The following is a 62,199-nucleotide window of genomic DNA, read 5'->3' as shown; positions in this document are numbered from 1 at the left end:
AATCTTATGCTGCTGACAAGACAGGGTAATTATTATTTTCCATTCAGCTGCTAAAAATATTTTCACTATGACCATAGCCATACCAGGACATTTCTTTGTACATATTTGAAAACTTAAAAAATCACTATAGTTCAAGACATTTTCAACAGTGATGGCTTGCTACTATTCTGTAATATATATATATATACCAGAAGATTACAACACTAGGACTGCAATGTTATGCACTTAACTTAACTTAAATTTAATTCAGTTCAACAAGGTCTATTTCTGAAATGCATCAAATTGTACTACAAAGTGTTAAAGACTAATATATATTTCTTGTATTCAACCAGGACATCAATAGTAAGATTTGAATAGTCTCCAGTTTCTTTCCAAGCACAGTTTGTGCATTAGGGAATTGATGCCAAGCAAGATGTCTGTATTTTCTTCACATTTTGTCTTTCAGTTCTCTGCAGGGAAAACTGATTTGAATTACCGGTATGTCGGAAAGGATGTCAGAAATTATTTTGCCATTGTAACTACATAAAATACAATCCTTTGGAAAACCTCTCTACATACAAATCATAATAGAATAGTGGGTGTGTCAATTTGCAATCCTATCTTAGAAATATGGCAGTGAGTTTATAATATAGGGAAAAGAAATGTATCATTTTTTTTCTTAGTGTCTGTTATAGTGCAAACTAACTCAGAACAATCAGCCTCAGAGGTATCACTACAATGTTCTAAAACATTTTATTTGTTAAATTTCTATACTGCCCCACACACCTAGGTAACTCTGGATGGTTTACATTGCTATCTGACACTTCTACTAAAACACAATAATCTGAAGCAAACTCATTCCTCAATAAAGGTACTGTATTTCCAGCACTGAAATGGTACTGTATATTATTTTTTACATGCAAAATTATAGCTTTTGCTAGGCAGGGACCACAAAAACACAATTATTTATATTTAATCTCACACAATTGGAATGAATTATAGAGGAATATTCCTATTCTATAAATAAATAATTGACCCCTGTGCTCCAATAGCGATAACTCCTTCACTCATCTCCATTCTTTGTATATTTAAATATGGAGATTGCACTATTTGAAAAGCTGCCTGAACAGTGTGTTTGAAAAATTGCAGTACTTTGTCATACATATAGTCATCAGAGTAATATGTGCAGATTCTGTTGTGTGCACAATGTAGATGTATAGAATTCAAAATCAAGTGTTATGGTGTGCATATACATGCACAAAACTAATCTTAAGGAAATCTGCTTGGAAATTACCGTACCTATTAATTCATCAAGTATGTACAAAATATGCAGCTCATTGCATGTAAGGTGCCTTTATGATAGTTTAATCTGAAGTACAATCAACTAAAAAGCAAAAGAGCTCAGATGTTTTATCAGTTTGTTTGCAAGTGAAGGAATTACGCAGTGCAATTATAATAAACCATCATTTTCTTATAGGCCTATATAATTTATCAATAGCCTTATTCCTTTACCGCAGAGTGCTGAACTATGGTTGGCAAGGTAAGTCAGCATGGTTTAATTTAGCTGAAGTTAAATTTGAAAGAACTGAAAGGAGAACAGTTTATGCAGAAATATTTTTTTAAAAAAAACATTGCTCATAACTCTGACAACTGCTAACTAAAGATTATGGCAGAATGTGGACTAAGGGGCCTCATGACTGCCAATCATGGAGGCAGTGGATTTAACTGAGTTTTCAAAAAACAATGGCAGTGTACCCAAGATTGCTTGGCAGGCCACACGTACCTGAGTCATAGAGGGATGCTACATAGCCTCAAAAGTCTGGTTCAGTTCCAAGCATTCTACCTTTTTGTGATAGTTAAAGTGCATGGATGGGTGGTGCTAAAATAGCTTCTTTAGAGTTAGTTCCTGTAGTGAGTATAGCACATGGCCTTGGAGGGTAAAGGGAAGATCTGTTACCTAGGCACCAATTAGAGAAATGAGACTTGAAGTCAAGAAGGAATTTAGGAAAATGCCTCAAGCAAGCTAAAAGTTAAGTCTTATTTTGCTCCAGGCTATTCTTACAATGTCTATTCTCTAGTCTTATATTGTTACCTGAAACATTCTGGTCAAAGACTACTTGCTTCATTTACAGTAAACCAGCATCTTCTACCTGAAGCAGCTGCATTTTCTTTGGGGATTCTTTGTTTAGTTGTATGAGCTGTTTTTCACCCAAATTAACAATTATGTCATATATATTTTACAAAACTGAATGTGTGAATATTTATCTTGAAAGCAGAATGGAATATTATGTTGTATGTCTTCTTTAATAATAGGTACCTGTTTATTTTTTGTAATATTTGTCTATTTCCCAAAGAGGGGAGACTGAGTAGAATCCTCTATCAACATACCTCTGTTTCATATAGCCTAGTAGTAGTATTTTAGAATTTATTCCAACCTTTGAATTTTAATAATCAATGAAACAACACAAGTTGTTGTGCCCTGCCCCTTTCACATACCAAATAGGAGAAAGATATTAGGTAAAGCACATCCTACAGGAGAAAACAGGGACAAACAGGCTATTCTGGTGTAAAGAACTAGAATGATTTTGAGAGATGATGCCTGAAATCTCTGGTGTTCTATCCTATGAGCTCACCTGTTTGCTACACTCAATTTTGAATATTTTTTCATCAAGGTACAGATAATGGTAATAAAATCCATGGTCTATAATTTGGAAATATTGAGAAATACATTACAAGTCATTCTATTCTTTGCAGCAGTACAAGTCTTGGGCACTCAAGTCTAAGAGTAGCCAATCAAATGCACCAAGCTTCTAGGATAAAGTGTTCAAGTAAGATCAATTTAGTATCCATTATAAATCTTGCTTTATCTGAAATAATTTCAATTGAATGTATTTATAAAGATGCCTCCGTTCATAATTCCTTTTCATTAAATTGAGGGAAGAGAAGAAAGGAAATGAATACATAGATAACAGCAATTTAAAAGAAAGAATGTGCATTCAACATCCAGGTGAAATAAATTTGACATTTTCAGCATGATCAAGACATCAGAAACAAATATGTTGATAACAGTAACTATATTATTTAAATTTTGAAGTAAATGTATATGAGACTGCATTACACTGAGCCATAATATTGGAACATCTAATCCAGTATTTTTAAATAAGTTTAAGTAATTGTCTTTCAAACACATCTTCTTGATTTTGTATCACTAGGATCCCTAGTGATACTGGGGGGGTGGGGGATGTCTTCTTGGGGTCAATTTCTCTAATTGCTGTTGTGTATCTTATTGAAGACAGAGGACAATTCAAGAGAGAAAATAAAACATGTAAGATTGTGAAATCAATCTTCTTTCATCAACCCTAAGCATTTTCAGAAATATAGGAATAACTCAAAGTTACCAATTTGATCAGTAATACGCTACTTCAGCTGAAAAGCAGCCTTTGTAATATTTACATTCCGACACAGATAAGCAATAAGTAGAATCAAATGTCCCCAGAATTTTGACATAAACTATTTTGATGATAATGTTCATAAGTCATATCAGATACTTCAGACACATGCCTACCAAAGTGGCTAACTGCTTTTCTAACAAGATTGTGAAATTAGAGAAGATTTTAAATAACCATTAACATACTTTTCAAATGTTTGCATGAAATACTAATTTCATCATTTTATAAGAACTCAACATTCATGCCAAGCAATCACATTGAAAATAGTTTCTAATAAAATCTGTTATCACAAAAGGTGGCAAAATGTACTCAAAAGCAGCTTCTTTATTACAGGGTTTGAAGTATACATACATACCCCTCCAGTGCAAAATAGTCCCACAGCACTACTGACTCTCAGTTCCCCACCCTTTCCAAAACAATACTACCTGGGGACAGCTATAATGACAAACAAAATCAAGCAAGCATTAAGAAATATGCACAATGTTTGATATTATCTCTATTCAGGAGCAATTGTAGTTTTAACATTAGAAAACAAGCAAATCTTGAATCACCACCACATAAACACTCCCAGAATTTTCACTAACACATGCTCTAATTTGAATTTCACTGCTTACGAGCAATTGCATGTAGTTGCTGGGCTTGTATTTTAAGCTCACAATTATGAACTTCAAGCGGTTCAAAATATTAATTTCAATTGTAGGAATGATCCTCCCTCCTTAAAATTGGATTTAAAGTCCAATTTTCTCTCTAAACACTTCTTAAATGTTCTTCTAATTTATAGGCATACCCCAGACCTCTTCTCTTCAATACTTCTTATGTTGTATACTCAGAGGTAGCAAGCTACAGAAAGAAAGAAGGCATGGAAAGTCTCCCTCCCCATCATCTGAGCTAATGTCTTAAGAATCTAGCACAAACCTGAATGTGGAAGAAAAAAGAACCATCATTTATCCATTTTACAGCATACGCTGCCTATCATATCAGCAAAACATAGAGGGGTAGGGAAAAAGAAATATTGGCATTTATGGGAATCATATAAATTCAAGTGCCTCCAAAATAAACAATTTCACAAATGCAAATTAGATAGCTAACATATCTAATTGCATGTTCCTACATAAGCACTATCTAAAGTTAATACGGCACTTTATTTTTTAGTGGCAGATTTAAGAACAAATAAAATAAGCTTACTGGAAAAGGAACAAAATAAGAATACTGTTGACAAATATAATATTTTGAGGGGAAGAAAAGTTAAACTGCTATTAAAATAATTGAATACTTTTAGGCTAAACTCTTCAAAGTTGATCAACCACTCCATTTTCAGATATTCTAGCTGATTCAAGATTAAATTCAAAGGATAATTCATATTAAAATACACCTGCATATTCTACCACTGTATCCCATACACCTTCTAACCTAAGCAGACATCAAAACAGAGAAGGGATGTATTAGGTATTTACTAATGTTTTTTTAGGACATGGGACATTAGATATGACTGCAGAGAGCCTGACTTTTGTCTTCCTATTAAAGAAAACCCATACTGAAAATTGTAACAAGTTGTGCATTTTGACTCACAATGTTACTATTTCCAAGTAACTATACTTCACTAGATATTATGTTCCAATTCACTGTCACAAACAAGTGTAAGTACCACTGTCAACCCTGACTTAGCAAGTAGGAATAGGCAATGCTTTAGATTTGACTCTTTAAAGAATGCTTTAGAGCACATAAGGCCAGGAACATGGCAGCTGTCTGCAGCTCTTTAAAGTAGACCCATCTTTCCCCAGGATCATGGTAGCTGTAGAGGACAGCTATGTGATCCACAAAAAAATGAAACTACTTTAAAAAGGTGCAGATAGATGCTACATTTATGTTCCAAAGTTCCATTTCCAATTGATGTTTACACCAGTGTACCACCCTAATAAGGGCTGGTACATAGCACACATAATGCAAATGACCATCCAGCCTTCATCTAATGAGAGTATTGATATCTCATTTGAACTTAACTATTGGTCAGTATATAACTACAAATGCAGAATACTGCTTGCACTATTCCAGCAAATGTCTAAATCAAAAAACATGCAAATTCAACAAATTCTTGCAAATGATGTTCTTCTTCTGAAACTGTGAAGGACCAGAAATGTATATATAAAAATAAAATCCACAAATAAGAATACACCTTTTTTGGAGAAAGTACCTAATCTCCTGAACATCTGATGGCCAAACATAATTACTAAACCTTTTTATAGGGAAAGAATGACCTTTCACATGATTTTATTGTCACTGCCAGCAATTCTTAATTTCTGTATGTAAAGTTAAGAGTTTTGTAAATAAACACCAATACAATCTGTATTTTAATGGACAAATGCAGCAATCATTGAAGGGTTAAGATGTTTAAAGTCCAATATGGTGACCAGCTTGCCTACTTAGAATGAACTGTGTTTGAAAATTCTTTCTTGATGCATGTTCTGGCAATATGGGAACTTCCAGTATAATTAGAAATGTGAAAGAGTGACTTGATATAATGCGTTTTCATTGTATTACTAGTTTCTTGGCTCGTTTATTACAGAGTACCTGAGATGCTGGGAAAGCTATGAATATAGTGCATTGAAAGGAGGTGAAATAGTGAGTTTTAGTAAACAGGAGGAAGTTTACCAATAATCCAGACAGTTTATACCCCAGGAGACACATCTTCCATTTCCAGTTCAGAAGGCAAACATCAGCAACTCAGTGCAGTTGTATAAACAGCATCAATTCATCCCACATTAAACTACTTTCTTGGCACAATTTATTTTTCCTGGCCCAAACAAACAAGAAATCACTATTAGAATATCATTAACAATATTCTATTCTAAAGTGTCAGTTTAACAGCCCTCTAAAAACATTTTAGAGTTTTAAAAAAGTGTTCATGCTATAGATATTAAAACTGCAGTCACTCCATCAGGAGCCTCAGTTCTCTTTTAAACAATTCTCTGTGTCCTAATCGGTTCAATGACACACAAAACCTTCAGTTAAAAGGCAATAGTTTGTTATCGTGAAAAGTGTCACACGTATCCTTAGTAAAATAAATTATTATTGTATTGTACACTTCAAGACATTTGTTAGGCTCAATTCAGCTAAATTTTATTATTTGTTAAAATGAAGGGCAATAAAGTGGCATCACATAATTTTTCATTTGTTTGAGATCAAGTTTAAGCCACTTTTTTCGATGCACCTTTCAGCATGTACTGTGTATTGCTTTTGGTTTCAGTGATACCATATTAAGGAATGCTATCCTATTAACAGAAAGTAGGGAATTTAAAAATAAGAAATATTATTGGTTCTATAGCAACTGTCCATTGAAGAAACTATACTAATTTACTTTTCATCAGGCTGCATGACTATTTCAGAATATTTTTAATGTATTTTAAGCATATAAGGGGAAGGAAGAATTATCTATTAAACTGGAGTACTGCAGGTTTAATTTCACATCTTGGCTATACTGTGACAAAGAAGTAGTCACCAAATATAGCAACTAGGTCCTGTCTCAAGCCAGGGATGAACTAATGCCCCTCCCCAAATCTACCCAGATCCACCCCCTCCCACAGCCCTTTCCAAAAACAAGACAACACTGTTGGCAAATCAAGACAGTATGAAACATCAACAGAAATAAAAATGCGATGTGTGCCAATGCATCAGGTTAACTATCCTATTAAATGACACAGATCCCCATACAAACAATTCTACTTGGGAACTAGCTGTACCTTTGCTGCTTAAGAAATTAACTCTACAATTTTGAGTGTGCTCCATGATACAATATTACAAACAAAGGAGACTAGACATTTGCAATTTTTCCCTGGGAATTCTTTTCAGGGACAAGGTGACTGTCCCACCAAGAGGTGACACTCAAAAGTACAATCCAATGCTTTAGCACAAATTACAATATCCAGTTCAGTAAGATGTAAGGCATATGGACCAAAAAAAGGAAGAAGACACCAGCAGTATGCAACAGGAAGATAAATCATTTTACACTATTAAAAGCATTAGTGCCTGATGTTCCAGTTCACATTTTTTAAAATCATTTCAAATCCCTGATTCCTATTTACTGAAGTTGGAATTCATTAAGCTTCTGAACCCATATGCTTTTGAATGAATGGTGACCAATTCTTTGTGCTTCTGTCCATTGTTACATGACATACTGATTGAAACTATGGAAAGAATTGAGCACCAGGGATGCTTTGCAAGTCTCCTTCAAGTCTCATTGTATTAAGTTTGGGTCAGGGAACAGGATGCAGGGAATGAAACTGGCCCAGCCACTAGCACTATCATAAAGAAATGCTTTTAAAGAACAAGGCAGACAAGTTTATGAAGCCCTCTTTATAGAAGTAGCTTGGTTTTTTTAAAAAAAAATCTTGCAAAAATCAGTGTTAGATTTCTCCCTCTAAAAAATGTTACGTGCAGATGTGGAGCAAGTGGCCACCACACAGACCTCAACAGTACCTTACAGTACAAAATCTAAGACATAAAGACTGGATCTCACATTTGTAGCCTTCTTTACTGAAAAGATAAGAGATTTGGCTATGGCTGGAATAATATACAAGAACATTTCAGAAGACAAGGCATAGATGAAACTAATAGCCTTGCTGTTCACATTGTCAAAATTTTGTTAATAGGGAAGGGGCACTTCATGCACAAAATGTGTATTACAAAATACATATCCAAGAAAAAGCAAAAACAAAAAATCCCAAACCACCCACTTTGCACTATAATGCAACACTCAAACATCTGCTCTGCCAAAGGCTGCTGCACATGTCTTGTTTACCAAATAACACATGTGAAAGCCGCGAGAAGAGGGGAAGAAAGGAAATCCAAGTTTCAGTCTATGTTTCAAACTTTTCTGATAGGGTTATCTTCAGTCATCTGATGTCGGATAGTGTGCTCTCCTTCGAGAATGATGTGGTCACAACAGGAGTGCCATTATTAGCCAAATAGCCTTGCCTTAAGGTTTCAAAGTATGAAGCCTGTACAGGTTTGTGATACTGCAGAACTTTTATGGCATCATCTATCTTAAACCATTCCCTTTTCCTTCCTGCAAATAAATAAAGAGGGGAAAATATTAAACCTCAACAACTGAAGTATTTACAATCCTCTCTATATGCAATTGTTTCACAACAGCAAGCTGTATGTCAATTGTTACTATTAATGAACTCATTAAGTAGGTTTATCTTTTCAAAATGCAAAAAAAATTATTCAATGTTTCACAATAAAGGTATACTACTGTATAGAGCAAAATATCTCCAGGGTACTAAGCACCTGTAAGTTCTTAAACATTTATGAACTTCATTCTAAATGAGATTAAGGATATAGAACATAACATACCTTCAAAGAAGACTTTGGCACAAGCAACCTAACTAATCAACCGCCTTAAAAATCAAATGCAGGAAAAACTGAGTGTTATTGTATCACCTGTAAAGTTTATTGTAATACATTTCTTTCTGTTAAGTAATTTACTATAATAGCTGAGAAGAAAATAATTTGGTTAACAAGCTTTCAGTCAAGTAAAACTGTTTATTTTCTATGATTTTTTTCAAGTGTACAAATTTAAATTACTGTATGATTAAAAGCATGTGTGGAATAGAACAGAAAATAAAAATATTGAATCACATGGAGAACTTGTTATAGTTCTGTAAATTGTAAATGGTGTAGTTATTATTCAAGGATATAAACATGGAAAATCTAAGATTAGGAAATAGCCCCAAATCATGGACATTATAAAGACTGTTGCCTTAAAAAGCACATATTCTAGTTACTATTTTATCATTTCTGTGCCTTTTGCAAACATGAGGGAATTTGTAAGAGACTGAACTCTTAAAATGACAGCATTTTGTCTTAACCTGTTTTTATCCTACTACTTAGAAGGTTACGGTCAAATAAAAAATAAGATCTGGAAGGTTACAAGGATAGCTATTTTATGCATATTGCTCAGCATACTGCAAAAGTGTTTGCTTAACACTAGGTTAGAGGTGCACAACCGATTCTGAAAAAAGGATCTGATTATGCACTATCAAGTGTTAAAAAACACATATTTTTAAGATCTGAATATTTATCTGCTATTTTTTTGAAAATATAAGCAACAAAAATATAATAAGCTTCATAACAACTGCAAAAAATATTCCAAGTAAGATTTTTATTTTTTAACTAACATTTTACAAACCTTAATCCAAATAGGGGGATTCAACTATTATCCTCCTAAAGAGAATCGGGAACACAAATGAATGTGCTTGCTTACCGATATTCACAGAATCCTCCCAATCTTCCAATACTTCTGTGACAATAAGTACGTAAACATATGTTCTGTGTTTCCTGTCTTGGTTCTGAAAGGATGATCAACATTAAAGTTAATTTGAAGAAATATAAAACTACAACAATGATAATCCTAGCACTGAGTTGAAAAGATACTTACAATATGTCACACCAACAGCAACGCTCAATTATGACTTGATTTCTTAATCAAGGAGATTCAGATACTAGTAAGTTAAAATATAAATAAAACTTCTTCAAGCATTTTTGTCCTACATTTATTTGCAAGTGTTACCATACTTTGAAGAGGGTTCAAATCAGAGAACATTTATCTACTATCTAACCTAACAGAATCTCTACACGTCTCCAAACTTTAATCATATATAAAAATGTTTTATCAATTCTGGTGATATTTGTACTTACCTCAAAAATTCCTACTAATCTTCCTAATGTCCCTTTCACTCCAGCCTATGATATATTCAAAGAAAATAAAAAGGCATTTAATATAAGTCATAGCTCAAATTATTTTAAAAGACATTTATAATTTAAATTATATATTTTACAATTTTTAAGAACTATATATAAATCCACAATAATATAATTTACACTAAACAATGGTGAAAGTTTGGGAATTTTTAGAAATATTCATTGTCAATATGCAGGTATCTGTGCGGATATGGACTGTGATAATTTTGAGCAAACTAGTAAGTATCATGGTGGCCATGAATACACAAGCTATTTCTCCCCTCCCCAAAGATTTAAGTTGGAATGTGCTTGAACTGAAAATCTAAAGAAATCTAGTAACCAACATGTGAAAAGATTGAGCAGGTAGAAGTTGAAGCTGTACAGTTTGAAAGGTTAGTAAAGTAGCATCATCTATAATCTCTTGTTTCTCAACTGCAAGCTCACAAAACAACACCTCTTATCCAGTTATTGGTGAAACAGTGCCTCTGGATATTTTCAAAGTCACCAATAACAATCTCACCCCACCAACCCTCTCTACCTTAAGGCTGCACCTTAAGTACCTAAAACCCAGATGAGCACATTTCTGAAAGGCGAACCCTCCTCTTCTCACCTGTCCAGATCTTTATAATACAGTATTTTTCGGACCATAAGACGCACTTTTCCCTTCCCAAAAGTAGGTGGAAAAACGAGGTGCGTCTTATGGTCCGAAGGTAAGCGAAAACACTTGTCTCCCGTTCAGTCAACGCAGTCCATCAGCTCCATTGGAGAGACGTGATTGAATGAAGACGTGGAATTCCCCGCCCCGCCCCTGTGATTGGTCGGCAGGGGAGGAAATACGGACGTGCCTGCCATGCCTTCTGACTGCCTCCCCCTCCCTGCGCGCGCACATTTTCTTTTACCTCGCTGCTAAAGAAATAGTTTTTGCTAAACTAAACCTCATAGGCGACTTGCCCCAGCAAAGCCGTGAGGAGTTGTTCCTGCAGGTTTCTCTGCGAAGTTTATTGGAAGTGATTTCCCATTTGCAAGATAATACTGCTAATTGTTTGAAATTGCTTCGGCATCTTAGAAAACCTATTCAGGGAAAAGAAACTACCGGTACCTACATTTCTCTTTCTTTCTTTCTTCTTTCTTTCTTTCTTTCTTTCTTTCTTTCTTTCTTTCTTTCTTTCTTTCTTTCTTTCTTTCTTTCTCTTTCTTCTTTCTTTCTTTCTTTCTTTCTTTCTTTCTTTCTCTCTCTCTCTCTTTCTTCCTTCCTCCCTCCCTCCTTCCTTCCTTCCTTCCTTCCTTCTCTCTCTCTCTCTCCCCTCCTTCCTTCCTACTATACCGGTACTATTTGGTTCAGAATATTTTTTTTCTTGTTTTCCTGCTCTAAAAACTGGGTGCGTCTTATGGTCAGGTGCGTCTTATGGTCGGAAAAATACGGTATATGTCAGGTCTATTTTCTCATTCAAATCATGAATTACAGATTTCTCACAGGTATACCTAGCATTTAATGTCATCAGCCAAATTTCAAGATATAACCATTAAACTTTCTAATTCCTTTGCACCCAGGAAAGGGGTCTGCCCCGTTTAGGGTCAGGGGCTCGCTTCGGAGCTGTGCCCAGAGTCCTGTGCTTCCCCTGAAGCCCACCGGGAGATGGGAGGGGGTGGCAGCTGCTCTCTCAAGGGACCTCTCGCCAGCCCAGTGGATCTGCTAGGTGACCCCCACCCGGGAAAGGGAGGTAGGCAACGAGCACCAGATCGCCCATGGGGGAAGCTTGCTCTGTCCTTCCTTTCCTTTCAGGCGCTGTTTCTGAAAAGAGGAGGGGGAACCAATTATAGCGGGAGGACCCATCCCCATCCCATCCCCACACCTGCTGGGGTCCGGTGGCTTCCCGGAGAGCCTGGCTCAGGGCTGGGGGGGGGAGGAAGCTGGGCACTGTAGAAGTCCCAGAGCCAGAGGGAAGAAAGGCCGCCTGGAAGGATCAGTGCATGTTGGGGAGGGTTCCTCTCCTTGGGGCAGGGGGTCCTGGGAGCCCAGCTCTCCCCACGGCCCAGTGCTGGGCTTCCTCCCCCCCAAGTATCCTGCAGGCTGCTTTGCAGGGGGGGCTGTGGTGGGGTCCCCAGATGGGCAGGGAAGGGAATTGGGTCTGGAGTCTTCTGTAAGACCCCGGGGTGTCTCTTCCTGATTCTGCTCAGCTCTGGGTCTTTGCTCCAAAGGGAGCCCGGCTGAGCGGCTTTGGGGGTCTTCCAAGGGGGGCTGGCTATGCCGCTCACTGGTCAGAGCTGTAGGGTCGACCCCCGCCACGAGGGGGTCCACGGAGCCCAGCCGTGTCCTGGGATGGAGCCCCCAACTCAACCAGGAAGAGTGAGTGAGAAAAGAGCTTTGGATTCTGCTTTCTCCCCCGCAAGAAATTTGGATTGTGGCAGATGTGAACTGGCCTAAGGGGAGTGATGGACACCGAGAGAGGTAAACCCCCCCCCCCGAGTTATCTTGGAGGTTTTCTGGGAGACCCAGGAGAAGGGGAGGGGAGGGGAGAGAGAATATCCCCCCAATTTTGTACTGTCTATTCTCAAAAATAGATGTGCTTCCTTAAACATTCAGTGAACTCTAAAGCCAGTTCTTGCCTCCAATTCTGGAGAACAAGGAGCCTTCAATGTGATTCTTCCATTACCTCTCTTTGCTGAATGTATTTCTGGAAAAAGTATACGGATTGCCAGCACTTATTTGATTTTAAGGATTTTATGGTTACTGTTGTTCTGAACTTCCTGAGATGTGCTTAAAAATGGGCAGTCTTACGAATGAATGAATGAATGAATGAATGATTTTATATGCCAGGTTCCATGATCTGACATTAAAAATTTGTATGAAAATTCTTTCATTTGCCAGATGCTGTATAGTGCAGAATTGGACAACTTGCCACAGCCAGGTCACCCTTTGCCGCTGCCAAGTCATTGCAGGACAACTCCAAACAGCCCAACTGCCTCAGGGACAACTCACCACAGGCAGACAGAGGGAGAGCCAGGATGGCAAGCAAGCGAGCGGGTGGGCAGAGTGCGGAGCAGCAGGGAAGCAGGCAGCAGTGACCAGGGTCTTCCCATTTTCGCAGCCCCCTGCCATGCCAGGCTACGAGCAAAAGAGGCTGGGAATTACAGTAGCAGCAGCTGGGGTGGGTAGCCGGGAGGTGGCAGAGGCCAGGGGCTTCCCATTTTCATACACCAGGCCACGCCAGGCTCTGTGCCTGGTGTGCCACCACTGCTGCTGTGCCAGGCTTGGTGCAGCCGCTGATGTTGCTGCCACCATGCTGGGCGTAAAGTCACTGTTGCTGATGCTGCCACCTCCATGCCAGGTGGGGAGCGGCCACCAGCAATGTTGCTACTGCCATGCCAGGGCAGAGACACTGCTACTGATGTTGCTGCCATACCAGGCATGGAGCCTCCGCCATCAATGCTGCTGCTGGTGTGGCGGCGGCCATGGAGGCAGCTCCAAGTCCAATGCAGTCACGGCATTGTCAGTGGCTCCATGTGGGTTGTGAAAGTGGGAAGCCCCTAGCGACTGCCACCCTCCTCGCCACCTGCCCTGATGCACTCTGTACTCTGCCCACCTGCTTGCTTGTCCACCAGCTTTGCCTCTGGCCACATGCAGCGAGTTGTCCTTGTGGCGTGTTGGCCATGGTGGAGTTGTTCTGCAACAACTTGGCGGTGAGTTGGCAGAGGTAAGCTGGCCATGGCGAACTGTCCTAGACTCGTATAGTGACTTGCTAGCAGTGATGGCAGAAGCAGTTTTCAGATAACCTCACTAAACAGTCTAAACTGCCTCTCTAATAATAATATCAGTCTTCTTTTTATCATATAGGACATGTAACATGCCCAACCTACTGGACCAGATGGGATGAATAAACATAACGGGAAATACAGTTTTTTTAAAGAACCTGGTCCCATGCCCTATAGTCTGATTCTCCTGATATAAAATTGCTACTAATTTTTACTTCTTAAGAGGTAAAGGTAAAGGTAAAGGTTCCCCCGCACATACGTGCTAGTCGTTTCCGACTCTAGGGACCAGTGCTCATCTCTGTTTCAAAGCTGAAGAGCCAGCGCTTGTCCGAGGACGTCTCCGTGGTCATGTGGCCGGCATGACTAGACACCAAAGGTGCACGAAACGCTGTTACCTTCCCACCGTAGTGGTCCCTATTTTTCTACTTGCATTTTTACGTACTTTCGAACTGCTAGGTTGGCAGAAGCTGGGACGAGTAACAGGCGCTCACTCTGTTATGCGGCACTCGGGATTTGACCTGCCAAACTGCCAACCTTTTGATCGACAAGCTCAGCGTCCTAACCCACTGAGCCACTGCGTCCCTTTCTTAAGAGGACTAGTTGACAATTTGAGATAAATTTAAAGAGGATCACATTTGTAAAGGATCACGAAAGTACTTAAAACAAACTATGTTGTGATTTTTCCAGATAAATGGATTTTCCTCTTTCTCTATAGGCAATTGTTATGAAAACAATAAGGTAGGGGAAAGTTTTAAATTTCATGCCACAATTCTTAACTACTACTGCAAACAGGAAAACTAGGCAAATTTTGTTGCTCATTAACAAGCATATAATTATACATAGCCCTCAATTTACAACCACAACTGAGCCTCAAATTTCTGATGTTAAACAAGACAGTTGTTAAGTGAGCTTTGCCCTACTTTACAACCTTTCTTGCTACAATTAAGTGAATCACTGCAGTGATTAAGTTAGTAACATGGTTGTTAAGTGAATCTGGCTTTCCTATTCTTTTGCTTCTCAGAAGGTTGCAAAAGGTGATCACATGACTCCAGGACACTGCAACCATCATAAATATGAGCCAATGCCAAACCATCTGAATTTTGATCATGTGACCAAGGGGATGTTGCAACAGTCATAAGTATGAAAAATGGTCGTAAGTCATTTTTTTCAGTGTCGTCATAACTTTGAACACTTATTAAACGAACTGTGGTTAAGCTGAGCACTACTTGTACTGTACAATTAATATTTGGACAATTGTGAAAGTGAAAGGAATGAATAGAAAGAATAGACAACTTTCAATCCAAGCATGATCTGAAGACATACCTCTTCACAAACTTCCCGCACAGCAGCCACACTAGGCTCCTCTTCAGGCTCCATTCCACCTCCAGGGACAATCCATCTGTCAGGATGACGACTACTGCTAACTAACAGCACCTATAAATAACAACAGAGCTTCTGTACATGTTTACACCTCAGTTATACAATTCTACAATTACAAGATGGTATCCTGCTATATAAAATTAGTACAATTTTTTAAAATTCCCAACAGTATTCTAATATTTTCTTTCCCTAAAGTCCTCACGTACTTAGATAAAGACAGAGATTGGAAGTTATATTTATTTACTTACTTATATCCACCTTTATTATATGTATAAATAATTCAAGGTGGCGAACATACCTAATACTTCTTCCTCTTCCTATATTCCCCTCAAAATCCTGTGAAGTGAGTAGGTTGGGAGGGAAAAACTGGCCCCAAATCACCACATTTTTATCCTTTATTACTTTATAAGTAACTCAAGGTGGCAAACATACAAAGTACTCTTTCCCCACAATAATCATTGATGAAATAAATTTAAAGTGGATTGATTGAAATATATACCCCAAAAAGTCAAGAACAGAAGCAGGCAAGCTCTGTTAAGTATGTTAAAACACCAAACTTATTTGAAAAGAGAAATAAAGAAACATTAAATTCCCTTTAAGAGCTGGCTTTGAAGCATGAGACAAAGCTGTTTTTAACAAAATTATAAAAATGTTCATCTGAAATAGTCAGACGTCTGCCAACTACAACAAATGTCTTCCCTCTATCTCTGCATATATCCAAACCCTGCTTCTCCCAAATGACTCAATGTAAAATGGAGCACAGAACTAGCAACATACAATGGACTAACAACAGCATACAATGGACTAACATATAATGGACTAACAGCAGCAAAATATTTGAAACAAGTGGCATTTGCAAATACTTTGTAGCCAACCATGGTTATATTAATCCAAGAATATTCTTAAATTTAATAAACAAAAGCCAAGCTGAATTCATACATATGCCACTGTTCTAAACAGCCCAATAGAAAGCATTAAAACTACTGAACATTCATTCATTCATTCTCTATAGCCATACATCTCAGTTGTTGACTCTGCATGGTTAATTAAATTAAAAATACTAAAAAATTTAAAAATTAAAACCTGGGTTTTTTCTATTAATAAGAAAATAAATAAGGGAATTATTGTGAAAAAGGGGAAAAAAGAGCTTAATTATAGCATCAAGCCAATGCTGCCTCTGGAACAGATTACAAACTACACATGTGCCATTTCCATGTTAAGCTAAAACAGAACAAACCATTCAGTTTCCACATTACGATCTTGAACATATACCCACAATTTTCAAGGAGAACATCAGGAATTACTTTGAAGTACTGAACCCCACATAGAGAACCGGAGGAACAGTGGGATACACTTGACGTGACTGAGGAGGAAGGTGAAATCAGAGACTGCCAAAAATGAAGGACATAAGAAAGCAAATTAGATGCACAGCAAACTCTGGAAATTGCCAAGAAGAGAAGACAAAAATCTCAGAAAGGAATTTAACAATGGTTTTCAGAGACAATTGTTAAAAGAGACAAGAATCAGTATTTCAACATCTGTAAAAATATACTGTACAAGATGGAAACAGACATGAAAAAACAAGGAAAATCTTTCAAAAGATCTCTGAACTTAGAAGGAGGATCTAACCTTAAACTGGTATGCTAAAGGACACCAAGGGCAGATAGGAACCAATTCAAAGACGATCAGACAATGATGGAAAGAGTATACTGAAATTATGCTAGAACAGAGAAGTCAACATACAAGAGACCCTAGAAGACATTCCCTACTTATAAGAATCTCTAGTACTTGAAGTTAAATCAGCACTTTGGTCATTACCAAGTTGAAAGGCTACAAGGATACCAACAGAAATATGGGAAGCAATAGTCAAGATTATAACCAAGCTATGTTAGCAAATCTAGAGAATGATACAGCGGTCAACAGATTGGAAGAGATCAATCTACATTTCAATATTTTAAAAAATGAGATGTAATGGAATGTGCAAACTATTGTACAATATCTTTAATTTCACATGTAGCAAAATAATGCTTAGGATTATCCAATGCAGATTAGAGCTTTGTATGGGAAAAATATCAGATGGCTTTAGAAAAAGAAAAGGAACACAAGACATTACTGCTGTTGCAAGCTAAATAATTAAGAAACCCATACAATACTAAAAATAAGACACTATGATGTGTTTCATTGATTACAGAAAGGCCTTTGATTGTGTCAATCACATCAAGATATGGAATGTGCTTAGAAAAAAACGGGAATCCTGAAGATCTCATTGTCCATATGAGAAACCTAGGCAGCCACATAATATAGTTAAGCATACTGGCTCCAGAATGACAAAAGAGCAAAACAAATACATACACACACACAAACGCACACAGACTCCCCTTATTTATTCAACCTATAAACTGAATATATGATTAAGAGAAACTTGGAACAAGGGGAACATAAGTCTTAAAACTGTAGGGAGAAACATCAATAACCCATACTATGATGATAACTCTATCCTAATAACTAAAACGATCTGCAAGCTCTAGTAATAAAAGAAGCACAGTGAAAACATAATGGTACCAGAATTAAATATGAAGAAGACTGAACAAATGACAACAAATAAAATAACCATCCTTAGAATGGACAATGAAGATATTGAAGTGGTGAACAGCTTCTGACTTTTAGGATCAATCAACAGTAAAGGAACGAGCAGTCAAGAAATATGTCACAGACTAGCACTTGGTAGAGCAATCAAGAGTGTCCTGGAGAAGACATTCAAATACCATGATACCTACATACATCAGAATTGTGCAAGTAATAGTATTCCTTGGGACATATTATAGAAATAAAAGTTGGACTTTGAAGAACAGGCTAGGAAAAATATTGACACTTTTGAATTTTGGTGTTTTTTTTAAAAAACTCCTAAGAATACTGTGGATAGCCAAGAAAACAAGCCAATGGATTATTTGTACAAATCAAACCAGAATTCTCACTCAAGGCACAAATGGCCAGGTTCAAATTACTTTATTTATGACACATTATGTGATGGCCTAGTTTCTAGAAAAGGCCCAAAGGCTTGGAAAGGGGAAAGGAAAAAGAAGAGAATGACCAGCAGCAAAGTGGATGGACTCAGTTACAGTGGCAAAAGATAACACTATTAAAAAACTTGAAAGACCAGGTTAGAGACAGATTGTAATTTTTTTTAAAAAAAACCCTACATGGTCGTTAAGAGTTGGGAGTAATTCAATGTCATATAATAATCAATCAGAAAATAAAGCAATATTTTTCTTTGGTAAAGGTATCATGAAATTTTATAACAGAATAATGTTATATTGTTTTTATATTTTTCTATTAATAATAAATACAGCATTATAAGGTAATTTTTATAAGTGAGTGATTTCTATACATCTAAAATCTCTTCATGTACTATACTTGCTCTGTCATTTAATCTTCATTCCTTCTCTCTACATAACCAAACTACCTCAACCTACTTCTTTCACATTTGTCATTCACTTTTGTATTCAGTACAAAGTAATCAGCAACCATTCATTGTCAGCTCTGTTTTTCTTGTTTTACCCAAACACCTAAATATCCTATTTTTACTGGATTCAGTTTATATTTATATTTCTCCTGAATACCCCGCTCTCACTTCAATATATAAAAAATAATAATAATAATAATAATAATAATAATAATAATAATAATAATAATAATAATAATAATAATAATTTTATTTATATACCGCCCTTCTCCCGAAGGACTCAGGATGATCTCCTGCAACAAACTACATGTTAACCACCTGACTTTATGTCTCTTAAAATTTCTCCACCCATTTTCCTACCTCCTGTAAGATACACAAATTACATGTTCCAGTTTTTCATCATTTGTAAAAAAATGTTGCCACTTCATTTACTTGATGGACACAAGTAATAGACATTAATTTTCAGATTAACATTTGCTGTAAATATTCGGTTCTCAAACAACACAGCACCCTCTACAAACGAAACTGTATGAATGCTCACATTCCCAAACAGCATACCACTAACAAGCATGTCTTAAGCATGTATTATTAATACTGTACAAAACAACCAAGGGATCATTATATGTTTATGTCGTACTTTCTGCTCAGTGCTGAACCATTTGCTAAGTATTTCGCTTATTCAAATGCACTCTTACCATATTCAGCAACTTATCTTTAATTTCATATTCACACAAAAATATTTCATAATTCAAACCCGTTCACTTTATCGTAAGCTTTAAGTAAACAAACATAAAATAAATATTTTCAGTAAAATGCTGAAGAGCAAAAGGATGGCCTGGACAGACCTTCTGCAACCGTAAGTCCCCACAATTCCTTTCCACTGTAATTTTTGCATTCACTACCATTTTTTTCCCTTTGTGAAAGTAAACAATAACAGCATTCCTTCAGGCATATACACTTTAATTGTCATATAGCAACTCCATCAACAAACAGCATCTGTATTTTAACATTTCTCCAAGTGCAACATTACTTTTTTAAAAAAATATTGTAACATTTACAACTTCTTTTTCCATCATTTTTTTCTTGGATATTAACACAGCATTCATTTTAATTTCATTTTTCAATATCCCAGTATCATTCCCATTCAATCTCTAAAATACTGCCTTCATTTCACATCATTTTTGATTCAATTCACATTGTGGCATGTTTTTTAACCCCAGAGTCAACCCCTACTCTGTTTCATACTTAACACTATCATACTTTGCAAACCACAATTGCTGATTTCACAGAACATGCTAAGTCAAAACCAAATTGCCTACCTAAAAGCTTGGAATATTCCTCTTCCTTTTTGTCCCCCTCCCATATCTACTCTCACATTCTCAGTGGACATAGAACCACATATCCTTACTTAAGATGCTTTTTTCCAATATACCGTATATACTTGAGTATAAGCCGAATTTTTCAGCCCACTTTTTGGGCTGAAAAATTCCACTTCGGCTTATACTCCAGTCAACAAAAAAACTTACCGAGGACTTGTGCGCGGCCGAGGCTTTGGTGCTTCCGGGATCGCGCGCACCTCTCCCAAGCCACCGCCGTCCGGAGACCTGCCGAAGTTTGGGGAGGTTTGGGGAGGTGCGGGCGCACCTCCCCAAACCTCCCCAAACGTCGGCAGGTCTCCGGACCTCCGCGCCCTGCCTGCCTGCTTCTTTCCGCTGCGGAAAGAAGCAGGCAGGGCGCGGAGGTCCGGAGACCTGCCGACGTTTGGGGAGGTGCGCGCGCACCTCCCCAAACTTCGGCAGGTCTCCGGACGGCGACGGCTTGGGAGAGGTGCGCGCGATCCTGGAAGCACCGAAGCCTCGGCCGCCCGCAAGTCCTCGGTAAGCTCCGGGCGGTCACTTGCTTCGCGTCTCCTGAGGGAAGGGGGGACGACTGGAGCGGGCGTGTTTCCTCGCCTGCTGGGCGCCGCGATTTGCCCGGGGAACGCGTGGGCCCCGAATGGCAGCGTGGAGCGAGGAAGCGGACAGCCAGGGCTTCCCCGAGAGCCGCGGCCACACAGGGTATTCCTGTGTATTCAGGCTTGCAAAATGGCGGATCGAGCCTCTGCTGGCGGCAGAGGCTTGCAGAGCGCGGATCCAGCCTCCGCCGGCGGCGGAGGCTTGCAGAACGGCTTGCAGAACGGCGGATCGGCTTATACTCGAGTCAATAACTTTTTCCAGTTTTTGGGGGTGAAATTGGGGGTCTCGGCTTATACTCGAGTCGGCTTATACTCAAGTATATACGGTATATGGGCCTATGCTCCTGATTCTTCACAAAGGAATGCCTCAAGAAGACTTTCAGATCCCTAAATATGTTCTACTTTATATATCTGCCCAGGAGATGAAGCAATTTTGCAAGATTTGGCACAAAGAAATCAGTTCTAGGTGTTCTGTACCAGCCTGCTACCGGCCCTGCAGAAAAGGCAGGGACAACCCCTTTTACAAGAAGGCAAGAGGCTGGAATTACGCCTGCCAAATTTATTACCACAAAAACAAACGCAACAAGACAAACCAAGAAACAGGAGCTTTAAGAAACATGAACTATCCAAGCGGTTGCCTTCAGCAAACCAGCCCTCCCACATATTCCCCTTATATAGAGTTCAGGGCGTGGCTTCTCTGTGCCTCCTTCCGAGGAGCCCCATTGCCTTCCTCTGTTTACTCCTAATTGACTGCCTCCTGCGTCGGGCGTCCTTGAACAGGGCCAGCTGTGGGTCATCTTCATCCACACTGTCAGGCTCACACAGCTGGGTCTCCGTGGTGACCAAGTGGGAGGGGCCTGGCTGAGGGCTCTCATCAGCAAGATCTTCAACCCCCTCAGCAAGGTCTTCAACACCCCCCTCCTCCTCTGAGTCATCCAACCCAACTGCCGAACCCACAGGTTGACCCTGAATCACAACACTAGGTTTAAGAAGGAAGCCCAACCCTCTAATCAGCAGAACCTGAAGTTGAGTCATTTTATACAGTAGTCCTCAGTTAACAAACTACTTGCTCAGCAACCGTTCAACTTTACATTTGACATTACAATGGTTCTCAACACGTGGTATTTATGACTAGTCCTTGAAGTCTGATTTGTCCCAGCACCCCATGATCACATTAGCAACCAGCTTGCACTTACAACAGTTGCCGGTTCCTGTAGTCATGTGATCATCAATAGCAACTTTCCCTGCCAGCTACCCACAAGGGATTCCCAGGGATCTCATACTTCATAGCGCACGCTCAGGCCACAGCACCACCTCCCTTGTCCAGCTGCACTTTGACCTTGCAACAGCATCCTCTTCCCAGGCCACATACACTTCTGCCTTGAAGCAGAACCCCCTCCTCCAGTCAGCTGCTCTTGTACCCACATGCACTCATGTTTCACAGCAGCACCCTGTCCCCAGCCTGCACACAGCTGCATCTCAAAGCAGTGCCCTCTTCCCATCCCACACACAGCGCTTCAGAGCCCCAGCTGCACACACTCACACTATGCAAAAGCACCGTCCCAGCCCACCCATGCCTTGTAGCAGCACCATATTCCCAGCTTGCACACATTCATGCCTTGCAGCATCCTTTTCTCAGTACACAGTTGTTCAATGCCATAGTATCCTCTCCCCAACCCACAAGTATACATGCAGGACCCAGCCCATTTCATTCTGCAGTATTTAACTGTCCAACTGCTTGCTTGTCAGCTACCCAGAACTTGCCACTTCCTGCTGGCTTCTCCGCGGACTTTGAAGGAAGTCAGCCAGAAGGTGCAGTCACGTGGTCCTCGTTTAACAACCTAGAATACTTGCTTAACAATGGCAATGAGGACTGCAGGGATTGCTGTCAGTAAGAGATGCAGACACATGACATTTTGCTTTATCACTGCATTGCTTAATGATGGAAATTCCGGTCTCAATTACCATTGTTAAGCAAAGGCTACCTGTAAGGGGAAAGCCACCAGTGGAAAAACAATGACCACCCCCTTCTTCCACTGCTATTTGGGGGTGGGATGAAGAACATGGCTCTTGGAGGATAATTACACTTGAAAGTAAATTTGTCAGGGTGAAAAAAACCCGAGGTCCACACATGAAAGTTCTAATTAACTGATTTATTACAACAGCCTAAGAACAGTAATCTCACATTATCAGTTAGCAAATGGATAGAACTAAATAAGCATTAACAGCATTCAAGGGCGATTGGACTTCATTATTTTGTGGCTATGTAACAATTCTAAACTGATGCCTCATTTAACTCTTCCTCCTGGCTCTGCCAATCTCTCTACTACAAATTTTAACAAAAATGTCTTGACAATTGCTCTGTTTTTCTTCTCCTCATTATATCCTCATGGCATGGCTGCTGGATAATTGTTAAAGAGGCCAAAAATAATTTAAATTTTCAGGAGGAAAACATGGAATATATATGTTCAAAAATATACTTCTGAATATTGGATATGGAAAAAAATCTATCTCATTTGTGGTCTCTATTTGTCAGCCTCCCACCCACAGACATCTGGATGATCAATACTAAAGATGTCATACTGGACAATCTTTGGCCCGACCAAACAAGATACTGGTTATGTTCACTATATTATCTTCTGAATTTAGGTAAAGTGGTATCAAATTTATACAGACTTAAACAGGTTTGGGATATCAAAGCAAATAGAGTTTAGAATTTTTATTTATTCATTCTGTTCATTACGGTAATTTGGTATATCATCAATTAATGAAGTCCCTCAATGCTTCACAACGCAAACCTAATATAAAATCAAAACATTAAAAGAATAAAAACAAGCACAACCAGTAAAATTAAAATGTCAATATTAAATAGCTTATCTAAAAAGGTTTTAAGGGTTATTCTGAAAGATAACAAAACTGTTACTCAATTCTGCAAGGCATAAATACCAAGAACTCCAACAATAATAGTATAGTCCTGAGTCACTACCAAAGGACCTCACTTCAATTGTATAAAAACTTGTTGAGAAGATCTCAATAAGTATGGAGCACAAAAAGAAAGAGATGCTCTATAGGATAGGGCAGAGATCCCCAACCTTTTGGGCACCAGGGACTGGTTCCGTGGAGAAAAGTTTGTCCGCAGACCGGAGGTTTTGTGTGCTGCCTATATCCCATAGATGGGGCTTTGCTTGTTTGTGCGGATCAGTTGCTGGCATGCTGCGGCCCAGTACCGGTCCACAGACTGGGGGTTGGGGACCCTGGGATAGGGCATCTTATTTGTGAATTTCAAATTCCTCTCCCAATAAAGGAGAATATTTGTAGTGCAGGGTTGAAATGAGGGGTCTTTGGTGCTTTCCGAGCTTGATTGTTTGTTTGCAGATGTTTTCATTACCCAAACTTGGTAACATTGTCAGTGCTAGTCATTACCTAGCTTGGGTAATGAAACATCTGCAAGAAAACAAGTAAGTTCACAGACCATGAAGGACCCCTCAAATTAATCTTATTTATTTTTAAATTAAAGAAAAAAGAAAAGACAGGAAGATAGGCTTTAAAAATAAAAAGGCTGGATTTCTCAGGAATGGAAGAATGAGATAAAGAGAAAGAAATCAGTAATGAAGAAACTAATTAAAAGATTTTCCTAATAAAAGCTGAAGTTAGATGACATAATACTTTAAAATACAAAAATGAGTAATAGTGCACAATGTTCAGTTACACAGGGCTCCCCTCATCTGATCAGCTCTTAAGTGACATTAAGTAACTTTATGAAACTTTCATTTTTTCTTCCAGTATTGTAACTAACATTTTGAATCTTTAAAGAACAGAAAACAAGTCTTAAGCATTTTTGAGAACAATCCATTTTTCATTATTTTTCTAATATTTAGAAATGCACTGGGTTCTGCTCTGGACAGATGAAATCAATGCAACTTTTTTCAAGATTATTAAAAAGATGCTATTTAACAATTAAATCCTGAAGTCACAATTCTAATTAAATATTCTGAAAGTCAGGTAAAAAATCCAGAATTACATCACACTGATTTGAACTAGAAATATTTAAATAGGTGCATTAAGTGCACATTTAAGTTAAAGTTAAATGTTTAAACTAAAACATTAAACATAATTTCAGAGAGATCATTTTCTGGGTGATTAAAACTATACTGAAAAGTTCCTTTGAGGAACACTGAGACAGTATTTTTTTCAAACTTTCAAGCAGAAGAGACAGTTTTCTCCTATTATTTATACAACCTGATTAAACTGCTTAAATGACTTTTGGAGAGCATAGTCAGGATTTATATCCTTAAAACTAAGTGCATTTTCATGATCTGTCAACAAAAGGATCAAATGTCAGAGAGAAAATATGGATTAAAACCTCTATAAAAGCCCAGCAGCAAATGGCATAGTATAACAGAAAAACGGTTTGTAGTTCTAAGATTCTTCTGTTTACTAAAATAATAAAGAAGCCTTACTTGGCTAAAGGTGAAAATCTGCTGCATTCTTCCAAACCTATCATCATGAGAGATGATAATGAATTCAATTCAATTTATTCATAAAGCTTTTCACTACACACTTTGATTTAACTCTGTAACTACTCTTTTTACTTCCCTTTTGTGAAATCTGTGGGAATTTCAAATTTGGATACTATGAAGTACAACTGTCAGCAACAGAATTAAAAAGGGAAAACGAGAAAGTTTAAAACTAGTTTGCAAATAGGTCTTTGTAGGCAAAACAAGAAAAGGAGTCTATTTTACCAAAGGGAAGGGGGAGTAGTTGGGATGTCAAAGCTCACCATCATGTAATAGTTAAGCAACTAGTTAAGCAACAGAATTCACTGCAAAGCAAGATGTTCCCATTGTTGCTTTCTTCTCAGAAACCACCCAATCTTAACGGGAACAAGTAATTCTATGAGAAAGTCTCTCAAATTCTTAACACTTGCTAATGAAATTTATGGAAAATATTTGCCACTATTGCAAAATGTTTTATGCGATGTAATAATCTTATGCTACCCAGGGTCAACATCTAAAACTGAAAGTATTATTTTAAAAATCAAGCAAATGTATGTGACACATATACAGTTGCATGACAAAATTTAGGCATCCTGGTCAAATGTTTCAATGAATTACTGACAGAAGCTCTCCCCCAGCAGATTTTCAATAATATTCAAGTCTAGAAAATGTGAAATCCATTCTAAAACTTTTATCTTTCTTTCCAATAAATATTTAAAGGTTCATTTGGAGACATTTTTCAGATTATTATATCTTCACTCACCTCACATTAGCTTTTAAAATATATATTGATATTTAGCCAAATTCATTACACACAGTATTTCTTATTCCAGCAACTGCCACACAAACCCCATAATAAAGCCACCCTGCACATAACAAGCTGTTGGCAAGTTTTAAATGCTTCACTTTTCCTTTCCAAATCTATTCTTTGTAGCTGTTGCCAAACAACTGAACTTTAGTTTCATCAATCCAAAGCACTTCATTCCAGAATGTTTCAGGCTTATCAAGGGTTTGTTTTGCACATTTTAGTTTAGACAATGACTTCTGTGATGAGACTAGAAAAAAGGTTTCCTTCTGGCAATTCTCTCATGCACACACCACTGCTTTATAAGCAAAGCTGTACTGGGACCTGGAAGTAGTCCAGTATCAACTAAACCTTTTGGCACATCCTTTGCATTGATCTGGGTTTTATGTTTTGCAGATCTGATCAGTATGGGGCCAGTTCTAACATTTTTTTTTAATCTTCCAGATCTTGTCTTAACTTCAACTGTTCATGTAATTTCTATTTCTTAACAATAAAAATTGCTGACTGGAAATGTAAGATTTTTAATACCATTCCTGGGCTCTTAACAATGAATTAACTGTATTTTCATATGCTCAGACAGCCACTTAGTCTAGAAGAGCCCATAACCATCTCCAATCTAAGAGTTTAAAAGAGTCAGAACACTTTTTACCTGCAGAAATGTTTTTTCCTGGCCAAATAAAAACTAACAAATCAATAATATTTTAAGTATTATCATCATTTTGCTTTCCTTTCAGTTTTTTCATCTGCTACAACAGTTACTCTATATATGTAGTTTAGTAAGGATAGTAATATTTATTGAATAACGGTATTTGTAAATTCACTGGCAAAGGCCAAAAATAGTGCGAGGAAATAAAATCTTAGTTTCCCTATGCCATGAGAGTACAGTATGATACAAAAATTACCAAAATTGACATTAACTGTTTTTAATGTGGAAGAGTGACATTTAATGTGTAAAAGTGAGAACACAACTATCTGACTTTTGCATCTGAACAATTACTGAAGACCGCAGAAGATAGTTCAGAAGTTCACTTGTACCATAAGAGCAACTGTTTGCTCCCAAATCCTCAGCAGGCATTTTTAATATTTGAAACAAACTATCCAAGGCAAGCTTCTAAGACATACACAGAAATTTTATTCTCCTGCATGACAAAGTTTCTCATTTATGAACATGAAATATTGCTCAATAGAAGAAACCCTTTGAAAAAATTATTTATGTGCTGCTAAGACAGTGTCTTAAAAGGAAATGAAAAAAATGTCATTCTGCTTGTATTTGAGGTATAAACAGAGTGTAGTGTTTCCTAGCATACAATCTGGGGCTAGAAACTTTTCCAAAGCATTAGCATTCCTGAAATGCTACCTTATTATGCAGGCCATTATCCAAGTGCAAAATACAAAGAGCACATCTCTGTATATGGTGAACTTTTATTAACTTCACAAAGCTAATAAGTGGAGCCTGATAATGCTAAAGTTTATATTTAAATGCATATTATGCATTTAAATACAATACAGTTAAACATAATACAAATACTAAGTGTTTGTTAGATGCTATAAGGTAACATATGTTAGCAACTATTCATCCCAAAGTAGAAGAATGTCATCTTCTGGTATTTCGCTACTACTATACACTTCTGTACTTCTGTGATACACATCATACTTAGGTTTTCTAACAAAAGTACTTCTTTTTAACCTAAAATTTTTTAAAAGATTAAGGAAAAAGGCTCAAATCCCTATCCATTTGTCTGTCAGCAGATTAATCTCCAAAACTCAAGAAACAGGATCAAATTTAGTGAATGAAAAGCCAGCAAAAGATAGGCTGAAAATGAATTTGATCCAGCTGGGGTACTGGGGAAAAATAATTCTAGAAAAAAACAATCCTTCAATCTGCCAATCTAGGGGACAGCTATCTGAGCAGTAGCTTGAAATATTATCATTTCCTCCATTCTGAGCCATCTCTGTCTTTCTAGAGAAGTATTATTCAGGAATCTGAAAGGACCCCGGAACCTATTATCTTCATGATTTCACTACCATGTTTTTAAATAATGAAATAAATCCCAAACCCTCAATGTTCCAGAAGCTCATCTGTAGAATTTCATTATTAACAACTGAAAGGCATTATTCTGAACAAAATCAGATGACTTTACAACTGCTGCAAAATATACATTTACAATATGTACAAATATATTTTATACCATTTCCAACTATAATTACTTTATAATATGGTACAAATACATACATGTGCTCAGAGAGAGTAAAAATGAGGGGGAGGAAACAAACCAGAAACCATGCAGTATTCATACAAAGATGGCCTAGATAGAGATATAGGTTTTCAACAAGTTCCTAAAAGATGTAATATTGGCACATTAGTTCACCAATTTCAGGGGAGAGAGCACACCAAACCTAACGTACCACCTGAGAAAGCTTAAATAAGCAAAAGATACTTTGCATTTAAAGTACACGCAATAAGTTTTCCACCAACAAGCTCGATGATTACCGTAATTCCTACTGCAAAGCAGATCATTAAGCGTCTGTTGTTCAGATACCAGACATTATTAAGAAAACTTTGAACCTGCCTTGGTATAAGGATTATATTGCATTGTAATTTTCTGTTGCTCACCTCTAAAGCTGTTCATTATTATAAGGTAGAGGACCTCTTCTCTGTAGAGATTCTACCTCTGGAAAAGATGTTCATTAAGGGATTAGCAAGTTACGGTACTTCACTATGAATCCTGGAAACCAATCTGTTCTATCTGCCCCTTCACTAAATGATTTTAGTAACGGTTTCTTTAAAATGATGCTGAGATTCATAAATTTGTAATTGCTGGTTGCTTTTTTTTACTGTGAAGGAAGGTCATTTATTATCCTAAACTGTAGATGACTTGTCATCCACTAGGCTTTATACTAGATTATTTATTAAACAAACATATATGGCCTCTCATTTCACACACTGAGACTCCAGGTGACTTACAATATTAAAAATCCACAGAATAAAATACCTCCCCCCAATAAAGCCACCACTTGAAAGAAACTCACATTTATTATCATGTTCATTTGCAATAATTCTTTCTTTAAACAGATTTGTAGCTAAAAAAGACTATCAAATAAAATTAATTTATACACTGACTCTTATTTTTAAAGTGCCAAATTTGCTCAGTCACGTTTCTCTGCATTTTTAAATTACCATATAATACTTAAGATCATTTCTTTCTGTAAAAGCCTGCCTATGCACAGCATTCAGTATGTACTACCTACTCATGCCAACTAAAGTGCAACAGATGCCCAGTAGGAGTAAAGCTTTTTTTGTAGATAGCAATATTAAACATGTCCTTCCCACAAACTACGGGATTAAAAGCTTTTGGAATTACTGATTTTATTGGTTTATTTTTCTGTTGATGAGATGAAGTTATTTCTTTTCCACTACTCGCAATATTTTATCTGACAGTATTAGAGCTATATTTTCCTATTAGATTATTATAGATCAAGCATGTGAAACTCGCGACGTCACGTGACGTCGCACGACGTATCGTGACTTTTTCCCCATTGCCGGCAATGGGGAAGGCGCGGTTTCATCGTGATGCATCCGGCCTGTGGGCCCCCAGTTTGACATGCCCGTTATAGATCTTCTGGCTTTTGTCAATCATTATACCAGTTTTATGGTTTAATAATTATTTTCAGTTGTAAATATAAAATAATGAACTTAGGCAATAGTAATCTTTACAACAAAAATAAACACTTGCAACCTTAACCTATTAAGGACCCATGCACCATATTCCACGTGCTATATGCAAAAACAGAAAGCTGCTTTGTTCTCCACCATTCTGCAGCGCCATCCTGTAGATAGCCTCCAAGTGAACAATCAACTTCCAAGCTTCTGAATTCAGCCTATTGACACAAGCAGAGCTGCTACATATTGCTCAGGAACCTTCAAGAGGCTACAGGTAATCCTCAACTTACAACAGTTCATTTAGTGATCATTCAAAGTTACAACAGCACTGGAAAATGTGACTTATGACCATTTTTCACATTTACGATTGTTGCAACATCCCCATGGTCATGTGATCAAAATTCAGATACTTGGCAATTGGCTCAAAAATGTTGGGCTCAATTGTGGTCAAAAGAGCCTTGGTGGAGCAGTGGGCTAATGCCTCCTTAAGTAACACCAGCTGCCTGCAATTAGTGCAGGTTCACATCCCACCAGGCTCAAGGTTGACTCAGCCTTCCATCCTTCCGAGGTAGGTAAAATGAGGACCCAGATTGTTGGGGGCAATAAGCTGACTTTGTAATAATGCCGCTTGGGGTTTGTGTGAAAGCCCTAATAAGCAGGCATATACATAGAATGAAGGCTACTGCTAAGCTTGTAAGCTGCCCTGAGTCTTTGGAGAAGGGCGGGATATAAATGGAATTAAAATAAAAATAAATAAATAAGTTGAGGAGTACTTGTACTGTATTTTCTAGCCCATTTCTCAACATTTACTTCTGCAAATGGTACAGTAGATGAATGAGAAGCCATAGAGCCACACACTCATACAGAACTTTTAGGAAGAGGCAAGTTTTATTCTCACCTCTACTATATGATAAAGAATTTTGATCACATGACCATGGGGAATGCTGCAATGGTCATTAAGTGTGAAAAATGGCCATAAGTCACTTTTTCAGTGTTTTTGTAGCTTTGAACAATCACTAAAACAAACTGTTGTAAGCTGAGGATTACCTGTATTTCATTCTGCAGATTTTTTTCCTTTTGAGAAGAAAAACTCTTTACGAGTATACTAAACTTACTGACTTTCTTAACTATACTTTCAAAATAGTGGCACACTGAAGAGAATTTATTTAGAAGGTTCTAGAAACAATGAGATATTTTCTTTTTCCTGTTAAGTCTTACACTAAAAACCTTATTCTTACTCCATAAAAGAGTGTTTTGCTAGTGGCTATTTTTGATTTGTAACAGCCATAAGCAAGCACAACTATACTATAAAATGTTGTACATATGATGGAATCAATTCCTTTGATGTTTTATCTAATTTGAAAAGACGTATTCCTACTCACTCAAGCAGTCTTCATCATCCTGCAACCTACCCCTGGCATATGTATAACAACCAGTAGCATTTAACAATTACAGTAACATTTTCCTCTTCAGCAACTTCTAAATGCCAGTACTTTCTATGCATCACCCCCTTTCAGACTAGAACACAAGTCTGCAACCCGCGGCTCCGGAGCCACATGCGGCTCTTTCAGCCGTCTCTTGCGGCTCCAAGTCCTCTGCCATGTGCAGTCCAAAAAAAAAAGTGGGACTAAAAAATTTCAACCAATCAATTCAAATATGCAGGGTAGGTGCATATCTCGCCTTGGCTCCACTCTTCAGTCAAACCCTGTTCTGCACATGTGCGCATGTACTCGCATGCGCGCACATTTTTTACGGCTCCGTTTTTCCTTTTGTGAGGGAACCGATTCCGAGTGGCTCTTTCACTGTTTCAGGTTGCTGACCCCTGGACTAGAACAATTATGCAAACATATTTGGTAGAAAGCCCAGCTGAAACAAAAGGCTTACTGCAATCAATCTATAAAGAATCATACAATAATCCCAAGTGCATATATTTTTTTTATTGGTGTTAAAAGAATACAATTAAAAATTCCCTGATAAATGCACTCCTTTATTTCTCCCGGGCAGACGTGTGACATTTCTGAAGAACGGTGTGCGCTTGGAAGAAGCCGCTGATTCCAGAAGAAAGGCTTTCAAAGCCACTGGCAGCGTTTTTTGGCATTAACCCAATATCTTACTGTACTACAGGAGATCAATACCGTCCGCAACGCACACACTCTCTCTCGACGAGAAAAGGGGGAATGGAGTCGCTGGCTTTTTTTACATGGGGGAGTGTCGTTTCGCCCCAAAGTATTTGCACCTCCCACAGACGATTCAACAAAGGGGGAGAGCGCCGAGGGCTGTTGTTGAGTCACTTCTCGCCTAGTAACAGCCGCGTGTTCTCGTACTATTTAGCCACTCGGGAACTCCGTCCGTCAGGCTCTCTCTTACTAACTGCAGCGTGCCATCTGCAAGCGCCGGACCGGGGAAAAGGGAAGCAACTAGTAAGCTCGGGCCGAAGGGGCACCGGGAAGCCATTCCCACACTCGCTTCCTGTTCGGCCGACTAATTCCTTCGGGAGCAGCCACCCTCCCAAGCTCCGCCCCTCTCCCCATCCTCCGTCCTTCGGCGGGTACCACCCAGCGTCTCCGCCCCCCATTTCTCCCCCTTCGGAGCCCTCCAATTCGTCACACCTCCCTCTTCTCCCTCTCCCTCATGTCGGGCGTCCCGTTCCTGCCCGACACCAGCGCTCGCCGCCTCTTCTCCGCCGCCCCCCCCCCCTTGGCAGCACCCTAGCCCAGGGGTAGGCAACCTCGGCTCTTTTATGACTCGTGGACTTCAACTCCCAGAATTCCTGAGTCGCTGACTCAGGAATTCTGGGAGTTGAAGTCCACGAGTCATAAAAGAGCCGAGGTTGCCTACCCCTGCCCTAGCCACTTCTCTCCTCCTGCTTCTCCCCTTCCAACCGAGCCTTATTACGCGCGGCTCACCGACCTCCTCCTCGCTCTCGTTGCGGAAGCAGAGGCAAGCCGCCCGTTTCTTGTATCCGTCCCCGTCGTAGGTTCGAGTCTGGTTGGACTTGAGCTTCATCATCTCCGATGAGGGGAAAAGGGGTGGGAAGGCCCACCAGGGAGGCAGCAGCAGCGAGATGAGCCGAGAAAAGGGTGTCGGCTCCGCACGCGCGGGTAGGTTTGGGGTCTCCCTGCCTGAAGGGGGCGGGGGACCCGCTATCCCAGAGAGTCTCTGCCTCCTCACACAACAGCCGAAAAGGAGGGGAAGGTCCCCTCTGCACTGCTACTTGCTACAAATACTGTCGCCGTCCACCCGCCGCCTTGTTCCCTCTCTCTGCTGCTCCAGGACTAGCACCGCAGCTTCTGCCAGCGTTTCGGCCACCGCCGCCAACGACGACGACCGCGGCGCCATCTTGGGGCATAACTACGTCAACGGCGCAGAGGCAGCGGGTGGAGAAAAGCGCTGCCCGGGATTTCTTCCTCAGCGCATGCTACGCAGACGGCGTAACCGAGGATTGGGAATCACTCGCCCCTTTCCGCTTCGGACACCCGTTGCGGAGCGTCTCTCCCAACGCGAGGCTTGAGCCCAGCCGCACTACTGTAAGTCAAGAGTGTCGAGAACACGGGGAGGGGTACCGTATGTGCTCCGCTGCCGTCGCACTCTTACGCTGTCGCCGTACACGAAAGCCACAGTACTGTAAGCGAGACGTCTGGCGTAGCGTTTTGCTCAGGGCCTCGGGCTTAATCGCGTGGCTGCGCAAATCGCGTACTGTGAGAGGAAACAATGCTCATCTTGTGAGAGCAGCGGCACGCCAAAAGCGTAGAAAGAAAGAAGTCTTGTTGGAAGCTTCGATAAAGGGGAGGGAGGGGTAAGACGGCTGAATAAAGGGTGTCTCCTCTGGGATGGCAAGGAAAAAACGAGAATGGCGTATTTGAAGCTACTCTCAAAGAAATGGACATTTCGTATCTCGGCGAGTGCCTTAATCTGTTGGGTTTCGTGGGAAATCATGTTTTCCGAGCATTAAAGCTGTTAAGATTTTGTCACTCACATTGTACAATGCCCCGCCCTGTTCGGCTTTCGTACCTTTTACCGTAAGAATATCCTGAAGCGAGTGGATCGATCCTGATGAATGTCATAGAGTGGCGTGTCCGTGTAAAAGGAATTAGTTTTTATTTAAAAAGTTGCCTCGACCGGCCCCAACCCATCACAAAAACATATCCTCTTTTCTCCTTCCTTGACTTCAGCTGGCTTTTCGTAGATGAAAGGCAGGAATAAGAAGGCAAACTTCCTTCAGAGTTAACAGGAATGGGATCTAGATACAAGATGTCTGCCGAAAGAAAAAAAAATCTGTTTCCTCAGCTGTAAAGTTAACCTCTGCCCTATAAAGGAGCAGGTGACGGCAATGCAACTTGCCTCCTGAATGACATGCATTGCTGTTGTTTTTATTAACCTATAAGCTGTGATAGCTTATTGTCTCAAAATTTAATGAGCCAGTATTTTACTTAGTGAGAAAGGAGCCTTATCTGGCCCAAAGATGCTTTTTCCAAAAGGCAACTTGACTTTGAAACCTTTTGACGTCTCATCCAATCAGTTCTAATTGATTGGTGGGGAATGGAAGGATTTATATTCAGTCATCTGGTCATTAGACCAACCCCCTATATACAATATAACAGTTTGTAAGCTTCATCTTTTTCTTGGGGTTCCCAAGGCTGCTGGAAAAACTATGTTTTAAGAGATTCCCAGAAGACTAATAGAGTTGGGGCTAGTCTTAACTCAGGCGGAAAAGTGTTCCAGATGCCATGGCAGGAAAGGCTCATCTCCTGGGTCCTGTCAGATGGAGCCATAACATGCTTCTCCTGCTGGACTAGGTAGATGTAACTAGGAAGAGATAGTCCCTCACTTAACCTGGTCCCATAAAATGTAGGGTATTAAAGCTGAAATCCTGCATCTCGAATTGAACCTGAAAGCAAACTGGTAACCAATGCAATTCATGGAGCAGAGGTATAATGTGTGCAATCCTAAGAGCATGCATAACTGCCCTTGCCACCACATTTTGTACCAGTTAACCTTCTAGATACTGAAATATCTGGAAGCTTAACTGGCAAGTTCCATTTAAATCACATTACAGTACTCCATTCACGGGGTGACCAAGGCATAAATAAATATGAATAGAGCATCATGATCCAGGAATGGGTGCAGTTGGAGAACAACACAGAGCTGTATAAAGGCCTTTCTAGCCACGACTGCCACCTGCTTACCCAAGAGCTTTACATAAATGTTAAAATACGAGTGGAGAGAGTACCAAACCCTGCAGAACTAGTAGGGGCCAAGAGTGAGACCTCTCATTCTTGATCAGCACTGGTATTGGTCCCATAGAAAGGAAGAAAACAAGAACATTACAGTGCCACCCACTCCTCCCCCCATGGAGCTAATACAGGATACTGTGGCTGATGGTATTGAATGCCGGTAAGACATCAATAAGAACCAGGATGACTACACTATCCCTATCTTGCTAATGCCAGAAACCACCCAAAAGTGCAATGCCATTTCCATCCCATGCCTAGGCTTGAATCCTGACCTAAGTGTCCAGATAATCCAATTCACCTACTGAAAGTGTTGTGTGACCACCTTATTCACAACCATTCCAAAAGAAAGATTGGATAATAGATGAAAACTATTCAATATGTTGGGGTCCAGTGATGGCTTCTTGAGGGAGCAAACCAATGCTGCCTCAAGAGGCAGAACAAGTCTCTCTCTTTTTAAAGAATTCTCTCTCTCAAGGAAGAGTTCACCGCTGCTAGAATCTAACTACCGTATATCACCCCCAGGCAGCCTTAGCTAGCCAGGAAGAATATGGATTTAAATGAGCAGATGGCTGAATTCAAATTCAGGAGGACCCTACTCAAACCATTCCCAGATAATAGGGACAGACTGTGCCTATTGCATCTAAACTGGACCCGTATCAGGACTGGTGTTTAACTGGAAATAAATTCAAGCAATTTTATCCAATAGATGCTCTGAAATTCAACTGCATGACCTTGTATGTGAACTTCCAAGTCTATCCAAAAGGGCTCACTAAACAGGACTACCAGGTGGCTATCTGCAGATATAATAAGAGTATTGCCATAGTTGAAAGGAGTTTTTTTAAGTATAGGATAGGTACGCTCTCAAATAGTTGCACAAAGACTGTTGGGATTTGATTTTTAAAAATTGTCAAATGCATTATTGTCAGCTGCCAATGCTAAAAGGACCCGAGTTCAAGTATCAAGGCCTAGACTGGTGTTAAGAGTTTCAATTTCAAACATGAAACATATTGGGTTCAAACATATTACACATGACATGACATATTGTTCAACTGACATTTAATTTTAATTGCCTGCAAACCTCTGTTTGAAAAATGTGAGTGAACTAAAGAACAGTTTTGAGTAATTGCATTTGTATTAACAATGGAATCACATTAGGATTCTACAGGGTATGCTGTTGCCATGTGCACAATGCTGACTGCTCCATGTACAAACAGATGCTCAATGGAGGTGTTTAATGGGAGATGACTGAAAAAGAATCTCTAAAACTTTACAAAATGCAATTTGTACTTCATTATATTTTCCCCCTCAAAGTACACATCCACTTTCTCTATTCTTTATAAGAAAATACATCTAAAATATAGGGTACTTTTGTTCGTGTGTATAATAAAAGTCCTCTCACAGAGGAATTTCCATGGTATAAACAGTCTTGTTTCCCATTATGAGCATACATTGTACCAGACTATTACAAAATATCGGCAGTGAATCACATCACAACTATTAAGGGTCCTGAACTAACCATTCTGCATTTGTTGCTTTTAAACAAACCTTGTCTGTGAAGAAAGATTTGGAAGAAACCTTCAATATTAGTCCAAACACCTGTCCATGGCAGGAATCCGCATACTATCCCATATAAATGGCTGTTGCACATTTGAAAATCTAATTGATGGAGCACCCAGAACTCATGCGGTAAACTATGTTGAATAGCTCTCAGATGGAAGTTTTTCAAGTTTGGGTCTCCCTCTGGAAAGTTTCCACTCAATGGCTCCTGTCCTATCCAGGGGCACTACAGAGGATGAATCCACAGCCAGCATACAACTGTTATTATTTCTCCCCTTAGCTTTTTCTTTTTAGCATAAATGTACACAATTCTTAAAACCATTCTTCATAGAATTTAGCTTCCAAATTCCTCACCATTTTTATTGCGCTTCCATGGACATTTTCTTTATAAAAAAAAAATCACTGCTGCCAAGATCCCTGGGACAAATTAGGAAAATATAAAAAGGGAAAAAGCAGAGATGTGTGCTTGAAATTCATGAAAGAAAAATTAAAAAGACTGAAGGATCCTGCTTGCTGGGGATGACAATGAAAGTGCAAAGAATTTGGGGAGAGAATTCCAACTAAGCCAAGTATGGATTCATAAATTTTGAATCCAATTTTTTTTGTTTGCCTTTTTTTTACTAGCCCTAACATTGAAGAAATAAAAACACTAAAATATCCCTTGTTTGGATAGGTAAAAATATACTCAGGTTATATTTCATTAATATAGGGGTAAGTAATTCACCTACCTTTCAATTACAAGTAATGTGGAAAATTATTTTTTCAAGGTTGAAGGTTGGATAGGAATAATTTCTGAGATTTAAAACTACTTCCACTTTCATCCTTAAAAATACCATATCTATCCCAAATGCCAAAACTTGACCTCAAAGTGTATAAATTATTTAAAATGGAGCATGGAAGGGTAAAAATTTAGTTTGCCTCCCAATGGCCTCTGACTTCCAATTACATCTTCAGTTGAGAAAAATGTGCTGCTGGTAATCAGTTATTCTGGCAACTAGCAGTATGATCAGTATGATGTTACCCATGAGTTGCCAGCTCTTCATTGCATCTCCAGCTGGTATCTGCCTGGATATCCAGAAAAGACTGAAGGATCATCATTTTCTAAATGGATTGTACAGATTGAGATTCTTTTCCAAAATTAATAGGATATTTCCGGTGCTGTATATTATTGGAAAAGGGACACGGTGGCTCAATGGGTTAGGACGCTGAGCTTGTTGATCAAATGGTTGGCAGTTTGGCGGGTCGAATCCCGAGTGCTGCATAACAGAGTGAGCGCCTGTTACTCGTCCTAGCTTCTGCCAACCTAGCACGTAAAGCACGTAAAAATGCAAGTAGAAAAATAGGGACCACTACGGTGGGAAGGTAACAGTGTTCCATGCGCCTTTGGCATCTAGTCATGCCGGCCACATGACCACGGAGACGTCCTCGGACAAACGCTGTCTCTTCGGCTTTGAAACGGAGATGAGCACCGGCCCCTAGAGTTGGAAACGACTAGCACGCATGTGCGGGGGAACCTTTACCTTTACCTTATATTATTGGAGGAAACAGATACCACATATGGGCAAAACTGAAATAATGGAGCTTTACTTGAAGAAACAGAATTCATAAGCCACTTCCTTGTGAATAAGCGTATTCCATTTGAATAGGAAATAAAAATATATTCTATTGAAGTCACTAAATATATGAATAACAGCATTTACTAATACTATTGTTAACAAAGTCCTTCTTGAGTCCTATGTAGTGCGGTAAAGTTCACATGCCCTAACCGTCGATGAAGCAAATGTATGCACTCATCATGCGGCTTCTTGTTCTCACATATAGAGTTAGCATTAGTCGTATTAACCGGGTTGCCAGTGAGAACAAACCAACCATTTTTTAGGTTGGCAGTAACACAGGTTCCATTCCTCTCCATAATACATTTCTCCCCCTTGAACGTCACCACAAACCCAGCCTTAACCAATGCCTTTACAGATAAAAGGTTAAATCGTAGTTTCAGCACATACAGCATTGGTAAACGTTCGTCAATATATGGACAGTATGCATTACCTTCACCAGAGGCCTTCATCCTCCAACCATTTGCCAGTGAAACATGTTGATTGCTGCGTTTCATATGGACAAAACCCTCTGACTTTGGTGATACATTGAGAAGCCCCACTATCAACCACCCACAGATTGTTGTATATGGTTGTTGGTTCACCAGAAACAGCCAAACCAATGTCCTTCTTTGTCTTCCTACTGCTATCCGCATTCTGTTTTCTACCCTTCCTACAGAACCTAGCTATATGCCCTTTAGCCCCACAAGAATAGCATTTCTTAACAGTATAAGCAGTAGTATACTGTTGTTCCTCTTGTGGAGATGGCTCTCTCTGCTGGTCTCTGTCTTGCCTCCTTCTGGACTCCTCCAGCAATCTTCCGGTTATCCCTGGCAGTATCATCTCATCTTTGGACAGGACTTCCAAAGAAGATACGTATGCATAACTGTCGTCTAAGGAGGACAGGATGATATAAACCTGATGCAGCTCTGAAAAAATCAGTTCTTTCTCGTGTAGCTCTTGCAGAGTTGTCTTCATGAAGTTCAAATGGGCTAACATACCCCCATTCTTTTGAAGACGAGCCCTAAACAGTTTACGTGTGAGGTGTATGTGTGCGCCCACACTATCACGAACATAGATATATCGCAAAGTGGCCCAACACCTAGCAGCAGACACCTCACCACGAATATGGACAAGCTGCTGGTCATTCAGTGTTAGTCCAATTATGCATAGAGCCTTTTCATTGTCACGGTTAAACTTGGCTATCTTCTGTGCATCGTCCTCATCTTCTGGATCCCAAGCAATCACATCTGGAGGGTCATCAACTACAGCCCATAGTCCTTCCTTGCGCAGCAGCAAGCAACACTTTGTCAACCATGTAACGTAGTTGGTCCCATCTAACTGGGTTATCCAGGAGATGCCTGACAACTGTTCTTGTGCCATTTTTACACCGGACAGCTAACACAAACTCAGCTATGATACTGTGTGTACTAACTCTCAGTACGTATCTGGGCCCATAACCAATGTTAGCAAAGTGCTTCTTGAGTTATCAGGAACCTACACAGGCAAAAGCGTACTGAGAATAGTAAGAGTCACACAGTAACCACACAGATACACTGAGTTGTGATAAACAGAAAAATACTTTACTATTAGGTATAAAAACAAAAACACAATCCGAATAAACAGTCCAGGTCATACACGAATAACAACAGATAAGCAACAGCAACAGTCCAGGGAGTATCCAAAATACAATGTCTTCTTACCGGTCTGAAGGTCAAGTACACAGTTCCTAAGGTTTAACACAGTAGTAAGCCAAAAAGCAAAAACAATGAGAGCAAAGAGAGAGAGAAGCCACGTTCCTAGCTCCCTCTTATGGCCACTGAAAAAACTTACACATCCATTGGCCAATTAGCACCTTACGTAACATCATGGTTTATATATTTCCAACCCAACCAGGTAGGCTATAACCATATACCTAACAACTATTAAAAATAGAACTGTTGTTTTAACATTAGAAAGATTCAGTGATTCAATATAAATAGCTCAAAGAAATCAATACATCAAAGGAAAAATCCATCTGTTCCAAAACTGAGCTGTTGGCAATTATAGACAAATTTTGTGATACTGTATCTGAATATATACAGGTAGTTCTCCTTTGTGTTTAGCAACCATTCAGTTATGTAAATGATGAAAAAGTAACTTAACAACCAATCCTTGCATTTACTATCTTTGCAGGTCTGTAAAGCAAAAGAAAGCTGAAACAAGAACATAATAGTTGCAGCTGCTTCCCTTAACAACTAAGTTGTAGATCCCAATTGTAGTCATTAAACTAGGACTACCTGTAATTGAATAATTTGTCTAAAACTTACTATACAAGTAGTTTCTGACTTAAAACCAATTATTTAGTGGCTGGTCAAAGTTAAAATGGCACTGAAAAAAGTGACTTATGACAAGTAATCACATTTACAATCAGCAGCATCCCCATGTTTGGGCCTTTGGAAATGCATGTATTTACAATGGCTGTGGCATCCCAAGGTCATGTGATTGCCATTTGCAACCTTCCCAAACAGCTTCCACCAAGCAAAGTCAATGGAGGAAGCTGGATTCACTTAATCCTATGATTCACTTAACAGCTACAGGGATTCACTTAACAAAAGCAGCAAAAAAAGCTGTAAAATTGAGCATGACTTACTTAATAACCACCACTTTGCTTTGCAACAGGAATTCTGGTACCAAATGAGGTTGTAAGTTGAGGACTACCTGTACTAAATTAAACTTGTTAGGACAAAGCTGTCAAGTTTTGCAATAGTTATAACTCCCAGACTAACATATTTTGTCACTAGGCAATGTATTCTTTATGGGATTTCATATTCTGCTATAACATGCAAGCTTATTAGTTAGCCATTCATAATCACAATGATTAGAACAAGAAGTGGTTAAGTTGCAAAAGACATTAGACAAGTCATGCCCTGTTGAGTCAAGAGACATTTCTTTACCTAAACCCACAACCAGAATGACTTAGGGAGGACAAAGGAGGAGTGGGAGCAAGAGCAACTTTTGACTTCCTGCCAGCTTCCCCATCTTGTCTCCTTGAGGGAATCTGGCAGGGAGCATCAGAAATATCCCTTCCCTTTCCACCAAACAGGTTAAGTGGTTGCTGGTTGGTCAGGGAGGGAATGATGGATTGCAAGACGGGCTGGAATATTCAATGGAATATTGATGTATTGAAGATCATGTGACTGCACCAGCAGCAGCCAGTAGTACTGAAGCAACCACAACTTCCCCTAATTTCATTCTCTTGGGAGTCATGGGTCCCAGATTTGGAGGTATGCTGTAATTTAGCCTACTTGGGGTACCTTGGTCCAAACGTTGTTGCCCTATGATGCACTGTTTCACTCAATTAAAGGTAATGATGTTTTAATTGTATATAGATTATAAGCATTCAGCAGTTATTTTTAGGTTAAGATCAATTCCAGAAGCTATTTCAGCATTCAGCTTGCTGGTGTGTATGCTCATGACATGACATTCCTCCAGAAGCCACAGAAATCCTACAATAATCCTCTCCAGTGACTCAAATCATTTTTATAAAATATCTTGTAAACTAAGTCAATGCAGTGCTGCCTAAAAGTATAGATATAGCAGTGAGGAGTTTCAGGTTTAAGCTTCCTCGTCAACCACTAAAATTCATTGGATGACTTTGAATGAATCACTCAGCTTTTTTTTCCCTGTGCCATCAGCCAGCATTGATTCTTGCAATTGCTAGTCCCTGCAGTGTAGCCCAAGGTCATCCAGCTGGCTTCATGCCGAAGGGAGAACTAGAAGTTTCCCAGTTTTTAGCTTAACACCTTAACCACCACACCAAATTGGTTCACTCAGCTCAGCCTATCTCACTTGAATAATTAATGTACTAATAAAATTATGAAACTGAAGCCATGATTGGATTTGACAATTATTTGGAATATCTGAAAATTCCGTAAGTCAAAAATAGCAACTGATGGAAACCAAATGGAATGTGTTACTATTTTTGGTACCAATAATTTAGTGCTTTTGAAGAAATTGGAAAAAAAAATACCCACAAATATTTCACAAAAGAACTTTAGGTTGGTGCCCATCTCTATTTCTACATAAAGTAGAAATTATTAGGCCAAACAATTAACACAAAAGTTCTGAAAAACTCTGCAAGACAAATTCAAATTTGCTTCCTCAATACCCACAATTTAAAATATATTTTTGATTATGTCCTGTTTACTTTTATTGGTCATTTTGTATAAAGCCTAGCACCTATATTTTCATTTTTCAAATAAAAAAATAAAGAAATGGAATAAGAGATTTCTTATTCTAGTATTTATGAATAATGTACAATATTAATAAATGCATTAGCAAAGGATATCACAACTATTCTGTAAAAAAAATAATGACCAGTTACATGGGATATTTCTAACTGTTGACACTTTATCATCATAATCTTCACCTGAATTCCAATGTATTTAATAGGCTGTATCTTCATCTAAAATTAAGCAAGAATATCAACAAATTAAATATAAAAATTATTAGCTCTGTTAAAAGGTAAAGGTTCCCCTGCACATGTGTGCTAGTCGTTTCCGACTCTAGGGGCCGGTGCTCATCTCCGTTTCAAAGCCGAAGAGACAGCGTTTGTCCGAGGACGTCTCCGTGGTCATGTGGCCGGCATGACTAGACGCCAAAGGCGCACGGAACGCTGTTACCTTCCCACCATAGTGGTCCCTATTTTTCTACTTGCATTTTTACGTGCTTTCGAACTGCTAGGTTGGCAGAAGCTGGGACGAGTAACAGGCGCTCACTGTTACGCAGCACTTGGGATTCAACCTGCCAAATTGCCGACCATCTGATGGATCTACAATTTTTAAATTCAAAGTTGACTGATAAAATGTGTTATTTGAAATTATTGCTGGTGAGCAAGAGATTACTGAATATCTCAGGACCTTTTTAATATCAGCAGTATTTTGCATATTGAGGTGTTTGGTTCTCCACAATAAGCCATTTGTTAGGACGCTGAGCTTGTCGATCGGAAGGTCGGCAGTTTGGCGGGTCGAATCCCGAGTACCGCGTAACAGAGTGAGCGCCTGTTACTCGTCCCAGCTTCTGCCAACCTAGCAGTTCGAAAGCACGTAAAAATGCAAGTAGAAAAATAGGGACCACTACGGTGGGAAGGTAACAGCGTTCCGTGCGCCTTTGGCGTCCAGTCATGCCGGCCACATGACCACGGAGACGTCCTCGGACAAGCGCTGGCTCTTCGGCTTTGAAACGGAGATGAGCACCGGCCCCTAGAGTCGGAAACGACTAGCACGCATGTGCGGGGGAAACTTTACCTTTACTTTACCTTTAAATAAATTTTTGGTTTTCAACCTACACATTCCATAAACTAAGGCTAAATCACCATATGCAATCAATAATGTTGAGAATGGGATTTTTGTTATGATCTTACCAAGTTACTAAAAATAAATTCAAGATTAGGGTTATGTGCATAATTACAATTGCAGAAATATTTTACACAGAATTGGCCATGCAGCAAACTGAATTTTTTTTCCAAATAGCACCATGAGCTTGAAGACTTAAATTCTTGCTCAATGTTAGACATAGCTGCTATGATTAAAAAAATATCTAAAGTATATGTGTATATATAATTTGTATACTTACAAAATAAAATGTCTATGCCCACACTATACTATAAGGCACCTAAATCTCCATATCACTTCTATGAGACTAAGTCCAGCCACATGCTTCATCTGGATATAAGAGGCCATTAAGTACAACACATATATAAATTCCAATATTAACATCATTATTATTGAATGCTAGGTAGAATTTTTTCAACACTCTACTGGTAAAATGAATAGTGAGCTATAACACAGTTATAATGATTAATGGCTAGAACTGCACGTCAGAGTTCCCCAACATTTCATTTTCAGCAATTGTAACAGCTAGAACCAGGAAAAAGGTAGCTATTCAGTTTTGGAACTGGGACCAGATTTAAATCCTCACTTAACTTTAGAGCTAACTGGATGACTTTAGACCAACCACACACTTTCTTAAGCCCAACTTATTTCACCCTGGTTGCTGTTCCAATAATAAAACTAGATAAGACCAACTTTCATGTGAGCCATCGTGGGCTCACAGATGGAAGATGCTGCAACATACTGTAGTAACAACATAAATCAAAACTCCCAATGATATGAGTCCAGGAAACCAACATTTAGGGATCAGAGTAAACTATACACAGTTACTTAATTCATACAAATCACCATCTATTTCAACAAAGAGAATAATATCAGGGCACAAGACTGATGCTATATGGCTAGTAAGATCAGGAAATAACAGCTACTACAAAGTCTTAATCTAATTGAGGGCCTCCTTTGAACCCTTGAAAATTTGGAGTGTACCTTTGAGACAGCCAAGATTTCCCGTAAATCCATTTTTGGGCTATAACTCCCACGTAAGAAAGCAAGGATTAGAATCTTGCAGCTTGCAAATGCATCACCATTTCAGCAAGTTAATTAAACGAGTCAAGAATACTGATTTTTTTTCACATTTTTATTACGCACAAGATGCAAATAACAGCAAGTTTTCTACTGAGGGGGTTGACCACGCCCACGTCCAAATCCACCTCTCTGTAAATTAAAAAGAAAACATTACAAGTTTGTTCCACAATTACTGCATGAGTCAAAGAAAAAGTGTTGACAAGACTTAAAAATAAACAAACTAGGAACAATAAAGTAGGGTAGTGATGCCACCATTCAAACTACTGGGCATTTGGATAAAAAGATTCTTTTCTATACCCCAGGTAGAAAAACTAAAGGGCAGGAGCAAAACGTAAGTCATAGCTCAAATATTCGAAAGTATTTCTTTTAAATTTCAAGTACTTCAATCATGGTGCAATTTGGTCAATAACTAGCTAAATTAAACTTACTAATACCCCTCCAAGTAGCCCTCATATTATGCTTGCAAAAAGAAGGCAATAAGAAGAGAGCCATAACTCAAAATGAAAAAGAAGCAATTCTATATTAGTAAATATTTTCTCTATTTAGTTGCTATTATTTGTATGATGAATGAAGCTCCCTAGGTGTACATCGTTACTGCTGAAAGAAGCAAAAAATACACCCACAAACAGTATTTTACATTTACTGGCAATTAATATTTGGATCTACATTTCTACCTGTGTAGCTAAGGATAATCTAAATTCTATTAACAGTAACATTTTTCATGCAACGAGATGTTTCCTCTAGGAAGGTGAATACGATTACATTCTCATGATTAATGCTTGATGGGATTTTGCATTACCTAATCATCATGCCATACTGTTCTTTCACTTTTATATTTAAACTGCCGCATATTTTTAGCATGCATTAAACACAGTAAAATACATTATACTTACAAATTGAAATTCAGTAGCTGATCCAGCACCAGCTTCTGCCTTTTTGTCTGCACCAGCTGATAGCAAAAAAGGTATTAAGGTAAGAATGACATATATGAAGATTCCTATTACATGTAGATGTGCCTAAAGTTTATTAGGATACTAGAAGTCCAGTACAACTTATAATCAGTTATGCAATTTTGGAGCAGTGGGCTAATGCCTCCTTAAGTAACACCAGCTGCCTGCAATTAGTGCAGGTTCGAGTCCCACCAGGCTCAAGGTTGACTCAGCCTTCCATCCTTCCGAGGTAGGTAAATGAGGACCCAGATTGTTGGGGGCAATAAGCTGACTTTGTAATAATGACGCTTTGGGGGAGGGGCGAAAGCCCTAACAAGCAGGCATATACATAGAATGAAGGCTATTGCTAAGCACATTGGTTTGTGCTTAAATTGTAAGATGCCCTGAGTCTTCGGAGAAGGGCGGGATATAAATATAAATGGGATTAAATGGGATATTCTTACCCTACCAAGTGTTCCTTTCCTTGCTTGTTAAGAACAAGAAAGCTCTGATGGAAACTCTTTTCAACAATAACACTGTCCTTCTAAGCTCAAAGTTTTTCCAAAGCACAACACAACTGAAAGGACAATTCTTCCTTTTGCAGAAGTTCATGGTCAGGACTACAGAACATAACAACAATGGCAAAAGCTAAGATATCTTTTCAGTTGAGCAATAAATACTTACGAGGAGCTGCACTTCTTCTATAGGTATCCCTATCAGCTTCTCCTCGTGTAAGACGAGCAGGACGTTCACCCTCTAAACCTAAAAAATAAAAAAATATCACAATTTAGTCTGAAGGTGCAAAATTATGATTCAGCTAGCATTTACAATGAAACTGGATTCATTACTTTTGAAGATAAGACAAAAAAAACCCTGATAATATCAATTGTTTGGTAAAAGCCAAATAAATCAATCAGAACTAGATGCAAATATTGTATTTACATCTTCCATAGAAAAGGTATGTTTATGATTCATTGGAACCAATATGATGATTCTATGCAATTGTTTTGTCCTCACATCAACTTCGTTGATTATTTTAAGTTGCCCAAAACCTATTCATTTCAGCTTTTTCTCTGCTCCTCCAGGGCAGGTATAAGAGAACACTAATAGCAGAACGGGTATGTATATGTGGTAAAGGAGAAGTCGAAGATATCTCACATGTTTTATTGTACTGTGTTATACTGAGTTTATAGGTCAGCATATATTCTCCCCTTATTAGAGAGATTGCCAGGGAGGTCAGAAAATTTTTATGTAGGCTCTCTCCTCCAGGACTCGAACCCTTCTGCCACGCATGCAGTGGCAAAATTCTGTGTTGCTGCAATGTCCACAAGAAAAAAATTGGTTACAGAATTATAGCTGTCAACTTGTGCCAATTTTCTGGAGATATCTCTTAACAATTTTTGGAACATTATATTTACTCACATACTTATCAGCTTTTCACTCACATAAACTAGGGAGTGACCCTAACATTTTGAGAACGTATATTTTCTTAACAGGGATGTTATTATTTACTATTAATGTCAGTACTATTTTTAATATATTGTAAAAAGTGAAATCTATTGCTGGTCTATGACCGTAATAAAGTTATATTCTGTTCTTCAGCTCTTTCTCCTATCCTGCCCATCCACTGTGGTCCAGCATTCTAAAAGCCAATCCTGTCAATCTAATTAGATAAACTATCCATCATAATGCCACCTATAGTAATAAATTCAAACTGTGCCTATAGCTCACTCTGAATTAAATGAGAAATACATCCAAAGCTAATTAATAGAATCACATGCCAGTATCTAAATACTGCAAACAGGATTAATTGAATTAGTCAGCATGTCCCATCAGGACCAAAATTCTGTCTTCATTAGGGAAGTGCTGTACAGGCAGTCCTCAACTTATAACAGTTGTGACCGTTCAAAGTTACAACAGCACCAAAAGTGACTTCTGACCATTTTTCACACTTCTGACCACTGCAGCCACCCTGTGGTCACATGATCAAAAATTGGAGTGACTCATATTTATGATGGTTGCAGGGTCCCTGGGTCATGTGATCACCTTTTCTGACCTTCTGACAAGCAATGCGAAAGTCAGATTCACTTAAAAACTACAGTGATTCACTTAACAATTGTGGCAAGAATGGTTGTCAAAAGGGGCAACTCACTTAACAAATGTCTTACTTAGCAACAGAAATTTTGGGCTCAATTGTGGTTATAAGTTGAGGACTGCCTACACTTCAAACACAAAGTCCAAAGGTGCTTCGGGGTGGGTATAGGCATGCACGCCACCCAACAGTACATCCTTTAAAAAAAACGGTGTCTTTTCCTCGTAGCCACATATTCCTAGGAAAACACATATTCAATTAAGGCACATTCACGTGATCTGTGAAACAGCTTGTGGCACACTATCAGTATCTTCTTACTTCAACAGTGTATCTCCCTGGGATAGTGCAGTTAATCATAAACCTTGGAAGGCATGGCTTCCTTCAAGAGGTGCCAATAAATGCAGAGGGCCTATGTCATTCCAAGACAATTAACTGGCTTCAAATATGAAGTATAGCAGACCTCTAGTTTCTAACTGGTGAACCAGAATGTATTTTATTAAAAGGTGCATGATTTCAAATTTGTCACTTTTTATAACTTACTAACGTTTAAGAGGTCAATGAAAACTACGCCCCATTTCAAAATCATGTATTCTTACTGTTACAGACACAGTAATAAAATCCCCTTTTCAATTTAACTTATTCCTTTTATAACACTTTCATTTCACCTGGCAACCTAACCCATTTTAGAGCTATAATTCAGGTGAAAGTGAGATAACTTAAAACAAGTGGCTATAATACAAAAACCTGGAAAAAAGTATAGACATCTGTTCGCAAATTCTTAATAGCTAATGAGTCTTTTGAAACTGAAGCAGTACACAACTTAAATAGGAGATAGACAACCACTTCACTACCTGCCCTGAAAATTTAATTGAAGACTAAGTATCACTGATATAGAAATACTTCACATTTTACAAAATATTGTTCATGTATGTTGCTAGAATGCTCATGAACAATTCTCCGAGAAAGTGAATGTTAGTATATTTCCTTAATGAACTAATTTCAAAAAAATTAACTAATACAAAGCTTGGTTGTCAGTATATATGAACATAATCAAAACCAGAAGCAATTTAGACAAGACAGCACAATAATATAATATACTATACAATATACTAGCATAATAAGCACATGCTATTTTCTTTGTAAAGCAAGGATGAGCACTATGATGAGCACTAAAATGTTTGTGACTGCAGGCAGTTCTCAGGTAGCAACTACAATTGGTTGCAGCAAAATGGTTGCTAAGAGAAACATTGCATGGAATTGTACACAAATTTATGTAGGTTGAATCTTACACCCTTCCGATTTCTTATAGTATCATACTCACTTTTACTGAATGTGTAGTGCAAGCACTTAGCATTTTTGCTTTAGAAACAGATCTCAAGGATCATTTAAATTTTTGTTAACTTTTTTTACAACTTAAACAATGCATTAAAGAACATTTTAAATTGTTAATTAATGATTTATTATATGCTTTGAACTCTTAAGACGTGCAGTATAAATATTTAAGTAAAATTAAAGAACCCTTCCAAAATATTTCTTTCCTTGGCAATAAATACCAAATCCAGGGAAACGATGAAAAATTCACTAACAAATCAAAACTATCCAAGTGAAATTCTGAATTTCCAAAGCAAAACTCACCTTTGGGCCTGGGTCTGCCTGTTTCAGGACGGCTGCGGCGCAAAGTGGCAGGCACGATTTCAGGTGGTAGGTGGAGATAATCTCGCAGGTACTGGATGCCCTCATTGGTCAAATACCAGTAAAAATGCCTCCAGGCAAACTGTTCCTTCACATAGCCACGAGATTTCAGGGACTAGGAAGACACACTAATTAGTTGTTGGAGAAAAGAATAACATTTTAAAGATATAATTAAAGCTAACTAGGTTTCTATCCTGAACTGTTCAGCCTTGTTTCTACATATCTTGTAAAATTATAAACAGATAATACTGTTCTTTCTTCTCTCTATATTCAAGAATTAGAAAAATACTGCTACTTCACCAAGTGCAACTTTTTCAAGCCTAGTCTGCTCTTAATCCCAACAAGAGCTAACAACAGAAAATATAGTATTTGCATGTTTAAAATCCCACTTCAGGATCAGCTTGTCATGGAGGATTAAGACAGTATTGTACCTCCTGGAATTATTTCTAGAGCACTACTTAAAATATAAAAGTCATGCCCTATTATTAACTTTTCTTTCTTAAAATGAAACATGTAGACTAAATGCCTGTGGCAATGATAGGTATCCACAGGCATTTATTGAAAGATGGTTGTGGACGTAAACTTATGTGTATCTTTGTATGCAAATAATGCTGTGCTGGGGGCTGAGAACCCAGCAAAGGTAGTCTATACAAAGCAAGAAGGCCTAAACATATTGACTGGGAAAATGAACAAGTTCCAATTGTACATAAATGGCAATATATAAAGCGAGAAGATAAATCTGTGGGATTTATCTGTGGAAGATAAAATAGTGGGATATTTTCTTTAAGCAGGAAAATAGAATTTTCAAGGGACTAGTATTAGCAGAAACAAAGTTGGTAATTGTAGTCTGCAGGAAGGAATGTTTGTCAAAAAAAAAGCAAAAATGGCTATATGTAAGAATATGTGCCCATTTTGCTATGTAGAAGAGCTAGGTTTGTCAGAAAAATATACAAATAAGTTGAATTTAGCGGGAAGATGTATGTGTGGTAAAACAAGAAAAGGTAGGATCAAGAATGAATGGGTGCTGAATAAATGTGAATGTGATCAACACAAAAGTGAATTACCAGTACAAAATAAATATACTGCAGTGATTTGGTCACAATGAGAATAAAAAGAGCAAAACCCACATAAGAGAAGAGTGATTATAATTGATAGCAATGGAAAGGCCAATAAAGTGGGGGTTTATGAAACTTATGAGCTTCTCAAGAGAATTTAAAGAGCAAAAGAGAATACAAGAAGAGTTTGCAAGGACAGGTAGGCACGGAGAAGTGTATTGAAGTGTTAGGTGTAAACCAGGGGTGTCAAACTGCCGGCCCGCGGGCCAGATGCATCATAGCAAAACCACGCCCACCCCATTGCCGGCAATGGCAAAAAATTCATGATACATCGTGACACGTCACACGATGTGGCGAGTTTGACACCCTTGGTGTAAACTAACCAACTGCACCATTAAGGCAAAATCAAAGATCCATTTAACTTGCTGGTTAAGATAAGCATTTACCTGCATTGCTTTCATGACATGGAGGTTGGGCACATTTTTGTCGGCTAGTTCTGGATGCTTAGGCATGTGGACATCCTTCTTGGCTACCATCACACCCTCCTTAAAAAGGAGTTCGTAGATTGCAATGCGATTTTTTTTAGGCATCAACATCTGTGGGAAATACAGGTTTTGTTGTCAACTGCAGTCCCTTCTCAGTTCAAAGCAGCACTAGTTGTCAAGAAACACTACACAGGTTAATACATTAGCTTATTGCTGTGCCAAAAAGGTAAAGGACATATTTGTGCATCTCAACCGCTACAAAATTAAAGAAACATCAGAGAAAAACTACCCATATTAGCTCAAGATTATTTGTCCACTAGCCAGTATAATCTGCTGTAACTGGAGTGGTCTCAGGAAGACTGACCGCTTTTTATCATGTCCCATGTTTTAACCGGAAGTAGAAAGAATTAAATCTCAAATCACCAACATTGAGACATAATATTTCCTTCTGAAAAAATAGCAATAACTAGAGGATAAGACATGAAAGTTCCATTGAAACTAGAAATGCTTGGCAGTTTCAATTCACAAAACATCAGGCACGATAACAACATGCATCTCTTACAAATTCTAGCATACGCTTGCATAGGGATCCATTCTCTTTCAAATTATTTGGTATAAAACGATAGACCTCTAGTGAAGTCTTCACCTTTATACATAACTTTTAACTTTTCTTAAAAGATTATTTTACTGCAAACTGCAGACAGATCTACACTACTGAACAGCGTGTTCCAAAAAAAAAAAAAGTTGCGATGCACGGGGCGAACTTTGCTACCCCTTATCCCAGAACCCCACAAACGTTCCCACGTTATCTCTACAGAAGACACGGCCTGGATAACTAAATTGCCCGCCTTCCCGAAAGCATCCCAATTTTTCTCAAGTCTCGATTCTCCCCGGGCAAATCGAGTGCGACGAAAGCAAAGAACAGAGTGCCTAAGGGCGCCATGGAGGGGTACCGGACAGTGAAAATGTAGGATGCGGACGATGCGCGGAGGATAAACTAATAAGAGCCAGGCCTTACCGTGGCAGCGATCTCAGGACGAAGGCTGGAAAAGAAAGAGCATGCGCAATGCGATCTCTTCCTGCCTCAGAAGGACCTTTGTACTTAAAAGAGTCGGCTAGTCTAGTGCCTTTCAGCAAAGCCTCTAGTACTGTAATCGTTCAGCAAGAGCGTCGAAATTAGCTATTAATTGTATTCAGAATGTTTAGTTTCATTTTGGGTAATTTTCTGGTGTCTCATTTGATTTTATTTTGTTACCTAAATACCTGTAATTTATTTTTTTATTTTTTTTATTTTTATTTTTATTCCATTTATATCCCGCCCTTCTCCGAAGACCCAGGGCGGCTTACAAGCTTAGCAGTAGCCTTCATTCTATGTATATGCCTGCTTATTAGGGCTTTCACACACACACCCCAAGCGGCATTATTACAAAGTCAGCTTAATTGCCCCCAACAATCTGGCTCCTCATTTTACCTACCTCGGAAGGATGGAAGGCTGAGTCAACCTTGAGCCTGGTGGGATGCGAACCTGCACTAATTGCAGGCAGCTGGTGTTACTTAAGGAGGCATTAGCCCACTGCTCCACCAAGGCTCCACCAACCGAGGGATGATGCTGCGCATAGCGACCTTTACATAACTTGTGCATTTTACTGCATTACACATTTCTGTTTCTTTGTACACTGTGTGCTTAGTGTCTTATGAGCTGCCCACCAATAAATGAAATAAGTATCCAGTCCAGCTTTCTACTCTTTGCAGTGGAAATGACTGTGAAGTGGTACCAGCAGAACATAACTACCCATATTTCCTACCTAATGATAATGAGACACATTGTTTCCAATGGTGGGATTTAAATATGTGAAGATAAGTGTGGATGCCACTTCCTGAAGTCCATTCTGGGCCTAGGCAACAGAAAATTAGCTACCAGTTCTGCCAAAGTAGTGCGAGCCAGCTGAATCCCACCACTGATTGTTTCTGACAATTGGAGGAAATACTGTATATAGCCATAATTCAGGGGTGTCAAACTGGCAGCATACAGGCCAGATGCGTCATGCGCAGGCCACACCTACCCCGGCTCTGCAAAATGTTGTGATACATCACGATATGTCACGTGACGTGATCGAGTTTGACACCCATACCATAGTTGATAAATTGAGTTAACACAGTTTGATTTCCTGGGTTAACTCAAAACATGACAGGTTTGAGAAGCCCATAAACAAATTTAATAGTATTGGCTTTGGGCCCTTCCCAATGGATGAACTCTGTATCATCAGCTGTTCTGTTTAGAATAAAACCATATTATCTGCATCTGCATAATATTCCAGGTTAAAATAAGGTCAGCTAGTTTGTGTTTGAGTGTGTATAATAGATAACCAAGAAAAACAAAGGCTCATAAAATAAATTGATTCAGAGTTGTCCCTTGAGACATAAATGATCAGACTCAAATTATCAAATTTTGAGTACATTATGCAACAACCAGATCCCTTGTGAAATCCATAATGCTGGGAAAGAAGAAAGGAAAGAGAAGAAATGAACAACTTCTAGACTATACATAATTAATGTCATACATATACAATCATACTCCATCATGAATTTGTATCTAATACTATAAATGTACAGTACATGGAAACCATGAATGTCAACTGAGAGCAGTGACAGACTAAATACAAGCTGAGTTTTGACAGCTGGGGGAAGAAATAATTACACTTGCATAGGGTTGTGGTTTGGGTTAAACTTGACACTTAAAACATGTTACAGTTAAACATGGGCCCATCTATCCCTTTTCAAGCATCTAACTTTCTACCAGAGATTGTCCTTTATGTTTAAACAGGGTTATCCGATCTGGGCTAAAAACATCAAGATAATAGATAGCAAAAATATACAGAAAATTTTAACTCTTTATTTATTTATGGATATTTATAGCCCAGAATCATTCTAGTAAATTAGAACATTTTTAAAAATTCAAACTTTGAGGCAATTTCCTCACTTGCAAATTATAATATCTTATAGCAATATCCAAGGGCTGGGGAGTGGGAGGTCAAGTAATCAAGATGACAATTGTAATAGCAATAGCACTTAGACCAGCACTTAGACCAGCCTTTGTGGCTTGGTGGCCCAGCTGGGGGGAGAGGGGAATGCCCGGTTGAGCTTGTGCAACTCATGTGAGCGGCAGGCCAGCATTCACATGCAGCGCAACTATTTGAGTTACGCATATGCTGCGGCCCGGTTCCCATCCCCCCCCAGCCATTTGAGCTGCAGTGTGCTAGCTGTGACCGAAAGCCGGCGTGCCCACCCACCACTTGTACAAGTTGAGCTGTGTGTGCACATGCACGCTGCCCTGCCGTTCATGCAGTCCAGTTGCAAATAGGCCGTGGCCCAGTAGTTCGGGACCCCTGACTTAGATTTATATATTTATTTATTTATTTATTTATTTATTTAATTTATATACCGCCCTTCTCTCAAGAGACTCAGGGCGGTTAACAGGGCAATACATAAAAACAGGTACAAAAAATTAAAATTATTAAAACATGATTAAACAGTGCCCATAATAATACAAATTTAAAATTAAAATCATAGTAACAATCCCACCCCGTCCCATCAGGCCAGGCCCGCTTCGTTAAAGAGATGGGTTTTAAGGTCGCGCCGGAAGGAGCGGAGATCGGGCGCCATCCGGAGCTCTACCGGAAGATGGTTCCATAAATCCGGTGCACCCACAGAGAACGCTCTCCCCCTGGGGGTCACCAGTCGGCATTCTTTGACTGGCGGCACCCTGAGGAGGCCCTCTCTGTGGGAGCGTACTGGGCGGAGGGAAGATGACGCCGGCTGCAGGTGCTCCCCAAGGTATTCTGGACCCATGCCATGGAGGGCTTTGTAGGTCATTACCAACACCTTGAACCTCACCCGGAAGACAACTGGTAACCAATGCAGCTCGCGGAGCAAAGGTGTAACACGGGAGTATCGGGAGACCCCCGATACAACTCTCGCGGCTGCATTCTGTACCAGTTGGAGCCTCCGAGTGGTCTTCAAGGGTAGCCCCATGTAGAGAGCGTTGCAGTAATCAAGACGAGAGGTCACGAGCGCATGAGTGACCGTGCGCAAGGCATCCCGGTCTAGATAGGGCCGCAACTGGCGCACCAGGCGAACCTGGGCAAACGCCCCCCCTAGTTACAGCTACAATATGGTCTTCTAAAGAGAGCTGTGAATCTAGGAGGACTCCCAAGTTGCGAGCCCTATCTACAGGAGATAATGACTCACCCCCCATAATGAGGGGTGGGATATCCTGAATATCCCGAGATGCCGGTACGCACAGCCACTCCGTCTTGTCAGGGTTGAGACGAAGCCTGTTCCTCCCCATCCAGACCCGGACCGCCTCCAGGCACCGGGACATCACGTCGAGGGCATCACTGGGGTGGTTTGGGGTCGAAATGAAAAGTTGGGTATCATCAGCATACTGATGGTACCCAACTCCAAAACCACGAATGATCTCGCCCAGCGGTTTCATATAGATGTTGAACAGAAGGGGCGAGAGGACCGACCCCTGAGGGACTCCACAAGCGAGAGGCCTCGCGGTTGACCTCTGCCCCCCTGTCAACACCGACTGCGAGCGTCCCAGGAGATAGGAGGAGAACCACTGAAGAACCGTGCCTCCCACTCCCAATCCCCTGAGACGCCGCAGCAAGATACCATGGTCGATGGTATCGAAAGCCGCTGAGAGGTCTAATAGGACTAGAACAGAGGAGTATCCTCTGTCCCGAGCCCTCCAGAGATCATTCACCAGCGCGACCAATGCCGTCTCCGTGCTGTACCCAGGCCTGAAGCCCGATTGGTACGGGTCTAGATAATCCGCTTCATCCAGGACCAGAGGGAGCTGGTGCGCCACCACACTCTCAACAACCTTCGCAAGGAAGCGAAGGTTGGAGACCGGACGAAAGTTATTCAAAACAGCCGGATCCAAGGCAGGCTTCTTGAGGAGAGGTCTCACCACCGCCTCTTTCAGGGCGGCGGGAAAACTACCCTCACTCAAAGAAGCAGCTATAACCGCCTGGAACCAGCCTCGTGTCCCCTCCCGGGCTGCATAAACCGGCCAGGAAGGGCACGGGTCCAATAAACATGTGGTGGAGCTCAGCCTCCCCATGATCCTGTCCACTTCCTCCGGAGTCACAGGATCGAACTCCTCCCAGGTGACATCGACAAGATCGCTCGTGTCCTGATCGTCCGATACTGCCCAGTCGGAGTCCAAACCGGTCCGAATCCGAGCGATTTTGTCCGACAGATGTTGAGTAAATATACTGCTTCACAGTGCTTTACAGCCCTTTCTAAGTGATTTACAGAGTCAGCATATTGCCCCCAACAATCTGGGTCCTTATTTTACTGACCTTGGTAGGATGGAAGACTGAGTCAACCTTGAGCAGTGTGTTTTTTTTTCTAAAAAAAAAAAGGTGCCGGAACTCTCATCTTGGCGGGTGCAGGAGGCGGGGGGGTGGCGCTGCTGTGGTGGGCTGTCCCCTGAGGCTGGAGCCGGCGCACCTGGTGCTGTGGGAGCAGTGGAGCCCGCTCTATACAGCGGGGCTGTGCAAGCTACATTAATTGAACACATGGCACACATCACAAATCAGATTCCTCTTTAATGCACTATTCCTTTGCATGACCGTAGGACATTTAGAAACGCAATTACGTTCTTAGGCTTCCAAAGCATTCTTCCTTATCTTCATTCGCAGCTTTGGAGTAGGGTACCATCAGTATGCTGATGACACCCAGCTTTTCATCTCAACTCCAAACAACATCAGTGATGCCCTCGACGTGATGTCCCGCTGCCTGAAAGCGGTCCGGGAATGGATGGGGAGGAACAGGCTTCAACTGAACCCGGACAAGACTGAATGGCTGTACGTACCGGCAAGCCAGGATACTCAGAACATCCCATCCCTTAACATCGGGGACAAGTTACTACCCCCTGTTGATAGGGCCCGCAACCTGGGTGTCCTCCTAGACTCGCAGCTCTCCCTGGAAGATCACATAGGAGCTGTGACCAAGGGGGCCTTCTCCCGGGTTCGACTAATTCGCCAACTACGGCCTTATCTGGACCTGGATGCCTTACGTACAGTCACCCATGCCCTTGTGACCTCTCGCCTAGACTACTGTAACGCTCTCTACATGGGGCTGCCCTTGAGATCCACTCGGAAGCTTCAACTGGTGCAAAGTGCAGCGGCACGGACACTCTTGGGAGCCTCCCGATACTCCCATATCACACCTCTCCTCCGTGCGCTGCACTGGCTTCCGGCTGCCTTCTGTGTGAAGTTCAAGGTGCTAACAATGACATACAAAGCCCTACATGGCATGGGTCCGGACTACCTACGGGAGCACCTTCTGCCAATGTCAGCACCCCACCGTCCTGTGCGCTCCCACAGAGAGGGCCTCCTCAGGGTGCCACCGCTCAAGGAATGTCGGCTGGTGGCCCCCAGGGGGAGGGCATTCTCAGTGGGTGCGCCAGCCCTCTGGAACTGCTTGCCAACTGAATTCCGGATGGCCCCCGACCTCCGCACCTTCCGGCGCGACTTAAAAACTTACCTGTTCCAGCAGTCCGGCCTGGCCTGATAGCTCTAATTGGGGTCCCAGTTTGTTTTTACTATTGTTTTTCACTATTGTTTAATCTGTATACCTACCTTACTCTGTACACCGCCCCGAGTCCCTCGGGAGAAGGGCGGTTTATAAAAACAAACAAATAAATAAATAAATAAATAAAAATACTCAAGGTCTCTTGGCATAAGAATAAGTATGGTATTTAAGGAACGCAATAGAAAGCATTCACAATGCACAATGTATTTAAATTTCATTTTGTTTGAGGCAACTTCTTATAAAAGAATTGCCTTTAATTTGTTTTAATAAAATAATTTAAATCAATTTTTCACTTGATTTCAATATAATTAAATGAATTATATTGGTTGACAATGAGATTTTTTTTAGTACAATTGCCAAATGGAATAAACTGGTTTTAGGTATATGTGTGCACTAATTATTTCAACACCAATACATTTTATTAACATATTCTAAATGTAAATGAATGCAAATGCAAATTATACAATTTTTTGTGCACAAATAAAACAAAATAACAGATTTAAGAGCTGTTATCATTAGTTATCCTAAGATAAAAATAATTCCATCATCCAAAACTTTTTTATACTGTATTTAACGAACAGATGCTTTGGGATTAAAAAAAAAAGATTGACTACATTTGATCATGTATCACCATGGCATTAAAACAAAATTCAAACAGTGTATGAAAAATAAAGGTTCCCTAAACATCTGCTGGCTATATCCATACATTTTTCTTGATAGCACTCTTGCTTTCTTTTTAGTGTTTTTTTCAACTTCCCAGCTTAAAAATGGGGATCGGTGGGGTTGTTTTATCTTTGGTTTTTTAATTTTATCTTGGGGTTTTTAGAATTGTACTTCTATTGTTTTTAACTAGGGCAACTGTTTAATCTCTTTTTAATGTTTGTATTTGTTATTTTATTCTGCCCTGTGAACCGCCCTGAGTCCTCAGGGAGAAGGGCGGTATATAAATGTTATTAAATTAAAATTAAATTAAATTAAAAAAGGCGAGGCGTCCAGCACCAGAAGCTGAAAGTTTGTTTAAGCAGGTTGCTAGGTAACCTGTTCACACTCGGCCCTTCTTACCTTCCCACTTTTGAATTAGCCCGTACAGAACGTGTTTCCTTCAATTTGAGCCATCTGACGGCCCGTCGCTGCATTGCATTCTGCTGCTCTGCTGTCTGGCTGCCTCGTTGGCATGCTGCTGAGGAGAATTTGGCTCTCCAGAACAGTTTCCTTCAGCTTTGTATGTGTGTGCGTGTGTGCAAAAAAAGGTGCCGGAACGCCGTTCTGAGCATTCTATGGGAAAAAAAGCCCTGAGCAGTGAGAATCAAATTGCTGGTAATCAGCAGTCAGCAGAATTAGCTGCAATTTTGCATTCTCATCACTGTGCCACCACAGCTAATGGTGCAATTAAAGCATTACCCAGCATATTTGTCAGTGGTGGGATTCAAATATATGAACAACTGGTTCTCTGTGTAGATGCCGCTTCCAGAAGTTCGTTCTGGGCTTGGGCAACAAAAAATTAGCTACCGGTTCTGCCGAAGTGGTGCGAACCGGCTGAATCCCACCACTTATATTTGTATATGCCAGACAAAAGGGTGGGGCTTTGATTTAATCTTTGCCTTCATTATCTTGACTTTTTTGACACACATGCACACACATACACAAGGTTGTCTTATACAAAGTTACCAGTTTTGGGCTGCAAAACCTAAGATTATATAAATCACAATCCTTACTGCTATCTATTCATATTTTGGCAACCCAGATCCAATACATCTAGCCTCTCCCATAATAAAATCAGTATACAGTACAGCTATTGTGTACAAATTCCTTGTCATCGAAATAGTGAAAAATCTTTTTTTTACTCATTTGGAGCAGAGCCATTTTTCTGAAATAGTATAGGGTTTCCTGTCTGAGCAGGGGGTTGGACTAGATGACATTCAAGGTCCCTTCCAACTACTACTACTACTACTACTACTATTATTATTATTATTGTCATCGTCATCATCATCATTATCATTTACAACAAAGTACAGTGGGTATGTGTGGAAGCCAATTTCATGAACATGTGTTATATAAAAACTGTGAGTAATTTTCATGCCACGGTTAATAAAATTTAAGGAGGAATCCAGTGGTTGAATGAGTGTATAGAAGCTAAAACCCCTAAAGAGACACCAACACCAATAATAAGACAGTTCTGTCTGGCTTGAAGACCCAACACAAAACAGAAATAGGTAGCTTAACTGTGAGAAGGAAAGAGGAGAACAAACAATAGTTCCTGAAAAAACAAGTTATACTATTATACTAAAAGTGGGAACCCTTCCTGAAAAGAAGTAAAAGATTTGATCTCTTACAAAGCCTTAAGAAGATTTTGCTTCCCATCCCTCCCTCTGGTGTATCCCTTTGGAATGGCTAAGGGAAAAATTCTTCAGAGGGATTGTTCTCATAAGAGTCTGCTTCCTTTCTGTGCATCCTAGCAGAATGAGCTCTTGACAAACTAGAATAGTTTAGACTACTGAACTGAATAACAAGGTAGTTCTCGACTTATGACCATAGCTGAACCACTCTCTTAAGTTGTGGAGTTACCACATAACTGACCACATCTGATTTTACAACCTTTTCGTGACAATTGTAAAGCAGTTGCCATGGTTATTAATCATATATCCTGATTGTTAAGTGAATCAGATTTCCCCAATGGGGATTTTGTGTGTGTGTGTGTGTGTGTGTGTGTGTGTGTGTGTGTATTGGAAATTGGAAGTACATGCCAGAAATTGGCAAAAAAGCCAAAAATCAGTTATGTGATTGTGGAACGCTGTAAATGGCTGCAAATGCAATAAATTGCCAAATGCCCCAAATGCAATCACTGATCATGGAGTGTATGTGGCCATTAGAACTTTGAAAACAGGGCATAAAGTAGCTTTGTGGGGGTCCGGTGTAACTGCCACAGGTCACTAAATAGCCAGTCATTAAGCAAAGACTGCCTGTATTTAAGTATTTTTTTTCCTTCTGCAGCAAAACTTTTATAAATTAGCATACATTAAGAAGACCACTGGGAGGCAGCAGACTTCTTAAAATAATATTTTAGATGCTAGCACTTTTCACTGAGAAGGGCATCAAAATTCTTGAAAGGCAATTCTGAAACAAAATACTGTATATGATCTTCAGCTACTCTACACTTTTGTGCCTTGCTAGTTTCACTGGGCAAAAGTGGTTGGAAGGGCTGTGCATTCTTTGAAAATGATTTGGTGGCTCCCATCTCTTACAACAGCTTACTCTCCTCACTAGGCATTCCCACTTTTGTGGGGAAAGCCATTCTTCAATATTAGATCTTCTGCCTGTTAGGTGCCTCAGCTCCCACATTTCCTTGTTTTTGCTGCTGAAACATATGACATCTTGTAGATATTGCTCATTGTATAGAGTCCTAATTTATATCATTCTTGTGTGGTTTTTTTTAGAAAATAAAGTTTCTGGAACTCTAGATTTTGATTTCAGAATAAATAGTGAGTATTTCTGTTTACTTATTAATTGGGCTTCTTGCTAACTACCTCAAAAACTACAACATAAATTTTGCATGGTATACTATTATTTTTATTATATTTCTACACTGCCCACCTAAATAACTATTGGTGGTTTACAATAAAGACATCAAAAGTGGTATAAAAGCATAAAAAGCATAAACAAAATGGAGTTAAGAACAAAGATAAAATTAAAACTAAAGTATTAAAAGATTTTAAAAGGGCCAACCAAAATTCTCAGTCCATTTTCTCATACATTCTTTAAACTGTTCTTCTTCTGTTTAAATTTCAACACAAATTTATGTTTTAGCAATTACATGTTCATCATCACTGCACAGCTACAGTTCATATTTTCTTACTTTGCTCCATACCATAAATCTTTTTGTCCATTTTGAATCTTTCTGATAACTGTAAATAAGGAAACCACTGAAAACAGTATTCTTCCGTTAGGAATTGCTCTCTTGATTTAATTTTAAATTTCCCTTGCTTGTTTTCCAATAATTCCAGATCATCAACTAGTTGTCTTTGTCTGCTGTTTCTCTTCTATTATATAAAAATGTTTTTGGGCACAATTTGGTTTATGTATATTCCATACATATTTGGTATGTCTAAAGAATTTTTTTTAAGTCCACATGAATTTTAACTTTATCATACCATAAATATTCATGCCAACCAAATATCTCAGGTTGTGACCTCTAATTCTAAAAATCACTTATTTCTCAGTAACATTCTTTCAACCAAGTCAAACAAGCAGCAAAACACAGCTTCAGATCTACCAAACTGACACAACCTATCTTCCAGAAGGTATCTCATCCTGCACCCTTCTCATAAATCTGGTCTGTGAGAGAAGTAAAGCTCCCATAACCTATACTGTAATTCTGGCATATAAAAAGGTGTTGTTGTTGTTGTTTTAAAAAAGCAGAAATTATTCTTATAGTCTGTAGTTTAATGGCATATTATTGGAGATTTCAGCCCTTCCTTCCCTTTTTTAAGAAATAAGTCTTGCAAAAACTAAACAAAATGAAACTTCTACCATTAGTTTTTAAAAGGTCAAGCCTTTTTCCTATCTAGTAGAAAGAAGGGGGAAGGCATCTAACTGCGGCTATGGGCTAAAGACTCTTCGTACATGGAATGGACACTTTTGCAATGATGTCCATCTTCTCAAATGTGCATTAAAATTCAAACACTAGCTGGCTATAAGTGAATGTGGGTGAGGAATTTGCAACCTGTACATTCTTTTCCTACCTTTCATTAAACAGAAATCTACCTTTCTTCTTCTCCAGTCTCATCCCTGTCCAACAAATCCTTCGGCTTAACCCAAGAAATG

The 62,199-nt window shown here is 39.4% G+C and overlaps 2 protein-coding genes across 2 annotated transcripts; both read right to left on the bottom strand.

Moving 5' to 3' along the window:
* Positions 1-1,967: 1,967 nt before the first annotated feature.
* NUDT3 (nudix hydrolase 3) lies at positions 1,968-32,954 on the bottom strand. Its single transcript, XM_081324583.1, has 5 exons — positions 32,589-32,954; positions 15,243-15,353; positions 10,125-10,169; positions 9,691-9,775; positions 1,968-8,490 (listed from the first exon to the last, which is right to left on the bottom strand). Exons 1-5 carry the CDS (start codon positions 32,685-32,687, stop codon positions 8,318-8,320), a joined length of 513 nt encoding a protein of 170 aa, XP_081180709.1. The 5' UTR covers positions 32,688-32,954; the 3' UTR covers positions 1,968-8,317.
* An 11,601-nt stretch (positions 32,955-44,555) lies between these two features.
* On the bottom strand, positions 44,556-52,275 carry LOC308666081 (small ribosomal subunit protein eS10). Its single transcript, XM_081324584.1, has 6 exons — positions 51,791-52,275; positions 50,734-50,883; positions 49,176-49,347; positions 46,133-46,210; positions 45,413-45,468; positions 44,556-44,648 (listed from the first exon to the last, which is right to left on the bottom strand). The coding sequence occupies exons 2-6, from the start codon at positions 50,881-50,883 to the stop codon at positions 44,607-44,609; spliced, it is 498 nt and encodes a 165-aa protein (XP_081180710.1). The 5' UTR covers positions 51,791-52,275; the 3' UTR covers positions 44,556-44,606.
* Between the last annotated feature and the right edge of the window lie 9,924 nt (positions 52,276-62,199).

Source organism: Vipera berus (genome assembly GCF_964194415.1).
Source record: "Vipera berus genome assembly, chromosome: 3".
NCBI lineage: Eukaryota > Metazoa > Chordata > Lepidosauria > Squamata > Viperidae > Vipera > Vipera berus.
Note: the sequence above shows the minus strand (reverse complement) of the source record. Positions and strands in the feature narration are given on the sequence as shown.

Excerpts from the sequence above, each read along its gene's own strand:
- LOC308666081 (XM_081324584.1), bottom strand. The coding sequence starts at position 50,883 with ATGTTGATGCCTAAAAAAAATCGCATTGCAATCTACGAACTCCTTTTT. Across the intron at positions 49,348-50,733 it reads ATGTCATGAAAGCAATGCAG|TCCCTGAAATCTCGTGGCTA; the intron begins GTAAATGCTTAT and ends GTGTCTTCCTAG. Across the intron at positions 45,469-46,132 it reads TAGAAGAAGTGCAGCTCCTC|CTGGTGCAGACAAAAAGGCA; the intron begins GTAAGTATTTAT and ends TTTTGCTATCAG.
- NUDT3 (XM_081324583.1), bottom strand. The coding sequence starts at position 32,687 with ATGATGAAGCTCAAGTCCAACCAGACTCGAACCTACGACGGGGACGGA. Across the intron at positions 10,170-15,242 it reads TGCGGGAAGTTTGTGAAGAG|GCTGGAGTGAAAGGGACATT; the intron begins GTATGTCTTCAG and ends AATATATCATAG. Across the intron at positions 8,491-9,690 it reads GGAGGATTCTGTGAATATCG|GAAGGAAAAGGGAATGGTTT; the intron begins GTAAGCAAGCAC and ends ATTTATTTGCAG.